Source organism: Sminthopsis crassicaudata, chromosome 1 (assembly GCF_048593235.1).
Source record: "Sminthopsis crassicaudata isolate SCR6 chromosome 1, ASM4859323v1, whole genome shotgun sequence".
NCBI lineage: Eukaryota > Metazoa > Chordata > Mammalia > Dasyuromorphia > Dasyuridae > Sminthopsis > Sminthopsis crassicaudata.
In genome coordinates this window covers 315,061,791-315,133,879 of record NC_133617.1, presented here as the reverse complement: position 1 = coordinate 315,133,879, position 72,089 = coordinate 315,061,791, and positions in this window count along the sequence as shown.

The window sequence follows — 72,089 nt, the reverse complement described above, 5'->3', positions numbered from 1 at the left end:
GTTTTTTAAGAAATAAAAAAGCTGAACAAAATATATTACTTGGAGAATGTAATGTATACAGAAGAATATTCTGCATAGAAAATAATTTTAATATTATATTTCAATAAATAAAAATAATAAAACGACTATATGATAAAACTTTAACAGGGTCTCATAAACAAGGAAGTCTCTTCAGCACATCAGTCTATTGTAACTTAGCTGCTTAGAGAAGTACATTAAATCTGCATTTTGCATAATAACTTGCTGACTAATTTCCTTTAGTACTGTATTAATGTAGAACAGTATGAGAGATTGAATTTCTATGAGGGAAATTAATCTCAAAAGGAAAATAAGGAAAGACTTAACTGAGAGTCAGGCAAGACCTGGATTCAGATTCCAGTATAATTTTCATTAGATCTGAGATTGACCTTCCTGAACAACTTCTTTCAATTTTTTTAGGCTCAAATTCCTTTGCAAAATAGAGATAATATTCAGTTTGTCCAAAAGCATTCATTAAGTGGCTACTATGTAGCTGGCACTGTACTAAGCACTGGGGATACAAAAAAAAGCTACAAAGAAAGAGCAATCCCTGCCCTCAAAGTGTTTATATTCTAGTTGGGAAAAAAAAACAAAAAACAAAACTATGTGGTTATGAAATATAAACAGAAGAATCAACAAAAAGAAAGCACTACCATTAAAGAGGATTGGGAAACATTAATGAGATTGAACACAGATTGATAGAAAAATCACACATTTATAAAACACTGCATATTAAATGCTACAGTAAGGAGAAAAAAATTAAGACGTTTGCAATAATTACCTAAAGGTTGGCATTAACGAAAGTAATTTTAAAATGTGTTAATATGAAATACTCTGACACATAGTCAAAAATTGCATGACTAAACTTGGATATTCATTTTAAAAACTAGAATTTTGTATGAGTGGATATATTCGTCTCCAAATTGCAAAAACAAAATAAATCAGTATGCTTCATTCCCTATCAGCTGTGTTTCTGATTATCTGGACTTTATCAACAGCATTTTTCATCCTGAAACATATCTTAGTTTGTGGGACTTTCTCATGGTAAAATATCCCTGTACAGTCTCCATTCTCATCTCTCATTGGTGAATTCTTTCTGGAACTCTACATTTTGAAAACCTGCCAGATTTATCTATGCTTTCAAATTTCAAATACGGGATCTGAGTCTGTATTTCTCCTCCCTTTTTCAACTCCAATTGTTCCTGCTTCTTAATATGTGATATCTTTCCCATCAGACTGTAAGATCCTTGGTGGTGGGAATGTTTTTTTTTTTTTTTTTGTTTGTTTTTAATTGCATTTGTGTCCTCAGTATTTAGTACAGTATCTGGGATATGGTAAGCACTTAATAAATTCTTATTGACTTTCTGCCTGCATTTCCTACAATCATTTGTTTCATCTACATCTGATATTGAGCAACATTTTATAGAAACTTTTTGTACCAATGTAAATTTGGTAAATATTCTGAAACCTTACTGTTTTAGAGAAATATTTGGGATACATAAATGGTAAGTAATTCACTTAGGTCTACACAGTTTATAGGCATCATAGGCAAAATCTGAACTCATGACCCTCTGACACCAACAAGGCAGCCTCTCTCTCCATTATCTCTCTCAACATGTTATAATGTGAATGTGAATTCACATACAATATGTTTGGTTAGTGAACTGTTGTCTTTTGTTCTCAGAGAGGACCAAAATAACAGCACTATGTTAGAATGAAGTTATAATGTGTACCACCATGGCTAATTAGATCACTATGAACAATGTTCTGACTCACATCTGCACATGTAGTCTCTGTGAAACTGGGAAAAAATATCTAAATGTGAGCATCTTGTGTTTCTATTGAGATACTTTAATTCTGCTTTACTCATAGAACCTTCTTTGAGGAAGGCACAGCATGGTGGGCAATTTTTTTTTTTGTTTTTGTTTTTGTTTTTTGGCCAATATGTCCCATTTCATGCAATCAGTTCCAAAGTTCTTCAAACTTTTAATCACCATGTGATCACTTGCTTTCTGTTAGTTCTCTATAAAATAGTATTTTATGAAAGCATATGTTTGTTATTTGACTATGGTAACCAGCTCACTGGAGTTGCTCTTTGCAGTAGAATTTGAATGCTTTGCAGTTTGGTTCAAGAAAGGAACTCAGTGTGTTTTATCTTATCTTTCCAGATATTCTTCTTCAAAATCTTCAAAGACTTACTATTCAAATGGAAGAAATTTTATTTCCTGGCAGGACAGGCAGAATACTGTCCATATTTCACAGGTATACAACAATGACACCAACACAAGAACTCTGTAGACCTTTAGTTTTGTAATCAGTCTTATACTAACTCTTCTCTCCCACAGTTTCATTCTAAAAATTGTGCTAATTCTGTATGCAGTCTCATTATCAATGTGTATATCTCTGGAAAGTATCCTGCCTAAGTAAGTAAACTTATCCATAATATTAAACTATATTCATTTATAATAACCAGTAGTTCCACATATGACTGAAGTGCTGCTGGCTGGTAGAGTATTTTTTTATTTTTTTATTTTTGTTGTTAATTGTTAAGTCAAAATTGACAGAGTATCAATCCATTCTTTGTTGCATCTCCCTTTCAGAGGTCACATTGAGAGGATAATCATCTGCAAACAAAAAAAAATCATGCACCAACACTTTTCAAGTTAATATTAAGTATGGTAGGCGACTTTGATACCATTTTCATCATTATTGAAGGTGTTTAACAATTGAAAATATTCCAAAAAGCATGGCAGCAAGCATATAACCTTGCTTCACTCTGTTGGCAACTGAGGTAGTAAAAAAGAGTCATTTTGCTTTGTGGCTGACACTTTCATTGAATATGAAACCAAACTAAATATTTGGAAAAAATAAGTCCATTTTCATTTCAGCACTGAGTCACATCCTTTCTGTCTCTTCTTACAATAACATAGTATATTAAATGTCAATGTTTGCTGCAAGGGTGCATATAGAAAGTTTTATTCCATTTAGGTAAATGGAAGGCAGTATTGAAGATGAGAAAGCCATGATATGCTCAAATCTTCAGTATTAAGTAATTATTACTATTGCCATTTTCAACTCCATTGCTCCCTGCCATGTCTGGTAGTCTGAGTCTGCTCTAGCATTAAAGTGACCCAGAATGATAAGTTTGTCCTTATTTGGTACATTAATGATGAGGGTCTCCAGGTCTTCAAAATTTTTTTCTTTGACATTATCAGAGTTCCTCATGGTGGGAGCACCGGCCCTGATGATGGTAGCCTGGTACTTTCTTGCAATTGGCAATCTTGTGTCATGAACCTGTTCCTCATCATATATTAGTTTTAATTGCAAAATTTACATCAGCTTCACATATCTTACCTTTACTGAAGCTACTCCAGAAAAAGTGTGCATTCAGCTTCTACTTCATTAAGCTTACCTTCATTTGCTTACCTTGTTTCACTAAGAATTACTATTTGGATGTGTTATCTGCTGGGTTTTCTTGTAATAAGAGCTGTTCAAACTTTTAAATCTACTAGATTTGTGTTGTCCATAAATCACATTTTATGTACCAATGGTGAGTGAAATCATCTTTGCAGAAGTTTTATACTTTCTTGTGTTTCAACTACAGGGTGGGATCCATACCTGCCATAGTAATCAGGCCAGGGTTAGGTAAACAGCCCTTTTCTATAGCCCTTTTTTAACTCTTTCCTCACACCAGGAGGTAAATATTGCAGTCTTTAAAAGACTTCTCAAACACCCAGGGGACTGACAAATTTCACTACTACTTCCAATGAGAAGGCAGCCCTATGGCCTGGGCCACTTTTGTGCAGGGTTGTGACTAAAATTTTCCAGTGCATCTGCAACTCTACTTTGTTACTTTCCTATCACCACAAGACTTTGAGATAAATAAAAATAGTAAAATGGTATAAAAATGGTATGAATAGTAAAATGGCAGAAATTTTTTGATTCATGCAAATATTGGTCTCAAGTGAGGGAAGGTTGCATGAAGTCCATGGCTCACTCTCTCTTCTGGAGTTATCATAATCCATTGACAAGATAGAATCAAGATTACTGGTGATTAAGTTGAGCTGCACTGGATGACTTTGGTATCTTCATTGTCTGTCTAAGCTTCTAAGTGCCTAACAACACCTGTTGACTTAATGGCTGTTGGAACAAATTGTTTTCATGCATCTATTCCACTAAGAAGAATTCTTCACATGTTTACCTCCTTAACTCATTGATGGGCTTGACACCCCTCAAGTGCAAAACATTTTACCAGTGTGTGTCCACTGTGTATGCTACAACTTCTTAGAGCCACAAATTAGAGTTAGGTAGCTCAGGGATACAGCAAAGATAGAAAGAAGCTCTGTAAAGGGCTTGGCAGTTCTCTCATCAAAGGTAGTAATCTTCATTATGCACCCTGTATAATTTGCATAATGTCTACAAAGCAGGTGTCTCAAAATAGCTCAGTCCTGTGAAGAATCTTTCCTAAGGGAGAGTGATTTAAAGCCAATGGAAGATTAAAACCAATTGATTTGTAAGGAAATGTTCAATTGATTAGGTTTTTTTCCTAGTTAGTAAACAATCAGTATTTAATTGTTAAAAATCTTAATTCTACTACTAACTGGTTTCATGACTTTAAATAAAGCATTTAATCATCTTGGACCACTTCCTCATCTCTAAAATGGACTTGGATCTTATTGAAAAGGTCCAAGTTTAAGATAACTCTGTAAATTAGCTGGTTACCAACTAATTAAATAAAAAAAAACAAACAAACATGCATGAAGTTATAATTTAAGGATTATAGATAACAAAATTAATGCCTTCAAATTATGTGAGAATAATACGTGTTTGAAAGCTATACCTCAATTATTCATCATATACCTTTGCATGTGCAAAAAAAAAATAAAATTCTGTACTGGAAAAATTATTTAAAATATTCCCTACAATTTAAGAGTTTGGTATCTGATTCATGGGGACAATTTCCTTGTTTTGAAAGCATATAAAAATATGAGCTTGAGTTTGTGATCATTATTGAAATATCTGGAAAATAAAATAAGACTTACATTCATCTGAAGTCTCAAAGTATAAATAGCAATTTTTGAACAGGGAGAATAACTAAGTCTGTCAATATACAACACATTATGGTGTCATTAATTTTAAAAATCTGAATAGCTTTGTAATCTCATTCTTGTGATTGTGAAGCTTATATTGGATGAGTGAAACTTGCCAAGCTAATAAGTAGAAACTATTAGCATTTGGTTTAAACAATTACATAATTCTAACTAAGGGGAAAATGATCAGTATTTATTTCTCTTTCTGTCTATAAAACATTGAAATCTACAGAAAAGGTAAACTTTTTTCATAATATTTAAATTAATGTGAAGTTTCTTTAAGAATGATGATGGCTTCTGCTACCATTGATGATGATTATAAATTAGTGAACTTATCAATAGTTTCAATTACAAATTTAAGTTGATTCGCATAGTGATGATGAGATATTCAGGCTACTATTTAAGATTAAGAAAAAATAATAGAATAGTCCCTTCTCCATGTATGCAGTTCTCATAATTCTGTCTACAAGAAATCATCTGAATGTATATGCTTCCAAGACAACATAAAAGGTCAGTATAAATGACAATGAATCTTGTCTGAACGTAAATTAGCCTGTAGATACCAAAGACAAGTGGATTTCCTTTTTTTGGAAGAGGTGAATGTCTGTTCTACTTTTTTATATTTCTTAAATTTTGCAATACATAAAATCATACAGATTTGCAAATAAAAGTATCTAAATAATTAGATTTCACAAAGTATCCTATAACAACTGATTTGAACTGTATTTTTAATATTTGGACTTCATGTGCATATCTAACATTATAAACATTTTGAGAAAAACTTTGCAATTACTGTTATAACACCACAAAATAAATCTCAATTACTTTGTGAACATTTTTACAAGTTTCTGTTTACTTACTGAAATTCCTGCTGTGGGTTTGAAGAGAGATTACAAATCATTTCTTCATCATATCAGGGTTTTTATCCTTGTAAATCTTCTGCTTGAATGTGCAAATTACCTGCTAGCATTTACTTTTTTTATTCATTCATCTTACCATTTCATACTATGTTAGGATTCTGAACAGACTGAAGTTATCTAGAAAAATTTTATTCACTTCAGGAGCTACCCAAATGACTAAGTCTCTCATATTATTTTCTACTGTGTCTAACTTTTTGTAGAAACTAATTTTTTTCTCAGCCCTATGTATGAACATATCACAACTAGAATCTAGAAATTTATACTTAGAGTGGACTCGAGATCTAGTCTAAACCACTCATTTTATAGTGATCCAGATAGGTTTTAGGTATGCTCTCAAGATTGTAGTCAAACCATAGGACCTGTGTAAGAGAATTGGGATGATGATGAACTCAATATGATATAATTCTATTTTGTATTCTTCACTTACTTTTTGCCCCTGTGTGTTTTTCAAGACATTTATTTTAAATAGTTGCTGATCTCATTGAGGATGATGCTTTCTGCTACTTGACACGATCAGAACAATATCTTATAGAAATGGAAATCTTTATTCAATTATAAGAAATCCTCCATCTTGACACAAGTAAAATAGAAATTAATGATTTTTTATTATTAATTTTTATAATTATAACATTTTTGACAGTACATATGCATGGGTAATTTTTTTTTTTACAACATTATCCTTTGTACTCCCTTCTGTTCCGATTGTTTCCCCTCCTTCCCTCCATTCCCTCCCCTAGATGGCAGGCATTCCCATACATATTAAATATCTTATAGTATATCCTAGGTACAATATATATGTGCAGAACCAAATTTTGTTGTTGTTGTTGCAAAGGAAGAATTGTATTCGGAAGGTAAAAATAATCTGGGAAGAAAAACAAAACAAAACAAAAAAGCTCACAGTTTACACTCATTTCCCAGTGTTCCTTTTCTGGATGTAGCTAATTCTGTCCATCATTGATCAATTGGAATTGGATTACCTCTTCTCTATGTTGAAAATATCCACTTCCATCAGAATACTTCCTCATACAGTATCATTGTTGAAGTGTATAATGATCCCCTAGTTCTGCTCCTTTCACTCAGCATCAGTTGATGTAAGTCTCTCCAAGCCTTTCTGTATTCCTCCTGTTGGTCATTTCTTACAGAACAATAATATTCCATAACCTTCATATACCATAATTTACTCAACCATTCTCCAATTGATGGACATCCATTCATTTTCCATTTTCTAGTCACTACAAAAAGGGCCACCACAAACATTTTGGCACATACAGGTCCCTTTCCCTTCTTTAGTATTTCCTTGGGATATAAGCCCAGTAGTAGCACTGCTGGGTCAAAGGGTATGCACATTTTGATAAATTTTTGGGCATAATTTCAGATTGCTCTCCAGAATGGTTGGATTCTTTCACAACTCCACCAACAATGCATCAGTGTCCCAGTTTTCCCACAGCCCCTCCAACATTCATCATTATTTGTTCCGGTCATCTTAGCCAATCTGACAGGTGTGTAATGATATCTCAGAATTGTCTTAATTTGCATTTCTCTGATCAATAGTGATTTGGAACACTTTTCATATGAGTGGAAATAGTTTTAATTTCGTCATCTGAAAATTGTCTGTTCATATCCTTTGACCATTTATCAATTGGAGAATGGTTTGATTTCTTATAAATTAAAGTCAATTCTCTGTATGTTTTGGAGATGAGGCCTTTATCAGAATCTTTAACTGTAAAAATGTTTTCCCAATTTGTTACTTCCCTTCTAATCTTGTTTGCATTAGTTTTGTTTGTGCAGAAACTTTTTAATTTGGTGTAATCAAAATGTTCTATTTTGTGATCAATAATGGTCTCTAGTTCTCCCTTGGACACAAACTCCTTCCTCCTTCACAAGTCCAAGAGGTAAACCATCCCATGTTCCTCCAATTTATTTATGATTTTGTTCTTTATGTCTAAATCTTGGACCCATTTTGATCTTATCTTAGTATGTGGTGTTAAATATGGGTCCATGTCTAGTTTCTGCCATGAAATTAATGATAATTTTGATAATATTTAGTTAGCATTGGAAAATTTGTAAAATATTTTATGTATATTATGTCATTTTGTCTTCATAACGACCCTACAAGATTAATGCTATTATTATATTCATTTTAAAGATGAGAAAAATGAGGTGGACTTACATAGGGTCTTATAGTTTCTGAGTCAGGATATGAACTCAGATATTTGTAAATCCAAGTTCAGCATTCAGTCTTTTGCAACATCTAGCCAAATAAACAGGACACTTTCCATAACACTTAGAGATACATATTGTGAATGCACATATGATAATATGCATTTTCGTTTTACACCTCTCTTAATATTGATAATTAGAGAACTGTTAGAAATAACCTATGGTGATATCATTCATGGCATCTTGTATATATTAAAATATGTATTGGAAACCCATTTTCATAAGAGATCATGAGGATACAAATCCACTTGTAATTCCAGTCTCAAATCTAGAAATATATGATAAACATCATCATCTAGATTTCCCATGAAATTATCAATATCAGGATACCAAAAATAAAATATTTAATTTTTCCCTCATAAATTTACTTTGCTTCTAAAATTTCTTACTTCTGGATACTATGATACAAACTTTCCACTGATTTATCTTCTTCACATCATAGTCACCCTTGACTTTTCTCTTTCTCTTCACCCCACTTCCATGTCTAAGGACACATTCCTTTCAATTTTTCTTTCACAGAGTCTTTCTACTGCTTTTTATTCAAGATATCTCCAATAAAATGAAAACTTCAATTAATTCTTGCCTGTATTATTGTGACCTCTTAATTGGTATTTCTAATAGCTCCCCTTTCAATTCAATTCATCAAATACTTATTAAATGATTCAATGTTCAATGTGTCAAAGAATGTTGAAGTTACTAGTAATAGCAAGAAAAATACTTTTTGACTCATCAAATGCATATTGTATGCCAGGAATTGAGCCAAGCACTGAGAATACAAGAGCAAAAAATTAAGACTATCCCTATCCTCAAGGAGTTTATAATCTTAATTCAAAAATTATATTCTACTAAAAGTGGAGATATGGTACTTCATATATAAATATGTAATTTCAAAATAATTTCAGGAGAAGTCTTCTCAAAGTTATCATCACTCTAATTCTGTATAATTTTCTCCTCTTAATACTTAATATTGCATTTGGTTTCTTCCAGTCTATATGTCATTGATTCATATTGGGCATCCAGTTCACTAAAATAAAAACTCCAAATGTTTCTTTGATATTGTATTGACAACACATGCTTCCCTCGTCTTGTTTGATGTAGTATCACAATGAAAAAATGAAGTCTTATTCTTAGATTAAAAAAATATCAACAGCAAAGCATAAAAGATAGAAGCCAGGGTTGGCCCTAGTAATTAATGTAAAAAAGACAACAATGCTTTGTTAAATTCAATCTCAACATGAGAAAATAGGTGACCAAATATCATAGAGTAATTAAAATATAATATGAGAAAAATGTGAGTTCATCCCACTTGTCCATATACATCTGGAATATCATATTAAGTCTTGAACAACTTATTTAAGAAGGAACTTTAATACCATTAAATGAGCCTGTGGGAAGGAATTCAGATTAAAAGACAACTAGAAACCATCTTAGATGATTATAATGTTAAGGAGTAAGGCATGTTCAGCCTGAAAAATATTGGCAAACTTTTAGGGAGAAAGAATTTTGAAACTTAACTTGGCACCTCCAAAATACAAATTCAAAGGTTGTGGATTTATCAGCCAACTTTTAGTAGTGTATTTGTATATTCTTACAAGGTGTTAAGTCAGTGGAATTGATAGAGACAATGGTTGTTTAGCAGAGTGTTTAACAGTTCTCTAGATGTACTTAGTATTTAGAGTTCCACAAGATTCACACCTTTAAGAGAACATAAATAAGGAGGAGCCCACTAAAGGACAAGCACACTAACACACAAGCCCACTCTTAGAGGCAGAGTCAGATTCATTCCATATTCCACCTTGGTGCTGGCTGAAGATTTGGAGGGACCTAGAGTCTGAAGATGGCAGAGGCAAAGGACTAGCAGCGGGAACCAAGGAGAGAGATAGGTAGGCCTCTAAGAAAGCTAACCAGGCCCAAGGAAGGAGAGAAGATATAAAAGGAAACAATAAAGGATTTGGACTTTAACTCCTCGCTGTATTTGGGGTGATTACTCAGAATTGAAATGAAGGCTGCCTTCAGAAGCCCCCCAAGAAACCTGGTCCCAGAGAAAATTATATTTTAGAGAAGAATATTACAATATACCTGCTGTAAAAAGTACCATAGAATTTATTCACATTTATTATAAATATTTATTTTTAAGCTTTAAGAGCAACTCCCATTTCCACTTTAAAATTATTGTTATTGTTTTTAATACACTTTTTTTGTATGGATTATGTTGGGAGAGAAAAATCAGAACAAAAGGGAAAAATCATAAGGGAAGGAAAAAAAAACAGAAAAAAGGGGTAAAAATGTGTTGATTTACATTCAGTCTCCATAGTTCTCTCTCTGGATGCAGATATGGTTTTCCATCCAAAGTTTATTGGGATTGTCTTGGTTTACAGAATTGCTGAGAAGAAACAAGTCTTTCCTAACTGATCATCACAAAATCTTGCTGTAACAGTTTGCAGTGTGTTCCTGGTTTTACTTATTTTGTCTTTATCAGTTCATGTAAATCTTTCCAGGTCTTTCTAAAATAGGCTTGTTCATCATTTTTATAGAAGAAAAATATTTTATTATTTTCATATACCATAATTTATTGAGCCATTTCTCAATTGATGGGCGTCTATTCAATTTCCAATTCTTTGCTACCACACACACAAAAAAAAAAAAAAAAAAAAAAAAAAAAAAAAGTTGCTACAGACATTTTTTTCAGATGTAGCTCCTTTTCCTCCTTTATGATTTCCTTGGTATACAGACCAAGTCAAAGTACTGCTAGATCAAGGGGTATGCACAGGTTTACAGCCCTTTGGGTATAGTTCCAAATTGCTCTCCACAAAGGTTGGATAATTTCACAACTCCACCAACAATACATTAGTGTACAGTTTTCACATATCCCCTTCAACATTTATCATCTTTTCCTGTCATCTTAGCCAATCTGAGAGATGTGAAGTCGTATCTCAGAGTTATTTTAACTTACACTTCTTTAATCAATAGTGATTTAAAGCATTTTTTCAAATGAATATAGATGGCTTTAATTTCATCATCTGAAAATTCTTCATATTCTTTGATTATTTATCAATTGGGGGAAATGACTTGTATTCTTATTTTTTTTTTAAATTTTTTTGGAATTGTTTTCTTCAGTCAATTTTTTTTTCTTTCAAAGCACTGCCATGCTAATCAACTCTGAGGCACTTCCAGGGAGGGGGGGGGGAACTGTCTTCCAGAGCTCTCTCTTAGCTCAGGCGCAGGAGCCACTACATCCATCCAGTCTGGGAGGAAGCTGATAAAGAAATGAATAAATAACTTCCTACCCCAGGGACAGACCCCAAAAAATTTTTTTAAATATGAGTAAAAAGCAAAGAAAAATGATCGATTCCTTTTACACAGAGAAAGAGCGGGTATCCAACCCCGAGGAAGTTAACAGGAGAGAGTTAGTAGATAACAGCTTAAAGGGGAACGATTCCTGCCCCCCATCACATAACTCTCTCCTAGAAGAGACTATTAATAAATTAAGATAGTTTGAAGAAAAATGGGGAAAGGAAAGAGAAGCTATGATAGAGAATAACAACATTCTGAAATTGGAGTTGGAAAAAATAAAGAATTCACAGGAGATTCAGGGAAACAAAATTTGTGAATTAGAAAAGGTTAAAAAATCACAGGAAAGTAGGATTTCTGAATTGGAAAAGATAAAAAAGTCTCAAGAAAATAGGATTTCTGAATTGTAAAAAGAAAATAATTCTCTAAAAAAATTAGGGAAATGGAAAAAAATTCAATAGAGCATAATAATTCATTTAAAAATGAAATTGGGCATTTACAAAAAGAACTAAAAACTGTGAATGAAGAAAATAACTCCTTAAAATTCAGGATGGAACAAATGGAAATGAATGATTCCTTGAGAACCCAAGAATCAAACAAACAAAACAAAACAAAACAAAAAAAAAAAAAAAAAAAAAAAAAAAAAAAAGCTGGAGAATAACGTCAAATACTTACTGGGAAAATCTATAGATCTGAAAAATAGATCTAGGAGAGATAATCTGCAGATCATTGGACTTCCAGAAAACTATGATCAAAAAAAGAGCCTAGATTCTATTTTACAGGAAATCATCAAGGAGAACTGTCCAGAGATAATAGAAACAGAAGGGAAAGTAGATGTTGAAAGAATTCATCGAACACCTTCTGAAATAGACCCTAAAAAAAGAACACCACGCAATATTGTGGCTAAGCTGCAGAATTACCACACAAAGGAGAAAATCTTGCAAGCAGCTAGAAAAAAACAATTTAAATACCAAGGTGTCACAATAAGGGTCACACAAGATCTGGCTGCCTCCACATTAAAAGATAGAAGGGCCTGGAACCTAATATTCTGAAAGGCAAAAGATCAAGGATTGCAACCAAGAATAACTACCCATCTAAGTTTAGCATCTTTTTCCATGGAAGAACATGGTCATTCAGTGAAATAGAGGAATTCCATATGTTTCTAAGAAAAAAACCAGACTTAAACAAAAAATTTGATCTACATCCACAAGACTGAAGAGAAACAGAAAAAGGTACACAGAACCCTTGAGAACTGTATCTCTGTTGTGCGTTATATAGAAAGTATGCATGGATAATTTGATTTTACTGATATAAAAAGGGGGGTGTAGTAAAGGGAAGGGGATAGTATGATAAAAAGGGGAAGGAGTGATAAAAGAGGGAAACTACATCCCAGGAAGAGGCATAGAAAATACACCATATCTGAGGGAATTTAGAGAGGGGGAGAAATATTGTGTAAATCTTACTCTCATCAGAAGAGGCTCAAAGAGTAAATAATTGACATATTTATTTTTCAGAGAATTCTCTATCACCTCATTGAAAGGGGGGAGAGGAAAAGGGAAAAGGAAAAGGAGAATAAGGGAAGGGACGTGGAGGGAGGAGGTAGGGATACTAAAAAAAGGGAGGGCTGCGTGTCACAAGGGGGGGGGTCTATAAATTAAATATCAGGGAAGGGGTTCAGGGGGGTCAAGGGAAAAAGCATAATCTGGGGATAATATGATGGCAGGAAATACAGAATTAGTAATTTTAACTGTAAATGTGAATGGGATGAACGCTCCCATCAAAAGGAGACGGATAGCAGACTGGATCAAAAATCAGAACCTTACAATATGTTGTTTACAGGAAACACACTTAAAGCAGGGAGATACAGACAGAGTAAAGGTAAAACGTTGGAGCAGAATCTATTATGCTTCAGGTAAAGCCAAAAAAGCAGGGGTAGCTATCCTTATCTCAGACCAAGCAAAAGCAGAAGTTGATCTAGTTAAAAAAGATAAGGAAGCAAACTATATCCTGCTGAAAGGTAACATAAATAATGAAGCCATATAAATACTAAACATATATGCACCAAGTGGTATAGCATCTAACTTTCTAAAGGAAAAGTTAAGAGAATTGCAAGAAGAAATAGACAATAAAACTATAATAGTGGGAGATCTCAACCTTGCACTCTCAGATTTAGACAAATCCAACCACAAAACAAATAAGAAAGAAATTTAAAAAGTAAATAGAACATTAGAAAAACTAGGTATGATAGACCTTTGGAGAAAACTGAATGGCAATAGAAAGGAGTATACTTTCTTCTCAGCAATTCATGGATCCTATACAAAAATTGACCATGTATTAGTACATAAAGATCTCAAAATTAAATGTAGGAAGGCAGAAATAATAAATGCCTTCTTCTCAGATCACAATGCAATAAAAGCTAATTCAGTAAGAAGTTAGAGGTAAATAGACCAAAAAGTAATTGGAAAATGAATAATCTCATCTTAAAGAATGATTGGGTGAAACAGCAAATTAAAGAAACAATTAATAATTTCACCCAAGACAATGACAATGATGAGACATCATACCAAAATCTGTGGGATGCAACTAAAGCGGTAATAAGGGGAAATTTTATATCTTTACAGGCTTATTTGAACAAAATAGAGAAAGAGAAGATTAACGAATTGGGCCTGCAACTTAAAAGGATGAAATTAAAAACCCCCAACCAAAAATCAAACTTGAAATACAAAAATTAAAAGGAGAAATCAATAATATTGAAAGTAAAAAAAAAAAACCTATTGAATTAATAAATAAAACCAAGAGTTGGTTTTATGAAAAAGCCAATAAAATAGATAAACCTTTGGTAAATCTGATCAGAAAAAAGAAAGAGGAAAATCAAATTGTTAGTCTTACAAATGAAAAGGGGGATCTTTTCACCATTGAAGAGGAAATTAAATTATAAGGAGTTACTTTGCCCAACTTTATGCCAATCAATTTGATAACTTAAATGAAATGGATGACTTCCTCCAAAAATATAGGCTTCTTAGATTAACAGAGGAAGAAATAAATTGCTTAAATAGTCCCATTTCAGAAAAAGAAATAGAACAAGCTATTAATCAACTCCCCAGGAAAAAATCCCCAGGACCAGATGGATTTACATGTGAATTCTACCAAACATTTAAAGAACAATTAGCCACAATGCTACATAAACTATTTGAAAAAATAGGGGATGAAGGAGTCCTACCAAACTCCTTTTATGACATAGACGTGGTACTGATATTAAACATGGTGGAAAACTGAGAAAGAAAATTATAGACCAATTTCCTTAATGAATATTGATGCTAAAATCTTAAATAAGATATTAGCAAAGACTTCAGAAAATCATCCCCAGGATAATACACTATGACCAAGTAGGATTTATACCAGGAATGCAGGGCTGGTTTAATATTAGGAAAACTATTAGTATAATTGACCATATTAATAATCAAATTAATAAAAACCATATGATCATCTCAATAGATGCAGAAAAAGCATTTGATAATATCCAACATCCATTCCTACTAAAAACTCTTGAGAGTATAGGAATAAATGGACTATTCCTTAGAATAATCAGGAGCATATATTTACGACTGTCAGTAAGCATAATATGCAATAGAAATAAACTGCAACCTTTCCCAGTAAAATCATGAGTGAAACAAGGTTGCCCACTATCACTATTACTATTCAATATAGTACTAGAAACGCTAGCCTTGGCAATAAGAGCCGAGAAAGAGATTCAAGGAATTAGAGTAGGAAATGAGGAAATCAAACTATTACTCTTTGCAGATGACATGATGGTATACTTAGAGAACCCCAAAGACTCTGCTAAAAAGCTATTAGAAATAATTCAGAATTTTAGCAAAGTGGCAGGATACAAAATAAATCCACATAAATCCTCAGCATTTTTATATATCACCAACAAAATGCAACAGCAAGAGATACAAATAGAAATTCCATTCAAAATAATGGTCGATAGTATAAAATATTTGGGAATATATCTACCAAAGGAAAGTCAGGAATTATATGAGCAAAATTACAAAACACTTGCCACAAAAATAAAGTCAGATTTAAATAATTGGAAAGACATTCAATGCTCTTGGATAGGCCGAGCAAATATAATAAAGATGACAATAATCCCCAAACTAATCTATTTATTTAGTGCTATACTAATCATACTCTCAAGAAACTATTTTAATGACCTAGAAAAAATAACAACAAAATTCATATGGAAGTATAAAAGGTCGAGAATTGCAAGGGAACTAATGAAAAAAAATTCAAAGGTAGGTGGTCTAAGTGTACCTGATCTAAAGCTATATTATATAGCAGCAGTCACCAAAACCATTTGGTATTGGCTAAGAAATAGACTGGTAGATCAGTGGAACAGATTAGATACAAAGGACAAAAAAGGGTACATCTATAGCAATCTAATCTTTGACAAACCCAAAGATACCAACATTAGGGGTAAAAATTCATTATTTGGAAAAACTGTTGGGAAAACTGGAAATTAGTATGGCAGAAATTAGATATGGATCCACATTTAACATCATATACCAAGATAAGATCAAAATGGGTTCATGATTTAGGCATAAAGAATGAGATAATAAATAGATTAGAGAAACAGAAAATAGTCTAATCTCAGACCTGTGGAGGACGAAGGAATTTATGACCAGAGGAGAACTAGAGATCATTATCGATTAGAAAATAGAAGATTTTGATTACATGAAACTAAAATGTTTCTGTACAAACAATACCAATGCAAACAAGTTTAGAAGGGAAGTAACAAATTGGGAAAATATTTTTACAGTTAAAGGTTCTGACAAAGGTCTCATTTCCAAAATATATAGAGAACTGACCCTAATTTATAAAAAATCAAGCCATTCTCCAATTGATAAATGGTCAAAGGATATGAACAGACAATTCTCAGATGGTGAAATTGAAACTATAGCCATTCACATGAAAGAGTGTTCCAAATCACTACTGATCAGAGAAATGCAAATTAAGACAACTCTGAGATACCACTACACACCTGTCAGATTGGCTAAGATGACAGGAACAAATAATGATGTATGTTGGAGGGGATGTGGGAAAACTGGGACACTAATACATTGTTGGTGGAGTTGTGAAAGAATGCAGCCATTCTGGAGAGCAATTTGGAAGTATGCCCAAAAAGTTATCAAACTGTGCATACCCTTTGATCCAGCATTGCTGCTATTGGGCTTATATCCCAAAGAAATACTAAAGAGCGGGAAGGGACCTGTACATGCCAAAATGTTTTTGGCAGCTCTTTTTGTTGTAGCTAGAAACTGGAAGTTGAATGGATGTCCATCAATTGGAGAATGGTTGGTTAAATTATGGTATATGAAGGTTATGGAATATTATTGCTCTGTAAGAAATGACCAGCAGGAGGAATACAGAGAGGCTTGGAGAGACTTACATCAACTGATGCTGAGTGAAATGAATAGAACCAGAAGATTGCTGTACACTTCAATGCTGTATGAAGAGGTATTCTGATGGAAGTGGATATCTTCAACATAAAGAAGATCCAACTCACTTCCAGTTGATCAATGATGGACAGAAATTACTACACCCAGAGAAGGAACACTGGGAAGTGAATGTAAAATGTTAGCACTACTGTCTATCTACCCAGGTTCTTTTACCTTCGGAATCTAATACTTAATGTGCAACAAAAAATGGTATTTACACACATATATTGTATCTAAGTTTTATTGTAAAACATGTAAAATGTATGGGATTGCCTGTCATTGGGGGGAGAGAATGGAGGGAGGGGGGGATAATTTGGAAAAATGAATACAAGGGATAATATTATAAAAATATTACTCATGCATATATACTGTGGAAAAAATTCTAAATAAAATATAAAATAAAAAAAATAAAGTCATATGTGTATTTCAAAAAAAATTTTTTTCCTTCTTTTTTCTAAGCTATTGACTGTCTGTTACATACCTCTCATTTCTTTTCTCATTTTTTTCTTAAACTTCTCTTATTTGCTTTTTAAAAATCTTTTATGAGTACTTCCAAGAATTCTCTTTGAGCTTGAGACCAATTCATATTATTCTTTGTGAACATTTTCTCCTTATCTGATTTGGTGTTTTGGTCTTCCTTATCACCAAAGTAGCTCTCTATGTTCAAGTTTCTTTTCTGATTCTTGCTAATTGTCTTCTTTCCTTTTTTTGCATTTCCTCTTTTGTGACTTTCATGATTGAGCTCTGCTCCTGGGGGTAAAGGGGACATTGATCAAAGCTTCCCTGAAACTCTGAGTCTTGGCTTTGAGCACAGGGGTCCCTTGAGAGGGTATAGCTTTACCTCCCTTTTCCAGGAAATAGTCTGGATTTTTGGAATTTGTATTCTGAGCTGGGATTGGAAGCTGCCCCACTAATCTAATCCTTCACTGAGATAAGACTGAAGGTTCTAGTTGGTGACCTGCTATGATCATGACCCTCTTACTGGCTTTTCCAGAGTATGTTTGAGTTGGTCCAAATACCCCTTTCACCACAGTGAGACTGACCCTTCTTGAAATCTTTCTAATCTATTTTGAGCTGGGGAGTGGTTTTCTTCCATCAGACTCTACTCAAAAACTTGTTTTCATGTGATTTTCAAGAGAAACTGGTAGATCTGGAGCAGCTTCCTAGATTTACTCTAGTAAATTTCCTCTGCCCCCCAGTACTTCCATTTTAAAATTATGATATTTTTTGAACAAATTTGTTTCATCCATTGATCTTTTTGTCACTGAAGTACTTATTTTCAAAAGTCTTCATGCACAAGTTATTTTATTCTATCACTCTTTAAAAAATCAGTATCTGATGGTTTCTTTGCTACATTATGTTATCTTGAGATATTGCAATTATTTGTAGGCTCTTCTAAATCAATAGTAAAATGTTTTATTGTAACACAAAAGTTAAAAGGAAGCCCTTAACCTGTTTGGCTAGTTGGTTTCCCTTTAAAAATACATTTTGTAACTATATTCTCACATAATTGGTTTCCTTTGCATTATTATCATCATATTCATCTTCCTTTTGCTGTTGTTCAATTTGTTATGTTCATCTCTTAGTAACCCATTTGGGGTCTTTCTAGGAATAGACACTTTTCCTTCTTCAGCTCATTTTATAAATGAGGAAACTAAGGCAAAGAATACTTAGTGATTTCCCCATAGTCACAAAACCATTAAAGTATCTGAGGCCTGATTTGAACTCAGGTTTTCCTGACTCTGGGCCTGGTATTCTATCTACTGAATAACCTACCTGCCTTATAATAATTCCCATGGATTATATTTAATGCATTTAAAATATTTTATAATAAGGTGTCCATAAACTTTAATAGAAGGTCAAACGATTTAATAGATTGTTTAGAGCTTTCCAAAACAAAGGATTTTAGCTAGAAGGTCATTGTCAGTTTCTTGCCAATATATGTGATAGGAACCTGTTCTTGTAGGTTGGATGACTATATGCCTGTGATAAAATAGGGGGATTCCTCTTTCTTTTGTGAGGTAAGAACAAGTGACTTCTAAAGTCATATATTTTTATTCTGTTATTTTGAATAAAGAGATGAATTTAATATCCGTGAACATAGAATAATAATCCATATTAAAAACTTGGGAGTACATAAGTATTGTACAAGTATTGTACAAGAGGAAGATCATGGCATTTTGTCATAATCCAGAAGAATTTCCATGATGATGTAAAGTGTGAGGTGGTCTTAAAAGCTGAAACAGGTTTTGGAGAGGCAGAGGGAAAGAGACACTTTCTGCTCTGGAGGAGTAGTATGCATTAAATTCAGAAAGATGGCAATAAGTATGACAGGCAAGTTAGGACACTTGCTACTTAGGATGCACTGTGATTATTGTGCAAAGGAGTCTTTAATCTTTGTGTTGTGGTTTGAGAGCTATAGAATTATTCTGGAGACTCATAATGTTTTCTCTTCAAATATTAGAATATCTAGATATCTTCATTGTTAGAGAATCATATCTTTGGCTTTAGCTTTGCTTTCTCTAAGCAAAAATAAGTACCTTTTTGTAGCATAAGAAAAACACCTTTTTTTTCTGTGGGAAAGGGGACTCTTTCAGCTGCAAAATAAGGACATTAAATATCTGGATGATTTACAAATAAGGGGAAAGGATAAAGTGGGAGCAAGGGTCTCAGAAAACTAATTCAGTTTTACATTTTTTGCTTAGTGTAGAATGTGATGTTGGAAAATAATACAGATTAATTGAGCTGGCAGGCAGGACAAGAACACAGATCTTTAAAACACTGTCAAAACAGTTTATCACTATATTCTTAGGGAAAAAAGGAGTAGTTTCTGGATAGAGAAATGATACAACAAAAGTATCAGTTTAAAAAAAAGATTAATCTGGTATCCAAAAATTAATCTGGTACTGCTTTGAGTAGAGATTGTTTTGTTTATTGTATTTGTAACTCTCCCTCACCCCAATAGCACAGAGTCTGACAAATAATGGATGATTGATAAAGACTTTTTTTTTTTGGGTAAATACTTTTTGATTGATTAGTTGGTATCATTTATTGGAATAATAAATTAAAGAGAATTGGAAGTGAAAGTTGGATTAAGAACAGAATTTAGTTTTATGGACTGTATTTTTAAAAAAGGAATTATGGACTACTGTCTCTGAGTAAAAGTAGATATAAAAGGGTCTTCTATTAGTTAATGTTCAAAATAAGTACATACATAAAAAGCTGAAAAATTACTTGATAATGTTGAGTTTAGACACCATGGTCAAGATGAATTAAAAACCAGAGTATTCCCAGAGTATATGCTGGAATATAATCAGTGAACAATAATAAATTTTGAAAAATGGTAAAGATTTTACTGAACAGAAGAAAGTTTTATCCTGATTTCCCCCTCCCTCCAAAAAAGGAAACAATAGAATATACACACTGATAACCTTTGAATTTGATTACAATTTGCTGATTAAATTATGAAACACACATCTAATTAAGTAATTTGTTTTTATTTAGCATCCAATTATTTACATTTTGAATTCCAAATCCTCTCATGTCCTTCATGTCTTCCTTCATTCATTGAGAAAACAACTAATATGATAACCATTATACCAATTTAATCTTGTAAAACATTTCCATATTAGTCATGTATCAAAAAAATAAGAAAGAGAAAGTTTAAAAATAGTATCATTCAATTTGCACTCAGTATTCATCAGTTATCTCTCTAGAGGTGGTTAGAAGTTTTCATTATGATCTATTTGGAATTGTTTTGATTCATTGTATTGATTGGAGGAGTTAAGTCTTTTGCATGTGATCATTATCACAACACTGCTGTTATTTTGTACAATGTTATTTTAGTTTAGTTCACTTCACTTTCTATCAGTTCATATAAGTCTTCATATAAATGTTTTTGTGCAACCATCCTTAGAGCATAATAGTATTCCATAATAATCAAATGCAACATCTTGTTCAGCTGTTCTCCAAATAATGGCATCCCTTTAATCGCCAATGCTTTGTCACCACTGCAGATTATATGCTGTTTTATGGATAGCTTATTCTAGGCTGGATTCCTAGTTTCTTTCCCTTCTGAAATATCATATTCTAAGAACTCCACTTTTTTAGAATGGCAATTATTAAATCTTGTGTCATGCTATCTATGACTTCATGATAATTCTTTATGGCTATTGACTGTATTTTTTTTCCTTGTCCTGGGATCCCTGGATTTTGGTTATTAAAAAGAAGATAATGTTATTAGTGAACATTGAACCTTTGTCTAAGTGATAGAATATATGTCTTCTTTTTTCCTCATAAAACCTATTTGAACAAACAAAAATATTTGATGAATCATTATTGTGCCAGTCCCCTATTCAAGTTTTATTAGTTGTTCAGCTTAAACCTATCTAGCGGCAGGAAGAATATATAGCTAAAGTTTGAAGTCTTTCTAGTGAGCCTTTAAGCAGAATGAATGACCTAGTTGTTGTCACAGCAATCTGGGCAAATTGTATAAAGGTGTTGTGAATGTGGTATATGATACAAGTAGATCCAATTTACCAAACCAATTTTATTAAGTGATCCCCATGGAACAACCAGCAGAACAAAACTTCATCTTTTTTGAACTAGGTACAAATACTTATCCCCACCTGAGAAGGAACAATTCATTTATAATTCTGTATAAAAACAAGGAAACACAGTGCTCCCTAATCCTGTGGAATTCAGCTGCAGAGACTTCAGCTACAAAAAAGTATAAAAGTTGCCAGGAATCATTGTTCCAGTTATTCATCAGGTTTCCTTTGAACTTCTCATGTAATTTCCCTTTTAACTTGGTGTTCCATGAGAGGAGGAAATCACTCTAAACCAGAAGCAGTAATAAAATAATTCAGTAACATTTATTAATTACCTACTATATAAGAGATGCTGTTCTAAGTGCTAGAGATGCAAAACTAAGCAAGAGACAATTCCTGTCTTTCTTATAATGGGGGGAACAACATACAAACAAATATAAACAAAGCAAGCTAGATGTGGAATAAATAGGAAGTAATTAAAAGATAAAGAGCCCTAAAATTGAAAGAGATTGGGGAAGGCTTCTTGTAGAAGATGCCAAAGAGTGAAGTTATAAGTGGGAGTTAAAGGAAAGGATTCATCCTTTCAATAGTAAAAATGGGATCAATAGTTAAAATGATGGAGAGAGAGCATCCCAGGAATGAGTGAAACTAAAGAAAATATCCAGAGCAGAAAGATAGAGTATCTTGTTACTGTGTCATTGGAAGAAGAGTAAGATGTAAGAAGACTGATAAAGTACTAGGGAACTAGGTTATGAGGAACTTTGCTAAAAATACATTTTATATTTTTTTCTGGAAACAATAGGAAGCAACTGGAGTTTATTGATTAGGGAGGAATCATGATCTACCTTTCATTTTAGGTAAATCAATTTACTAGATGAATGGGGAATGGATGAGAGTGGGGAAACAGTTTAGACTTACAGATGCACCTTCAGGCTACTGCAGTTATCTAGGTATGAGATGATTATTACCTACATTAGTGTAAAAGAAGGTTTATTCAAGAGATGTTGCAAAGGTAAAATCAACAGGCTTTGGCAACAGATTGGATATGATGGATGAGAAATGTTACTATTACTTTTTCTTTTCAAAGATGACGAATGCCATCACAATATATTATTTTTACTTGTGTGTGAATAAGATATTTATGAAGCAGAATTGCTCAAAGTGATCAGTCTCACTCTTTTTTCCAGAGTCACTGAAGTTCACTGAAAAAACAAAAGTCAAAATGATTATCAATTGTCTGGGATTCAGTGGATGACCTTAGAATTTTTAATGTCTATCCAAACATTAAGGACTCCCTACCACCTAGTTCAGATGCCTTCAAAACAATTGGACTAAATTGTTTTGATCTTTCCATTCAGTATTGGGGAAGTCTTCACAAGCTTGAGTATATTTATTCTAATTCACCAAAGATTTTTGACATCTTTCAGTTACACTCAGTCTGTTTTCTATGTTGAGATATTTTCATAGGGAGAATGATCACTGCATATATTATAGCTTTTTGTATCCAAAGATGACAATTAGATAACATATGAACACCAAAGGGAAATGAGTAAGTCTGGAAAGGGCTTGGCAAGCTCTCACACCAGAATTGCTTGTAAGGAATACACAATGATTCCTAGGTTGTGAGCCATGAGAGTCTAGGAGGATAGTGTTGCCCTTGACAGCAATCAGAAAGGTGAGGTGAGTTCTGTTTTGGACATTTTGAGTTTAATATGTTTACTGGATATATAGTTTAAAATGGATAATAGTTCAAAAAGTCACTTGGAGATACAAGGTTGGAACTCAGGAGAGAAATTTAATTAATTTTCAATTTTCCCAGATATTTTTGTCAAATAATGAGTTCTCATCCCAGAAGCTGGGGTCTTTTGGTTTATCAAACACTAGATTATCATAGTCATTAGATATTGTGCCTTAGAAACCTGACCTATTCAAAATGATTAACTATTCTGTTTCTTAGCCAGTAACAAATAGTTTTGATGACAACTCCTTTTAATATAGTTTTAGGGACTGTTCCAGCTAGGCCATATTCATTTGCATTTTTTTCATTAATTCCCTTGAAATTCTTGATCTTTTATACTTCCATATGAACTTTGGTATTATTTTTTCTAACCCTGTGAAATAATTTATTGAGAGCTTGATTGATATGGCATTGAATAAGTATATTAATTTAGGTAAAATTATCATTTTTGTTATATTAGTTTGGCCTGCACATAAGCACTTGATATTCTTCCAAATAATTAGATCTGACTTTATTTCTGTGGAAAGTATTTTGTTATTGAGTTTATATAATTTCTGACTTTGTCAAGGTAGGTAGACTCCTAAATATTTTATATTATAAATAATTATTTTAAATGGAATTTTTCAGGATTTCTGGGGATGGAATCAAGATGGTGGAGTAAAACCAGAAAACTGCTTGGGTCCTCCCAGTATCCCTTGAAAATCACCTGAAACCATGCCTCTGAATAGAGGCTGATAGAAGGAAATTACTTTCTAACTCATGATAGGATGGAAAAACTTCAAGAAAGATTAGTCTCACTGTTGTGAAAAGGGCATTCAACCCAGATCAGATAGACTCTAGAAAAGCCAGTGAGAAGGTCTTAATTACAGCAGGTTAGCAACTAAGATCCACAGTCCTGACTTAAAACAGGAGCAAATCAGTGGGGCAACTCCAGTCCCAGATCAGAAGGCAAACTCTGGGACACCAAGCTGTTATCTGAAAAGAGCAAGTAAAGCTCCCCACTGCAAACACAAGAGGCCCCTGTGCTCAAAGCCAAGGCTCAGACCTGCACAGGAAGCTTGAGATAGTATCTCTTTACCCAAGGAGTAGAATTCGGCTATAAAATAAAATTAAAAAAATGGCCAAGAAATAGAAAAGAACACTGACCAGAGAAAGCTACTATGGTGACAGGGCAGACCACCAATTCAAAAGCGGACAAAATGTCCACAAAAGAAATATCAAATAGTCTCAAGTCAAAAGGGTCTTTTTTAGAAGTGCTCATAAAAGACTTTAAAAGGCAAACAAAAGAGATAGAAGAAAAAATTATAAAGGAAAAGAAAGGGATTCAGGAGAGAGTCAACAGCCTGGAAAGGGAAGAGAAAAATGTATGAAGAAAACAAGTCTTTAAAAAGAAAAACTAACCAAATGGAAAAAAGAGATACAAAAGCTAACTGAAGAAAATCATACATTAAAAACTAGAACAGGGCAAATGGAAGCTAATGACTCTGTAAGAAAGCAATAATTAGTCAAACAAACTAAAAAGAATGGGAAAAAAATGGAAGAAAACATGAAATACCTCATTGTAAGAACAGTTGACTTGGAAAATAACTCCTGAAGAGACAATTTTAAAATTATTTGCCTACCTGAAGGCCACAACCAAAAATAGAGCTTGGATAGTATTCTACAAGAAACCATTAAGAAAAATTGTTCCAATATTCTAGAAACAGATATGCAAATCTTCATTGAAAGAATTCGTTTTCTTCTATTTTTTCATTTTTTTTGCTTGATTCTTGATGTCACATTGAGTCATTAACTTTCCATTCTTTCAATTCTAATTTTTACTGAATTACGTTCTTCAGTTAACTTTTTAAATCTCCTTTGCCTTTGCATTGTTTTTGTTCATTGTTTTTTTTTTCTTCCCTTTCACAAATTCTGTTTTTCAGCAAGTTGGTTTCTTTTTTTCATTTCATCAAATCTATTTTGTAAGAAGTTATATGGCTTTTTCATTTTACTAAAATCTTTTTTAAAGGAGTTTTCTTAAGATAATTTCTGTTTATTTTTCCAAACTCTCATGCAAAGTTCTCATTTCCTTTTGCCATTTTTCTTCTAACTACCTTTAAGATTCTTTTTGAATTCTCCCAAGAGACCCTTGAGAGATGGAGACCAACTGATATCAGCCTTCTGGCTTCATCTGGAGATGTTTTTCCTTAAGTGACCTCAGTTTTTGAAGTCTACTCTTTCCCAGTCACCATAAAATTACCTATGGTCAGAGTTTTTTTTTGCTCATTTTAAAAGATTGAGGCCTGCTCTTAAGGTAGAGAGGAGATTGTCCCAAGCTTCCTCTATAGTCAATAGTGGGCTGCCCTGGGGTAGGGGGTGCTGACTTCCTTCCTATACTGGTAGTCATGTCCCACATTATTCTGGAGTTCAGGGCTCACTATTTATTTGCCTTTTGTAGCTTCATTGGATGTCTCAAAGCCAGTCTGCTGATCCACTGGCTTCTCAGCTAGGACAGAGTAGCCATCACTAAGAAAACCTGGTAGATTTCCCTCAGCACATGGAAGTCACTCCACCCTGGGTCCCTGTGCTGCACATGTACTAGGCTGGCTCCCCTCTCTCACTCATGCCTAATTGTACCAAACCTTTTCTGAAGTTCTTACAAAATATCGTCTGCTAAAAATTTGTTACAATCCAAATATTTGTGGTTTCTCTTATTCTAAAACTAGTTCAGAGGCTTGATCTGGTGTTGATCTTAGGGAAGCCAGGAAGAGCTCAAAGACTTGTTTAGTCTCCTGTTCCACCTTCTGTCTTGAATATTTTAAAAGAAGATATTATCAAGGAAGAGATTATTCAGTAGTGTTAAAGGTTATAGAAAGATCAAAGAGAATGAAGATTGATCATTAGTACCTTTGAAGACAGTAGTTTTGATGAAATAATAAGGTAAAAATTCAGATTTTTGAGGGTTAAGAAGAAAGTGAAAGGAAATAGTGGAGGCACCTATTATAATCATCCTTTTCTTGAAGCTTAGGATGATAATTAATGAGAATTATAGAGTCAAGTGGGATATATTGCCCAGATGGGAAGATGTGGATATTTTTATTTTATAAAGAAGGAAGTGAACTAATTAAAAGAAAGAGCTTGTGGAGATGTCAGAGAGGGCAATTTGTTGGAGGAAACAAGATGGAATAAGATCACTTGAACATTATAATGAATTAATTTGAAGATGAGTAAGGCATCTTCACATTTGAGACAAGGATGAAAGAGGACAGGGTGGCAAAAGTTACCTGCATGATAGGAGATAAAGAAGAGAGGAAAAGAGGGAGTTGAGGGAGAATGTTTTCAGGGGTGTTTTTCTTTTTTTTTTTTCTTTTTTATTATAGCTTTTTATTTTCAAAACATATGCATGGATAATTTTCAACATTCACTATCATAAAACCTTGTCTTTCAAAATTTTTTAACCTTCATTCTCCCTACCTCCTCCCCTAGATGGCAAGTAATCCAATATATGTCAAACATGTGCAATTTTTCTATATGTATTTCCACAATTATCACACAAATTATCCAATATCACACACAATTATCCACAAAAAATCAGATCAAAAAGGAAAAAAAATGGGAAGGAAAACAAAATGCAAACAAGAAGAAAAGAATGAAAATACTATGTTGTGATACACATTCAGTTCCCATAGTCTAATCTCTGTGTGCAGATGGCTCTTTTGATCACAAGATCATTAGAACTGGCCTGAATCATCTCATTGTTGAAAAGAGCCACATTCAACAGAATTGATTATCATATAAATGTACTATTTCTGTGTTCAGTGATCTCCTCCTGGTTCTGCTCACTTCACTTAGCATTCATTCATGCAAATCTCACCAGGACTCTCTGAAATCATCCTACTGATTGTTTCTTATAAAACAATAATATTCTATAATGTTCATATATCATAACTTATTCAGACATTTTCCAATTGATGGGCATCCACTCAATTTCCAATTACTTGCCTTTACAAAAAGAGCTGCTACATGTAGGGCCCTTTTCCCTACTGTATGATCTCTTTGGGATATGAACCTAGTAGAAATACTGCTGGATCAAAGAGAACGCACAATTTCATAGCCCTTTGGGCATATTTCCAAATTGCTCTTGAAAATTGTTGAAACAATTCACAACTCCATCCACAATTTATTATTGTCCCAGTTTTCCCATATTCTTTCCAGCATTAGTCATTTTCTTTTCCTGTCATTTTAGCCACTCTGAGAGGTTTGTAGTGGTAACACAAGAGTGATCATAGTGATTTAGCATACCTTTTCATAGGACTAGAAATGGTTTCAGTGTTTTAATCTGAAAATTGTCTGTTCATATCCTATGACCATTTATCATTTGGAGAATGGTTTGAATTCTTATAAATATGAGTCAATTGCCTATGTATTTTAGAAATGAGGCCTTTATCAGAACGCTTGAATATAAAAATGTTTTCCCAGTTTATTGCTTCCCTTCTAATCTTGTCTGCATTGGTTTTTGTTTGTTTAAAAACTTTTAAACTTAATTAATATAATCAAAATTATCCATTTTACATTCTATAATGCACTCTAGTTTATCTTTGACTACAAATTCCTTCTTTCTACACACATCTGAGAGGTAAAATATTGTTTGTCCTTTTAATTTGCCTATAATATCACTCTTTATGTCTAAATCATCTAAACCAACTTCATATTAGTATAGGATGTTTGGTGTGGGTTATTGCTTAGTTTTTGCTATACTAATTTCCAATTTTCCCAGCAGTTTTTGTCAAATAATGAGTTTTTATCCCAAAAGCTGAAGTCTTTGGGTTTGTCTGTTTTGTATTTATGTAAAATATGATTCATGATTTTTAGTAAGAGTGAAGGGCATGGAAAGTTTGAGGAGAGATAAAGAGATTTGGAAGAATTGCTATAGAAAGTAGTATAGTGAGCTTAAAAAAAAGAAATGAAAGTAAGGTTAGCCTTGCCCTTGTGAGACTTCAATTCAGTTTGTGTACTATAAATTTGTAGTGAACTCAGAGATATTTTTCTCTCTCTTTCATCAAAAGCATGTATGAAGGAGTGAAGGCAATGCATGTTGGAATAATCAAACTCAGGCTTACCTGGATGTAAATGGCAATAATATAAAGGGGGTAGGATTCAAGAGCAGAGTACAATATAGGAACTAAATTGGTTCAACAAGGAGCAAAAATGGGGAGAAGAGGAGAGAATGGATAAGTCGTCTTTGGAGTTTTATTTTATAATTTGATAGTTTTTCCTCCCTTACATGGGAGTTCCAATGTCTCTTCCTCACTTTTGACTCTCACTTTCTAAAGACTCTGATCTCAATAGGATGCAAAAACAAACAAAAACCCAACTAACCACAGAAAATAAAAAAAAAATTGGGAGTTCATAAGATTGATCTATAGCTTTCTACCTCTATCCTGAGAAATCATATTAGGTGTGTTGTGATCAATTCCACTAGCTCCTTCCCAGTATTACTTAAATATTGTTAAAAAGTCAAAATCTCTGTTTCTGGCTACTTAATGCACTATATTGACAGGCCAACTTCTACAGAACAGGCACCATAAGCCAGAAAATACTGGATTTCACCTTTTCTTTGCCCCTTATGTAGCTTACTCTGATATTCCATTGAATGGGAGGCTAAGAGAATTTTCCATTTTTTAACTGGGGCATCACAAGGTACTTATGCGTTACATTAGCCCTTCAATGGCCCCACCTTACAAAGTTGCAGCGTGCTTTTACCAAGTTAAGCAAGAGCTGAGTTGGCCATCCAATGTTAGAGTCCATTTTAGTTCATATTTTGCATTATGAAGAAATGAGACACTCATGAGTTTACTTCATTGTAACAGAACCATGATACAAGGTAATGCTCAACTGGAGTAGATTCCTTCTTTTTCTCCTGACAATTCTTATCCATTTAAAAATAAGTCTATTGAGCAAGGCAGTATACAGTGACCCTTAGGGTTTTTTGGTGATGCATCAAGTCTGAATGGCTTGAACTTTATGTGAGTGGAGCTTTTATGTTCCTATGTAACCAAGAGGCGTTATCAACACAGTCAGGTTCAATTAATTCAGCATTTATTAAGAACTACTATTTTTCCAGGAATAGCTAAATACTGGAAACACAAATTCAAAAAGAAAATCAATCCCTGCTTTCAAGGAATATCTATTAGAATTGGGGCAGGCACATCAAAGAGAATACACAAAAGAAAATTGAAAAAAGGTGGCAGTGGAATTAAGGTAGTAATGTATGGTCAAGGTAGTCTAGAGTGCAGGCTTCAGAAGAAAGAAGAGATGAGTGATCTCTTTAAACAGAATTTTAGGAAGGAGTTCTCCAATCAGAGGAAGAGGCTACAGTGAAATTTAGTGTTTAAATTCAGATGCTAGGGTAATCTTCCAAGATGAAGAAGTTTCTGCAGCATGGTAAAGAAAATATGAAGGGTAGCTGGGAGCAGAATGAGGGAAAAAATCAAGGGAGGCACAGCTTTAACCTTGTCCTATCCATAGTCCAATCAAATCTAGGTTTTGTCAGACTTTAGGGATTCTATAGTGATCTAAAACCTGAGGAGAGGACAGAAGACAGAGAAAAAAGAAGAAATGTAGTAGATTTTGATCTTGTCACTGTTAGTAAGCACAGTGCCTTCACATAGTCAATACTTTAAAATATTCATTAAATTCTAACAAATTTGTAACCTTTATTCACCCCTTTCTGTGCTCCATATTTTAAAATCAAAACAACATATTTTAGTCACATGACAATCCCATCTAACATTCTTATAAATTGCTGACAACAATTAGTCTTCATACCAGACTATATAAAATACTTCTGTGCTATTTTCCTTTGTTCCATGAAGAAAATAATGTTTCTGAGCAATACCAAAGGATGTGCATGACATGGTGTGAGTGGGAAGAATATGCATATGCTAAAGCAGGCAGTTGCAGTCATTTGTGAGTCATATTCATGGAAATAACAAATATGAAAAGACACACTTTGGTGCTTCCTCCAAATTATATATCTTGTAAATTAAACAAGACATTCAGATAATGGGAAATGCAATTTCTAGTTATGTTTTAAAATATTTGCATACAATCTCAAAAGAATTTAACTTTGATGATATGAGACATGGTCATAGCTGAAGAATTTTTAAAATGCTACTTTTTTAAAAAATTGAAACCATTAACTGAGCATAACTAATGGTCAATGACTATTTATACACATAACCAGAATTATTTGAATATCTTACCTGGTTTCTTTTTTCAACAGCTCTGAAATGGTGACATGTGTCTTCCTTTGTCATTTTAATAGTTTCTATATTTTACCTGCAAACTTCTTTCATGCATTCTCAAGAAAGTCTCTTGCAATTTTAATGCTTATTGATATATTTTCTTCTGTAACTTTTAAAATGCAATTTATAAGTTTTAATAAAAATTGGAGTTTGTTTCATCCATCTCCAAAAGGCTCACATTTTCTTCACAAAGAAAAGACATATTTCTGAAAGAGCTGAAAACCCAGAACAAAATGTATTAAGGGTGTGCCTAGGTATAGACAAAAACAGAGGATAGATTTCATCTACATGAAGATAAGACAAAGGAAGAGTTGATGGTTATTGTTTTGTTTTGTTTTGTTTTGTTTTGTTTTAATTAGAGGAGAGAGAATGAGGCAAATGATAATATAAAAGTGTTTTAATAAAAGTGTTTTCACTTCTGAATACATCTATTCTTAATGCTTACTTTTTGCATCAAGGAATAAAATATATAAACAATAAAAAAGCAATTCACTAAAACCAACTAGCACCTCAATAATAAGGGAGTATATTTCTGTTCTTCCTTGGCCTTTAAAATAACACAGTACTCAATTTTAGCTTTTTGAACTTCCCAGTTATTTTTTTGTTGTAGTCAATGTGTATATTTTTACTTTTGATTTTGTTTGTACAATAATTCATATTGATTTTCCTCTTGCTTTTCTGAATTCATATTATTCAATATTAGTCTCATGGTATTAATATTCTGTTTTATGCATTTACCAAAATTTGCCCAGTCATTCTGTAATTGAAGGATATTTATTTTGTAATTTAGTGTTTTGCTTCTATAAATAAATAAATAAATAAATAAATATATATATATATATATATATATATATATATATGTAGGATTTTTTTTCTGCATTGTGGCATATGCCTAGCAGGCATAACCCTACTCTGGATTAGAGTATGAAAATATAGTCACTTCATTAATGTAATTCTATGTTGCTTTCTAATATATTCGTGCTAATTACCAGTTTGACAGTTTTTCCATTTTTCTGTAACCCATTTATCATTGACTATTTCCATTTTTTTGTCATCCTTCCCAATTTGTTCCATGGGACATGTAACTTTAGAATTGGTTATATTTGCATTATTCTAATTAGTGCATTTGAATAATTTTTCAGTTTGCAATTCTTTAAAAAACTTTATTCAGAGCCTTTGACTATTCATTTAGAAATTATTCTATGTTATAAATAATTATGACATATGCATGTGTAATATATTTACATGTATTTATACATATGTGCATGCATACACAAACATATAGATATGAAAAATCTTTGTATTGAGTATTAAGATTCTTATTGTAAATATTTGAAACAGAATCTCCCTGCTCCCTTTAAAAAATAGCTTTTTAAATATCCTTGTTGCATTGATTTTTGTGTGTGAATCTTTTCAATTTCACCTATTCACACCTGTGAAAATGATCTAATCTTGTATTTCAAGGAACGTTCTTTTGAATAGATGGATATTCTTGTGTTCATCAACCAGGATATTTGTCCAGCTATCATGCCCTCTGATTTTGTCTCAAGAATGTTTGAAGTGTAAAGCTATTTTATCAGAAAAGCGATTGACTTCACACAGACAATTTAGGGGCACTAAAATAATAGAGGGTATTCTCTAGCATTCCCATTCACAAGACTAGTGGTTGTACCTTAGGGAAAAGAGTCACATATATATACAATGGAAATAAGAGGATTAAAAATGAACCAGAGAGCTGAGGGCAGCAATAATACAGAAAGATTAGAATGACAGCTTTGATTTGTAGGTTGCTCCACAATTTGTATCATAGTAAGAAAGCATACTTAGGTGATGTTCCTCAGGCAAGTAACTCCTCATGGAGGGCAGATGGCATACTGTTTCCTATTGTCTCGAGATGTAAAGCTCCAGCAATTTCTTTTATTTAACTTTTAAAAAATTTTAAATAAACATTTCTTTTTCTCCTGAAATAATACAGCATGCACTGCAGGCAATAAAGGAGATGATGACACAGCATTGAAACTAGAAGCAGTAATAAGAGGCCAGGGAAGCAGGTGCGCTTGGCTAAAGAATGGAAACGTCACAGTGTGGCAGAGGCAGCAGGAGTTTAGAAAATACATGCAGGCATTTCACACACACACAGAGTTGGTATCAAGTAGGTTGTAGAACACAACACAGCATGAGGTCGAACTGGATACCAAGAGCAGAATTAGAGTATATACACAGAACTGTCCCAGTCAGGTAGTACTAAGGCACACAGATGGTAAGACTATGTGTGCCTATAATGTCAAAGCAAACAGACGGTTGAGACAACTGCAATGGAATTCTTTTATAACATGGGTATTGGCGGGAAGTGCAAACACCTGCTATACAGCATAAGCCTCCTAAAGTGGGCTTATTCTGTATATATTTATATTTTACTGAGATTGTTATTTAGTAAAAAGGAAAAGAACATCTAAAATGGATATAAGAGGAATGAACTGGGCTTCATTTTTAGCTGTTATGATAATTACTACCTTGTATAAGTCACACTACTTTTCTGAAACTTATTTTCTTTATCTTAAATGGGAGAATATAATGTCATATCATTCCTCATGAAGCTACTGAGAGAAAAATGCCTTGTAAATTTTAAAGAGCTACAGTGATATTAATTATTATTACTATTTTAGAGAAACTTATTTGACTTGAACTTTTTTTAGATTTACAAAACTCATCTTGTAATATAAAGAAAACTTGGTATTGGTTTAAATACCAGTTTAGACATTTACTTGCTAAGTCTCTAAAGGCAAGTTTTTCTATGAACCACTTTTCTGATGTGTAAAATAGAGGGAATGGAAATGGATTCAGCCTCTACATACCCTTCCCTTCTAAATCAACTATTCTTGAGGAAGCAAGGTGTAACAGTGTCCTGAACCTGGAGTCAAGAAGACTTGAGTTAACATCCAGTGTTAGATACTTACTAGCTCTGTGTCCCTGGGCAAGGAACTTTCCTCCCCAGAATGTCCTTTTCTGTAAAACAGTAGATAATAGGAATTGTCTTCCTGGATATTATGAGAATAAAATAAGAAAATTTCAAAGCTCTTTCAAAATATGTAAGTGTTCTCTGCTAGTGATGATGATGATGATGATATTAAAAAGAGGTCTAATACACAGGATAAATGAGGTAGCAATACACACACACACACACACACACACACACACATATATATATATATATATATATATATATATATATATATATACAGATATGTAGTATAATTTGAAATAACACACTTATGTAACAATTCTTGTTTATCTTGAAAAGTAAGTTGTCTAAGTGATTGCCAATAGTATCATGAATTAATTTTCTTCACACTTGTTTCACACCAAATATCCACATCAAAAAAATTTCACCAGAACCTTATCACTAGAGCTTCCTAAAAGTCATTGTCTATAGAAAATTTTGACCTATGTAAATTGTAGGGGCAAGGTATCATCTTTCCTATTTTTTATCCTATTTGTATTCAAGAGTTCTTACAACTTCAATCTTATGTCAAAATCAAGCTGACTTCTAGCCCTGGAATAAAGATACTGTCTATTTTGACTTTTTCTAAGTCACTTTGACAGTATGAGATTTAATCTTAAGTTTTAAGTAAATATTTTAAAATGCATTGATTTTTGCTTTATCTCCTGCTTTGTTACCTCATCAATACATAAGTACTCCAACTATATGTATAAGTTGGTCAAGCATTTGGAAAGAGAGGGATGTCTCTGTGAAATGTTGTTGTAATAATGCTCCTCTAGGTTTTTTCCAGAACTTTGACTGGTCAGACGAAGTGGTTTAATGTGAGAGTTCCTCTCCCTACCACACACATACCCACATGCACAAAGACAAGTATGGACAATCTTTTTAATAAATGTAGAGTTTGTAGAGTGCTTTAAAATTTATGATTTTAAAAATGACAAAACTGAGACCAGGATGGTCATTTATTTTACCAATAGTAGCAAAACTAATAAAAGTCACATAATTAGCAAATATGGGAAAAAGATAAGCCTAAGATTCATGATTCCAGATCTAGTACTTTGTTTCCTATTATACCATAACACATTATAGCTGCTTTACCCAAAAATAGGCCTTATATATGGATATCTGTGCTCATTTTTCCCTACTACAGAAGTACAGTTTTAGAGGAGAGAGTTAGCCTTAATTGTTGGCAGAACTATGATGTGGATACATATTCAAAAATATTGAATTTCAACAATTTTCTTAGCTCAAAAAATTGACTGACAAACTTTTAAGACACAAGCTGTCTATAACTTGGTAAGTTCCCCAGTATAACTGTAAAGAAAGAATGACAAAAGCCTCAGGCTAGTGAGAAATGCCTCTAGATCCACTTTCATTCTGGAGTAAAAGAAAAAAAAAACAGGAGAGAAGTCAAAGATAAACTGGTTCATGGCCTAAACTAATAGATTTAAAGATAGTTGAATTTTCCCAGACACACAGATAATTATAATCATCATCATCCTTTATATATAACAGTTTCATCTAATGGTCACTATTAAAATCTATCAGCATTAGGTACTTTTCCAATCATGATCACAGACAAAACTAATTGGTCTAATTCTGGTAGCTAAATAAAAACAGAAATAGACCTAAACTACAATTTAGATTTGGAAAAATAAAATTTGGCAAGATAAAATTGAGAAATGAATCACAGCAACAAAAAACTCTGGGCAATAGAAGTAAAGTTTCTAAGTAAAACCCAGCCAAAAACCAGAAAAAGAGAAATTAGTGAAACTTTATTGGCACTTCCCTCTTCTAGGATCACAACTAGAAATTATGTCAGAGGTCATTTTATCCAAATCTCTCATTATATACAATAAAAAAAAAGGGCTTTAGTGAAGTCAATTGACTTGCCCAGAGTCTAACAGGATGTAAATATCAGAGGTAGGACTGAATTTGAGCATCCCACTTCTCTCTAGACGTCCAGATAAAAGACAGTAAACAAACTGACAGAAGCAATTTGAACATACTGACAACTTACATATTCATGTAAATTTATATACAAAAGAGCAAAAATTTCTGGTGTATTGTTCAGATTGGTGGGTTTTCATGGAAATTCATCAAGTAGCCAGGCTGTTAAATAGGAGCTTCTCTTGCATGGGCTCTTTTGATCATGGAAAGTGGACAATTTTTGCAGGTGTTATACAGCCTATAAGAGTTTGTGTAACATTAGTATTGCCTCAATCATCTCTAAGCTGCATTAAAATATTCAAGTATAAAACATAGAGAAAATATTTTCACAATCAAATGTGGATGAAGTATGAATGCTGTCAATCTCAAGGAATTCCTACCCTCAGGCCCATACAAATTATAGTGATGAGAGATTCTGAACTCTATAAAACAGAGGGAGCAGATTTTATTCTTTTTTTTTTTTAAACTAACTTCTCTGCTTATTTATTCTCTGATCCTAGAACCCTGGGGAGAATCACATAAATCTAAGATTTGTCTCATGCCTTAGGTTTCTCTAAAAGTAAGTAGAAAGATGCTTATTGTATTCTGCAGATTAGATATTATTTCTTCCATGTTGAAAAAAATACCAAAAACAGAAAACCTCCAGGCATCTATTGACTAAGACTTAAACATGAAACAATAACTTATAGTTACTACTATATTCTTTTAAGAGGCTAGTACTGAAAAGATCAAAACTTGAAACAAATAAGCATTTCATTTCCCTAACCTCTAGTCTCTTAAGTATCTCCCTCAAGGCAGATGTCTTCTATATAGTCAGGCCAGAGGTCAGACTCCTCTTCAATGATCATCTTTCCTAATAAACATTGTAGTGGCTCATATAATGGAAATCATACAGTGAGAAAATTATTATGATAGGTTCAGGAATTCCATCCCTTTAACTCATAAAGTTATCTACAGAGTCATAATTATCCTTCTTATAATGGGTATTTGGACTCAAGTTTCTAAACTCCAATAAAGAAATACAAAGTAGAAGAGATAGCCCAAGGACTATGGCCTATGCTCAGGCTCATCTGGAGAAATACTTGCTCTAGTGATCTAGGTAAGTGAAATAACGTGAAGAGTGAAGATTTCTGCTAGGGTAAAGGAGTTATATACCCCTTATAGGAAATTATGCTCAATGTTCTAGTCAACAAGCACTTATTAACTACTTTTTGAATGCAAGATATTGTACCAAGTGCAACAAAAGGAAGAAAGGGGGAGATCCTCAGAAAATGTAGTAATTCTTTTTAGGTGTGCTGTGTAAATGATTCTTCTTGTATCAGTAGACATTCCTCTATGATACAGATTTGATGTAACATTCTCTTTCATACAGTGACTGGGAATTTTTACTTTACCATATTGCCTTCCTTTCTTTATGCACAACAGTTATTAAAATTTTAATGGATCAAACCATAGACAAGCTAACATATCTAAATCATGTGTTTTCTTTTTGCTATAGTTTCCTTACCTATAAAATGGGATTAATGATATTTCACTTATTGTATAGAATTCTTGTGAGAACAAAATAATATAATAAATAACAAAAAGCAAATTTATGCTCAAATGCTATAAAATATAAACTACTCTTGCACAGTCTTACACCACACCAGCAAAACATTTCTATTATTTTCAGGATAATCATCTATCTTAAAGATTCTCACACTTTTTCTATCTTTCTACGTTTTAGTTTGCAGTAAACATTTTTGTATTCCCTACTCAATATGAAATGAAATAGAAGATGGTGGCTTGGAGGCAGACAGCTGCTTGAGCTCCTCATTTTCTCTCAGAACTTACTTCATGACAAGACTCGGAATTAATGCTTGACCAGAAAAGAAATCCACAAATAATCACCAACAGAAGACATCCTTGAAATTCGCCAAAAAAGGTCTGTGTTTGCTCAGGGGAGGGTCAAACAGACTGGGCACAGACTGAGGGCAGGCAGTGAGAACATGGCTGGCAGCTTATACAGCTCAGACCAGAGGGGGGAGGTGTAAGATCTCTTCCATTTCTGTGAAAAGACTTTTACCCCAGTGTGGATACTCTGTCTTGCCAGCAAGCCAGGAGCAGCAGAAAAGGTGTAATTACAGGAGGTGAAGAATAAAACCCTGGAAAGCTAGCCTCTCTCAGGACCCGGAAACCCCCACCCCCAGCAAAAATGAGCATCGTTTTCCAGGGAAGAAGTTGGACATTTAACAAAATAAATGAACTCCATCTATTCTTGATGAAAAAAACAGATCTACAAAAAATATTTGATCTTCAAAGACAGAATTCAAGAGATTTCTAAAAAGGTAAAAAGAAATCTTGAGAACTATATTTCTGCCACAAAGATATGTAAAGAACACATGTATAATGTCCTAGAAACTAGAGGTGGAAAGGATATTATATCATAAAAAAGGGTAAAGTGGTGGTACTACATCTCATGAAGAGGCAAAGGTAACCTATTATATCTGAGAGAAAGAAAGGAGGGAGATGAACATAGTGTGTATCAATAGACATATTTGATTTATGGTGAAACTTCATTGAAAAATGAGAGGGAAGGAGTAAGCTAAAGGGAAGGCAATACAGAAATTGTGAGAAAAAGGGGTAAAATAGAAAGAGGAACTTAAAGATGGGGGAGGGATACTAAAAAGAGAGGGCTGTGAAAAGCAAGTGGTGTTCACAAGTTTAATACTGGGTAGGGGGGTAAGAGGGAAGGAAAGGAGAAAAGCATAAGCAGGGGTTAACAGGATGGCAAGCAATAGAGAATTAGTCATTCTAACCATAAATGTGAATGGGGTAAACTCCCTCATAAAGAGGAAGCAGGTAGCAGACTGGATTCAAAGTCAGAATCCTACTATATATTGTTTACAGGAAACACACCTGAAGCAGGGTGATACATTCAAACTAAAAGTAAAAGGGTGGAGCAGAATCTACTATGCTTCAGGTGAAGCCAAAAAAAGCAGGGGTAGCCATCCTCATCTCAGATCAAGCAAAAACAAAAATTGATCTAATTAAAAGAGATAAGGAAGGGCATTATATATTGCTAAAGGGTAGCACAGATAATGAAGCAGAATATTAAACATATATGCACCAAGTGGTGCCGCATCTAAATTCTTAAAAGAGAAATTAAGAGAGCTGCAAGAAGAAATAGACAGCAAAACTATAATAGTGGGAGATCTCAACCTTGCACTCACAGAATTAGATAAATCAAACCACAAAATAAATAAGAAAGAAGTCAAAGAGGTAAACTGGATACTAGAAAAGTTTGATATGATAGATCTTTGGTGAAAGCTAAATGAAGACAGAAAGGAGTATACTTTCTTCTCAGCAGTTCATGGAACCTATACAAAAATTGATCATATACTAGGGCATAAAAACCTCAAAATCAAATGCAGTAAGGCAGAAATAGTAAATGCATCCTTTTCAGACCACAATGCAATCAAAATTACAATTAATAAAAGGTCAGGGGAAAATAGACCAAAAAATAATTGGAAACTAAATAATCTTATACTAAAGAAGGATTGGGTAAAACAGCAAATCATAGACATAATTAATAACGTCCCCCAAGAAAATTATCGATTCAAAATGTGTGGGATACAGGCAAAGCAGTAATAAGGGGAAGTTTTAGATCTCTGTAGGCCTCCTTGCATAAAATAGAGAAAGAGAGGGTCAACAAATTGGGCTTATAACTAAAATTGCTAGAAAAAGAACAAATTAAAAAGCCCCAGACAAAAACAAAACTTGAAATTCTAAAAATAAAAGGTGAGATTAATAAAATTGAAAGTAAAAAAAAAAAAACAACAACTATTGAATTAATTAATAAAACTAAGAGTTGGTTCTATGAAAAAAAAAAAACACAACAAAATAGACAAACCCTTAGTAAACCTGATTAAAAAAAGGAAAGAGGAAAAGCAAATTGTTAGTCTTGAAAATGAAAAGGGAGAACTCACCACTAATGAAGAGAAAATTAGAACAATAGTTAGGAGCTACTTTGCTCAACTTTATGCCAATAAATTCGATAACTTAAATGAGATGGAAGAATACCTTCAAAAATATAGCTTGCCCAGATTAACAGAGGAAGAAGTAAGTAGTCTAAATAGTCCCATCTCAGAAAAAGAAATAGAACAAGCTATCAACCAACTTCCTAAGAAAAAATCCCTAGGACCAGATTGATTTACATGGGAATTCTACCAAACATTTAAAGAACAACTAACTCCAATGCTATATAAACTACTTTAAAAAGTAGGGATTGAAGGAGTCCTACCAAATTCCTTTTATGACACAGACATGGTACTGATACCTAAACCAGGTAGATTGAAAACTGAGAAAGAAAACTATAGACCAATCTCCTTAATGAATATTGATGCTAAAATCTTAAATAAGATATTAGCAAAAAGACTTCAGAAAATCATCCCGAGAATAATACACTATGACCAAGTAGGATTTATACCAGGAATGCAGGGCTGGTTTAATATTAGGAAAACTATTAGTATAATTGACCATATTAATAATCAAATTAATAAAAACATATGATCATCTGAATAGATGCAGAAAAAACATTTGATAAAATCCAACATCCATTCCCACTAAAAACGCTTGAGAGTATAGGAATAAATGGATTGTTCCTTAAAATAATCAGGAGCATGTATTTAAGACGGTCAGTAAGCATAATATGTAATGGAGATAAATTGGAACTTTTCCAGTAAGATCAGGAGTGAAACAAGGTTGCCCACTTTCACCATTACTATTCAATATAGTACTAGAAATGCTAGCCTCGGCAATAAGAGCCAAGAAAGAGATTCAAGGAATTAGAGTAGGAAATGAGGAAATCAAACTATCACTCTTTGCAGATGACATGATGGTATACTTAGAGAACCAAAAAAAAAACTCTGCTAAAAAGCTATTAGAAATAATTCAGAACCTTAGCAAAATTGCAGAATACAAAATAAATCCAAATAAATCCTCAGTATTTTTATACATTACGAACACAATCCAACAGCAAGAGATGAAAAGAGAAATTCTATTCAAAATAACTGTTGATAGTATAAAATATTTGGGAATATATCTACCAAAGGAAAGTCAGGAATTATATGAGCAAAATTACAAAACACTTACCACAAAAATAAAGTCAGATTTAAATAATTGGAAAGACATTGACTGTTCTTGGATAGGCTGAGCAAATATAATTAAGATGACAATACTCCCTAAACTAATCTATTTATTTAGTCCTATACCAATCAGATTCCCAAGAAACTATTTTAATGACCTAGGAAAAATAACAACAGAATTCATATGGAACAACAAAAGGTGGAGAATTTCAAGGGAAGTAATGAAAAAAAAAATTAAATGAAGGTGGTCTAGCTGTACCTAATCTAGAACTATATTATAAATCAGCAGTCACCAAAACCATTTGGTATTGGCTAAGAAATAGACTAGTTGATCAGCGGAATTCAGATTCATAGGGCAAGATAGTGAATAAAAATAGCAGTCTAATGTTTGACAAATCCAAAGATCCCAAATTTTGGGATAAGAATTCATTATTTGACAAAAACTGCTGGGAAAAATGGAAATTAGTATGGAAGAAACCAGGCATGGACCCACATTTAACACCACATACTAAGATTAAGATCAAAATGGGTCCACGATTTAGGCATGAAGAACGAGATCATAAATAAATTGGAGGAACATGGGATGGTTTACCTCTTGGACTTGTGGAGGAGGAAGGAGTTTGTTTCCAAGGGAGAACTAGAGACCATTACTGATCACAAAATAGAAAATTTTGATTACACCAAATTAAAAAGTTTTTGCACAAACAAAACTAATGCAAACAAGATTAGAAGGGAAGTAACAAATTGGGGAAACATTTTTACAGTTAAAGGTTCTGATAAAGGCCTCATCTCCAAAATATACAGAGAATTGACTTTAATTTATAAGAAATCAAGCCATTCTCCAATTGAAAAAGGGTCAAAGGATATGAACAGACAATTTTCAGATGATGAAATTAAAACAATTTCTATTCATAGGAAAGAGTTCCAAATCACTATTGATCAGAGAAATGCAAATTAAGACAACTCTGAGATATCATTACACCTGTCAGATTGGCTAAGATGACAGGAACAAATAATGATGAACGTTGGAGGGGATGTGGGAAAACTGGGACACTGATGCTTTGTTGGTGGAGTTGTGAAAGAATCCAACCATTCTGGAGAGCAATCTGGAATTATGCACCAAAAATTGTCAAACTGTGCTTTGACCCAGCAGTGCTACTACAGGGCTTATATCCCAAGGAAATACTAAAGAAGGTAAGGGACCTGTATGTGCCAAAATGTTTGTGGCAGCCCTTTTTGTAGTGGCTAGAAACTGGAAAATGAATGGATGTCCATCAATTGGCGAATGGTTGGGTAAATTATGGTATATGAATGTTATGGTATGTTATTGTTCTGTAAGAAATGACCAAGAAGAGGAATACAGAGAGGCTTGGAGAAACTTACATCAACTGATGCTGAGTGAAACGAGCAGAACTAGGAGATCATTATATACTTCAACAATGATACTGTATGTGGATGTATTCTGATGGAAGTGGATGTCTTCAACATAGAGAAGAGCTAATCCAATTCCAATTGATCAATGATGGACAGAATCAGCTACATCCAGAAAAGGAACACTGGGAAATGAGTGTAAACTGTGAGCATTTTTTTTTGTTTTTCTTCCCAGATTATTTTTACCTTCTGAATACAATTCTTCCATTGCAACAGCAACAACAACAAAATTTGGTTCTGCACATATATATTGTACCTAGGATATACCATAAGTTATTTAATATGTATGGGAATGCCTGCCATCTAGGGGAGGGGGTAGAGGGAAGGAGGGGAAAAATTCAGAACAGAAAGGAGTACAAAGCATAATGTTGTAAAAAAAAATTACCTATGCATATGTACTGTCAAAAAATTATAATTATAAAATTAATAAAAAAATAAAAAAATATGAAATGAAATAAATTTTAAATTATATACACATTCTTGTAAGAATTAAAATATCAATTTCCATAGATTTGTTTCTAAATAGTTTTGAAATTATCCCTCCCCCAAGCTTCTCATATAAGATTAGAACACATTGGAATAGAAAGATAAAAGTTGAATGAGTCTGCCCCAATGGATAAAAAAATAATATTTTTACATAACCAGTTTGTTTTTTCCTCTCCCTATCTCCATTTGATTTTGAACAAAATATACCATCAGCCATTTAGTTAAAAAATGCACATCATGCCTGTGTACATAGACCGGGTTAGTTTATGTACAGTAATGGAGGGAGGAAATGAATCAAAGAAGAAAGAAAACTATATAGCAGAAATCAGAATTTGGATTAACCAAATCTTGGTTTTCTAATTATGAATATATTGTTTTCCTTAGAAGTATAGTTCTGGAGTAAAATTAGAGGTTCTCCTTTTAGTACATGCCTCCTGTCTGCTGCTGGAATACATCAATTGTATCTTTATCCTCCATTTCCAATTATACAGGTTTGTAGTTTCCATTGATTGGATAAGCATCACTGACAAACCCTGTTGTTCACAATACAGTTTCATTAGTTTACTAAGTGGCTTTTGCCTCTAAATCTCAAATTGAATCATAGCTGATTATTGTTTTTCTTCAGCTTTTCATCAGCTATAGTAAATGTGGAGGTCTCTTCAGCTATTGCTTCATAAAAGGTACATGGTCCACTCCAAGGGAATGGGGAAAGAAAGAGTAGTGACAGAAGCCAACACAATCTCTTTATTACATATTACAAGCTTCAAATATTTGAATGCAAATATCCAGAGCTATATCTTCCCTGGGTTCAACATTCCAGGTGCAGAAGATGAGATATATTAAATAGAGGATTGCTCCACTGTATATTCCACTACTTCCCCTTTGGAGAAATGATTGGTGAATTTGAGTTGTTGATTGCTGTAGATAGAAGTATAGGAATATTACCATCAGCAACAAAACAAAAGCCAGTATTTCAGAATTTGCTTAAAGCTGCAGGACTATCATTTCTTAAACAGAATGCTTTATTGTTCTCAAGATGGCATACAATAGAGTAGTTAGAATATTGAACTTCAAAACAAGAATACTTGAGTCAAAAATCCTCCTTCAGACATTGACTAGATGTGTGATCCCAGAAAAAGTCATTTAATCTCTATGGGCTTCAGTTATCTCAAATGTAAAATGAATGGATTTGCTTTGATGACCCCAAAGGTCAATTCTAGCTATTTAATCTTTTAATTCAGTTTATGATTTATAATAGTCTTAATTGTGTACAATTATTTCATATTGAGCAAAGTAAATTCCTCAGTTTCTTTTCCAAACCCTCTTCAACTTCACTTATTATTTTTTCCCTATTATCCCAGGTAATTAATAAAATTCACTGAATATATCAAAACAAATCATGAAAATTACTGCTAAACCACTGGAGAACATCCAAAAAGGTTTATCCCTATATAGTAGTTTACCTAAATATGACATTGAAGCGGGTTGTGGTCCCTTTAAGAAACTGATTTGTGATCCTTTCAATCCTTTGATTGATTTGTGATTCAGATTACTCCCTACCCCTGCTGGCTGATGCATTATCAATTCAGGAAGCTAGGATCTTTGATTCACAATTCCTGCTCAAAAGCACCCCTTTGAATTCCAATAGGAGAGCCTGGCTTGTCCCAGCCTCCACCAGACCTGAACCAACTTGGGCTCTCACAGCCCCCATGGGATCTGAGCCAATTTGGGACTCCACCCATGGTTCCCTTTAGCTAAATCTCTCTTTATAAAAGAGTCCTCTCTTCACAGAAGTTCCAAACATGCCAGCTATGCCATGCTTGGCATCCCAAGGAGCCTTTGTCCATTAGAATATAGTTTCCAGTGCTTCTTCTCTTTACTTTCACCTATTTCCTTAACTAGATTAGACTTTAACCTACTTCCAATCCCCATAATAAACCTCTTTTATCAATCTAGGATTTCTGGTCTGTAAATTCCTTTACAAAGGATTCTTGCACCACCACTAGACCTCATTTAACTCCCTACCCTTGTGCTGAATCCTGAAGGGTTGCAGGGGAGCTCCATTTGACTCCCTGAACCCTGAACCTGCCACTAGACCACCAGAAACCCTACTTTCATTTGGGTACCCCAAATCTATACCTCATCAACATTATCTTACTGTGCCATCATCTAGTCATGTTTTGGGAATCTACCCAGGGAAGTAGGACACCCATGTAAGGTGTACCCAAAGGAAAAGTAAGCAGAAAGAAAAATCAGGTTACACTTGCTTTGATGATTGGTTTAAAAGTTAGTACACAGGACACAAACAAACAAGTTCTTCCTGGATTATTATAATTCATAAAACGCAAAGTAAAATTCAGACTTGAAAACTATAAATTCTAGTACATTTGATCAAAGAGAGCTCTAAGTGGTGGTAATGCAGGTACCTTGGAGAGTAATTAATAAGACAAATTGCTCAAATTATTTTGTAGGAATATACATGTGGCTTTTATAATCAGAGTCCTAATCTTGTTCAATTAGTTGTGCCAAAGGAAAGTGATAATTCTTCAGTTCCCTCATGACTAATCTTAGAATAAAAGTTTCACATGTGGGTATCTCTGGGATTCTCTGCTCTTTAAAAATATTCATATGCGATACTTTTTATTCCTTCATTAGTCATGAAGGAATTGAAGAATCACCCCTTCCCTCTGGCCATTCTCATCTGAATTATACGGGGAAACTACATTATTTGGTCAGACAACTTTCCACAAGAGGCTCATCTTTTTTAGAAGATAAAAACAGGTTGGCCAGCTTGGTATTTCTTCCTTTGCATTGGTAGTTCATCCTCAAAGGGTTCTATTTTTCCAGTTTGAGGGCAGTGTTTATGGCATTAAGAATATCCTGAACAAGTATTTTAAATACCATGCTGAAAATAATATCTAATAACTAATATTTCTCTACAGTTCAACTATATATATATATATATATATATATATATATATATATATATATATATATATATATCAATAGAATCTTCTTTATCTAAAATGCCAAAAAAAGACATTATCATCAAATTTGTTTGTAAGTAGCCATAAGCAATCTAGTCAATAATATGGTCATAGATAACTTCAGAGATTTTTCATAATATGGATGGAGGCAAAATGGTGCAGTGAAGCCAGGAAGCTGATAGAACTCTTCCAGGTTCCTCAAAAATCACATGAAACCAAACTCTGAAACATATTGACATACTGAAATCATTCTCCAACTAATGATAGATAGGAAAAACTTCAAGAAAGATCAGGCTCGGGGGGCGGAGCCAAGATGGCGGAGAAGAAACACACGACTCAGTGAACGTCCTCACTCCCTCACAACCAATTAGATAAATTAAGTCTCAAAATTAGCTCAGGACTGATAGATACCACAAGGACTGGAAGCACGACTTACCAGCTGAAGAGAATCTGGAGTTTCAACAGGAAAGGTCAGTTCTCAGGGGAGGAATAAGAAAGACCAGCACAGACGGTGGGGTAGGGGCACACTGCGCCCATTGCGCTGGGAAGGGCTCTGGGATCAGAGAAGCCACTGAGTTAAAGGAATCTGGCACAGGCTGTTAGCTCTTCTCTGCTAATTATTTAGCAGTTCAGAAGAGAAAGCCAAAATATTTTAAAACTCAGATTAGATTTTCCCCGGACCCTGGGGGTGACTCAGTAGACTCCGCACCAGGGGGTGTGGCCTCAGCTAGCTCCTGAGAATAGTTAAGAGACTGACAAGTGGGTGGATACGGCCCAAGGCAACACACACTGCCTAGCTTAGCTGGAGGGAGTGGAACTCAGCTCCAGGAAGTCCCAGAGAAGCGGAACCTTTGAACTAGGGACTGCGGTTTCTGGCAGACACTTCCAGTTTGAGCGCAGGGGCTTCTCACGTCACCTGCTGCAGACATCCACTCCCCACCTGGACACATAGGCTGAGCTTCGTGCTGTCTTCACTATTCTACGCCCTCAAAGCACAGCAGTGCTAATCACCTCTGAGGCACTCCCAGGGAGGGGGTGGGGAACTCGCTCCCAGAGCTCTCTCTTAGCTCAGGCTCAGGAGCCGCTGCATCCATCCGGTCTGGGAGGAAGCTGGTAAAGAAGTAAATAATTTCCTACCCCAGAGACAGACCCCAAAAGATTTTTTTAAGTATGAGCAAAAAAGCTAGAAAAACAATAGATTCCTTCTATACAGAGAAAGAGCGGGTATCCAACCCCGAGGAAGTTGACAGCAGAGAATCAATAGACAACAACCTAAAGGGGAACGATTCCTGCCCCCCATCACATAACTCTCTCCTAGAAGAAGCTCTTAAAAAATTGAGGGAGATCGAAGAAAAATGGGGAAAAGAAAGGGAAGTTATGATAGAGAATAACAACGTCCTGAAATTGGAGTTGGAAAAAATAAAGAATTCACAGGACATGCAGGGAAACAAAATTAGTGAATTAGAAAAGGTTAAAAAAACACAGGAAAGTAGGATTTCTGAATTGGAAAAGATAAAAAAGTCTCAAGAAAATAGAATTTCTGAATTGGAAAAAGAAAATAATTCTCAAAAAAAAAAAATTAGGGAAATGGAAAAAAACTCAATAGAGCAAAATAATTCATTTAAAAACAAAATTGGGCATTTACAAAAAGAACTAAAAACTGTGAAAGAAGAAAATAACTCCTTAAAAGTCAGGATGGAACAAATAGAAATGAATGATTCACAGAGAACCCAAGAATCAGTCAAACAAAACAAAAAAAATGAGAAGCTGGAGAACAACGTCAAATACTTACTGGGAAAATCTATAGACCTGGAAAATAGATCTAGGAGAGATAATCTGCGGATTATTGGACTTCCAGAAAACTATGACCAAAAAAAGAGCCTAGATTCTATTTTACAGGAAATTATCAAAGAGAACTGCCCAGAGATAATAGAAACAGAAGGGAAAGTAGATGTGGAAAGAATTCATCGAACTCCTTCTGAAATAGACCCTAAAAAAAGAACACCACGGAATATTGTGGCTAAGCTGCAGAATTACCACACAAAGGAGAAAATCCTGCAAGCAGCTAGAAAAAAACAATTTAAATACCAAGGTGCCACAATAAGGGTCACCCAAGATCTGGCTGCCTCCACATTAAAAGATAGAAGGGCCTGGAACCTGATATTCCGAAAGGCAAAAGATCAAGGACTGCAACCAAGAATGAACTACCCAGCTAAGTTTAGCATCTTTTTCCATGGAAGAAGATGGTCATTCAATGAAACAGAGGAATTCTATATGTTTCTAAGAAAAAAACCAGACTTAAACAAAAAATTTGATCTACATCCACAAGACTGAAGAGAAACAGAAAAAGGTACACAGAACCCTTGAGAACTGTAACTCTGTTGTGGGTATATAAAAAATACTCAAGGATAATTTGATTTTACTGATATAAAAGAAAAAAAGGGGGGTGTGGTAAAGGGAAGGAGGTCGGTTCAGAAAAAGGGGAAGGAGTGATAAAAAGAGGGAAACTACATCCCAGGAAGAGACATAGAAAATACACCATATCTGAGGGAACTTAGTGAGGGGGAGAATCATTGTGTGAATCTTACTCTCATCAGAAGAGGCTCAAAGAGTAAATAATTAACATATTTGTTTTTCAGAGAATTTTCTCTCACCTCATTAAAAGGGGGGAGAGGAAAAGGGGAAAGGAAAAGGAGAATAAGTGAAGGGACTTGGAGGGAGGGGGGAGGGATCCTAAAAAAAAAAAAAAAGAGGGAGGGTTGCGCATCACAAGGGGGGTCTGTAAATTAAATATCGGGGAGGGGGATCAGGGGGGTCAAGGGAAAAAAGTATAATCTGGGGATAATACGATGGCAGGAAACACAGAATTAGTAATTTTAACTGTAAATGTAAATGGGATGAACGATCCCATCAAACGGAGACGGATAGCAGATTGGATCAAAAAGCAGAACCCTACAATATGTTGTCTACAGGAAACACACTTAAAGCAGGGAGATACATACAGAGTAAAGGTAAAAGGTTGGAACAGAGCCTATTATGCTTCAGGTAAAGCCAAAAAAGCAGGGGTAGCTATCCTTATCTCAGATCAAGCAAAAGCAGAAGTAGATCTCGTTAAAAAAGATAAGGAAGGAAACTATATCCTGCTGAAAGGTAGCATAAATAATGAAGCCATATCAATACTAAACATATATGCACCAAGTGGTATAGCATCTAACTTTCTAAAGGAAAAGTTAAGAGAACTGCAAGAAGAAATAGACAGTAAAACTATAATAGTGGGAGATCTCAACCTTGCACTCTCAGATTTAGACAAATCAAACCACAAAACAAACAAGAAAGAAATTAAAAAAGTAAATAGAACATTAGAAAAACTAGGTATGATAGACCTTTGGAGAAAACTGAATGGCAATAGGAAGGAATGTACTTTCTTCTCAGCAGTTCATGGATCCTATACAAAAATTGACCATATATTAGGACATAAAGATCTCAAAATTAAATGTAGGAAGGCAGAAATAATAAATGCCTTCTTCTCAGATCACAATGCAATAAAAGCTACATTCAGTTAAAAGTTAGGGGTAAATAGACCAAAAAGTAATTGGAAACTGAATAATCTCATCTTAAAGAATGACTGGGTGAAAGAGCAAATTATAGAAACAATTAACAATTTCACCCAAGATAATGATAATGATGAGACATCATATCAAAATCTTTGGGATGCAGCTAAAGCAGTAATTAGGGGAAATTTTATATCTTTAGAGGCTTATTTGAAGAAAATTGAAAAAGAGAAGATTAACGAATTGGGCTTACAACTTAAAAGCCTAGAAAAAGACCAAATTATAAACCCCCAACCAAAAATTAAACTCGAAATACAAAAATTAAAAGGAGAAATCAATAAAATTGAAAGTAAAAAAACTATTGAATTAATAAATAAAACCAAGAGTTGGTTTTATGAAAAAGCCAATAAAATAGATAAACCTTTGGTAAATCTGATCAAAAAAAAGAAAGAGGAAAATCAAATTGATAGTCTTACAAATGAAAAGGGGGATCTTTCCACCAATGAAGAGGAAATTAGAGAAATAATAAGGAGTTACTTTGCCCAACTTTATGCCAATAAATTTGATAACTTAAGTGAAATGGATGACTTTCTCCAAAAATATAGGCTCCCTAGATTAACAGAGGAGGAGATAAATTGCTTAAATAGTCCCATTTCAGAAAAAGAAATAGAACAAGCTATTAATCAACTCCCCAGGAAAAAATCCCCAGGGCCAGATGGATTCACATGTGAATTCTACCAAACATTTAAAGAACAATTAGCCCCAATGTTATATAAATTATTTGAAAAAATAGGGGATGAAGGAGTCCTACAAAACTCCTTTTATGACACAGACATGGTACTGATACCTAAACCTGGTAGATCGAAACTGAGAAAGAAAATTATAGACCAATCTCCTTAATGAATATTGATGCTAAAATCTTAAATAAGATATTAGCAAAAAGACTTCAGAAAATCATCTCCAAGATAATACACTATGATCAAGTAGGATTTATTCCAGGAATGCAGGGCTGGTTTAATATTAGGAAAACTATTAATATAATTGACCATATTAATAATTAAATTAATAAGAACCATATGATCATCTCAATAGATGCAGAAAAAGCATTTGACAAAATCCAACATCCATTCCTACTAAAAACTCTTGAGAGTATAGGAATAAATGGATTATTCCTTAGAATAATCAGGAGTATATATTTAAGACCGTCAGTAAGCATAATATGCAATAGAAATAAATTGCAACCTTTCCCAGTAAGATCAGGAGTGAAACAAGGTTGCCCACTATCACCATTACTATTCAATATAGTACTAGAAACGCTAGCCTCGGCAATAAGAGCCGAGAAAGAGATTCAAGGAATTAGAGTAGGAAATGAGGAAATTAAACTATCACTTTTTGCAGATGACATGATGGTATACTTAGAGAACCCCAAAGACTCTGCTAAAAAGCTACTAGAAATAATTCAAAATTTCAGCAAAGTGGCAGGATACAAAATAAATCCACATAAATCCTCGGCATTTTTATATATCACTAACAAAATGCAACAGCAAGAGATACAAAGAGAAATTCCATTCCAAACAAATGTTGAGAGTATAAAATATTTGGGAATCCATCTACCAAAGAAAAGTCAGGAATTATATGAGAAAAATTACAAAACACTTGCCACAAAAATAAAATCAGATTTAAATAATTGGAAAGACATTCAGTGCTCTTGGATAGGCCGAGCGAATATAATAAAGATGACAATACTCCCCAAACTAATCTATTTATTTAGTGCTATACCAATCAGACTCCCAAGAAACTATTTTAATGACCTAGAAAAAATAACAACAAAATTCATATGGAAGAATAAAAGGTCAAGAATTGCAAGGGAACTAATGAAAAAAAACTCAGAGGAAGGTGGTCTAAGTGTACCTGATCTAAAGCTATACTATATAGCAGCAGTCACCAAAACCATTTGGTATTGGCTACGAAATAGACCGGTAGATCAGTGGAACAGATTAGATACAAAGGACAAAAAAGGGTACATCTATAGCAATCTAATCTTTGACAAACCCAAAGATTCCAACATTAGGGATAAAAATTCATTATTCGGAAAAAACTGTTGGGAAAACTGGAAATTAGTATGGCAGAAATTAGATATGGATCCACACTTAACACCATATACCAAGATAAGATCAAAATGGGCCCATGATTTAGGCATAAAGAGGGAGATAATAAATAGATTAGAGGAACAGAGGATAATCTACCTCTCAGACTTGTGGAGGAGGAAGGAATTTATGACCAGAGGAGAACTAGAGATCATTATTGATCACAAAATAGAAGATTTTGATTACATCAAACTAAAAAGTTTCTGTACAAATAATACTAATGCAAACAAGATTAGAAGGGAAGTAACAAATTGGGAAAATATTTTTAAAAACAAAGGTTCTGACAAAGGTCTCATTTCCAAAATATATAGGGAACTGACCATAATTTATAAGAAACCGAACCATTCTCCAATTGATAAATGGTCAAAGGATATGAACAGACAATTCTCAGAGAAAGAAATTGAAACTATATCCACTCACATGAAAGAGTGTTCCAAATCACTACTGATCAGAGAAATGCAAATTAAGACCATTCTGAGATACCACTACACACCTGTCAGATTGGCTAAGATGACAGGAACAAATAATGACAAATGTTGGAGGGGATGTGGGGAAATTGGGACACTAATACATTGCTGGTGGAGTTGTGAAAGAATCCAGCCATTCTGGAGAGCAATCTGGAATTATGCCCAAAAAGTTATCAAACTGTGCATACCCTTTGACCCAGCAGCGCTACTACTGGGATTATATCCCAAAGAAATACTAAAGAGCGGAAAGAGACATATATGTGCCAAAATGTTTGTGGCAGCTCTTTTTGTTGTAGCTAGAAACTGGAAGATGAATGGATGTCCATCAGTTGGAGAATGGTTGGGTAAATTGTGGTATATGAAGGTTATGGAATATTATTGCTCGGTAAGAAATGACCAGCAGGAGGAATATAGAGAGGCCTGGAGAGAATTAAATCAACTGATGCTGAGTGAAATGAGCAGAACCAGAAGATCACTGTACACTTCAACAACAATACTGTATGGGGATGTATTCTGATGGAAGTGGAAATCTTCAACATAAAGAAGATCCAACTCACTTCCAGTTGATCAATGATGGACAGAGGTAGCTGCACCCAGAGAAGAAACACTGGGAGGGGAATGAAAATTGTTAGCACTAATATCTGTCTGCCCAGGTTGCATGTACCTTCGGATTCTAATGTTTATTGTGCAACAAGAAAATGATATTCGCACACATGTATTGTACCTAGACTATATTGTAACACATGTAAAATGTATGGTATTGCCTGTCGTCGGGGGGAGGGAATAAAGGGAGGGGGGGTAATTTGGAAAAATGAATACAAGGGATAATATTATAAAATATATATATATATATATATATATATATATATATATATATAATAAAAAAAAAAAAAGAAAGATCAGGCTCTTGTGATGAAAAGGGTGTTCAGTATATTTCAGACAATATCTGGGAAAGCTAGTAAGAGAGTGAGAGGATCTTAATTACATCATATACTGAGACCCTCAGTAGAGGAGAAGATCAGTGGAGCAGGTTCCAATCCCAGTGCAGAAGGGAAATTCTGGGAAACCAGCCTAATTCCTGGAAAGAACAGATAAACCTAACCCCTGTGAATACAAGGGACCTCTCAGCCAATGCTGAGAACTGCACAGAAAGTTTGAGTCAGAGCTCCCTTTACCCCACGAGCAGACCTCAACCATAAAAGTAAAAAAAAAAAAAAAAAAAAAAAGAAGAAATACCAAAAAGCAAAGAAAGAAAATGAGCAAGAAATAGAAAAAAGAACCTTGACCATAGAGAACTACTATGGTGAAAGGAAAAACCAAAACATCAATTCAAGCAAAAACAAAAACAAACAAAAAAACAAACAAAAAAACAAAAACAAACAAAAAAGAGTATTGTTATTATTTAGACAGATGGAAAGTGTTTGCTGAACTGTTATGAACAGTTAACAAGTTATGATAAGACTTGCCTGGGTGCTGTTAATCTGGTGCATTTGACCCTTTATCAACTAGTGAAACAAAGCCTAAAAGGGGAAGCTCAAAAGAACAGCTGTTGCTTTCCCACCAATCACAAACAGGAATTTTGCTTAGTTGCAGGTAGCCCTCCCCTGAAAAAAGGAGGAATTAGATTGGCCTTCACCACTCTCAGCTCTGAGTTATTCTCACCTGTATCCAGATTTAGACATCTTAGACAAACCCTCTCTCCACCATGATTACAATGTGGGTGCAGCCCCATTCCTCAAAAAAGGAAGGAATTGGTGCCTCAGCAAAAAAGGCAACAAGGAAAAGAGGAATTTATGGTGCAGCATAAAATAAAGACAGATAGGGTAGGGGTAGGGGGAGGGAAGGAAGTATGGATAATATCATAAATGACAGGATGCCCCTTAATGAAAGCAAATGGGTGAAGGTGTTATAGCAAACCATAAGAAAGACCAGAGAAGAGGGATGTTAGTGCCTGGGGGGATGTCTTTCCCATCATAGAGAAAGATAATCCTTTTAATCCTGGGCAGAGAAGAAGGCATAAACCCCTTCCTTTTAAAACAATAAGCAGTTTGAAAGACTGTCTCCAGAAATATGGGCCTGTCACAAATGCAGAGGTCAAGATAACAGGAATAGGCAGCACATAGGAAACCAAGAGATCATTGCACCTCCCTCAAATGAAAAAAAAAAGGGAAGACATGACATATTAGACCATTTATAGTTCAAGGGATACATGTGATTTTATGGGGTCTAGATATATTGCAGGATTTGGGTGGTGTTCTCACAACAGAGTTTTAGAAGGGGTCATTGCACACATCAGGCCTATCACCTCCCCCAAATACCATGAAAATCCAATAGCTTGTATGGGTGGAAAATGATCCTTAAATGAAGTAGAACAACTAAAATTTGGTCATATAGAAGAGATCCAGAGTCCATGGAATTATCCAGTCTTTGTTATTAAAAAGAAATCAGAAAAATGGAGAATGTTAACTGATCTGAGACAAGTTAACAATGTATTGGAAGATAGGGGCCTTTTAAAATCGAGCCTGCTTTCCTCCAGTGTGATTCCTAGAAACTGGCCTTTATGGATCATAGATATTAAAGACTGTTTTTGCTCCATATCTTTGCACCCTGAGGATTGAGAGTATTTTGCTTTTTCCATTTCCACTATAAACTTTCAGGGGCCAGTACAGAGATAGCAGTGGATAGTGCTGCCCCCAGGAATGAAAAACAGTCCCACAATTTGCAAATGTTGATAAGCTAGAGGAAATGAGAAAAAAAATACCTTGATGCTTATGTGTTGCATTATATGGATGATAATCTTTGCAGCAATCCTGACTCTAATATTTTAGAACTATGTTGACCGTCATAAGAGAGGCCTTACATGCCTTGAAACTTAAGATAACCTTGGATAAAGTTCAAAAGGCTGCCCATATCAATATCTGGTATTTTAAGTGAATTAAGACACTATCATGCAAAGGGTACAAGAGATAAATTTAAATGACATAGATACACTAAAAGCCTTTCATAGGGGACATGCAATGATTGAGGGCATAAATTGCTATTCCTAACACTCTCATGAAGCCCTTATATGAAATATTGAAAGGCAATCCTTGCCTGAACTCATCTAGACAATGATCCTGAGAAGCCATAGCTAAGCATTCAGGAGATTATAAGGAGGTTACATGAAGCTCAAATTGGAAGGCTGAATATTCATAAAACCATTGAAGATTGCCTCAGAACAACCTCTGGGAGTGATACATCTAGGAGATAGTATTATTGATTGGATATTTATTCAAAAATAGAATCCTACTTGGATAGTGTTAATGAGATTATTAGGAAAGTGCTGGTTCCCATTTTACAAAGCAATAGTAAAAAGGGTGTAGTATGGATCAACATGGATAAGAGCTTGTTGGAAGTCTTATTGTTACAAAATGAGTTGTAGACCAAACTACTGGAAGTAGGTGAAATTAAAGCAGGAAGAGTCTTAATCTATGTGAAGTTCTTTGAAAATTGGCCTTGGATTGTTTCAAAGCTTACTAAAATTGTCCCTGTAGCGGGGGGGGAGGGGGGGGCAATGTTTTCACAGATGCTAGGAAAGATTGCAGCTATTTTATGCTTTGTCATTCACATTAAGAATGTATATTCCACTCCTTATGCTTGCACTCAAAAGAACGGGTTGTATACTATCATCCAGGCTCTTATGCTAGAACCTCCTATAAATATTTTATCTGATAGTCAATATGCTATGGGAATAGTACAAAGAATAGGAACAGTAAACATAAAAGAAGGATCCTCAGAAATCACTGACCTTTTTAAACTCGCTCAAAGCACAATTCGGCAAAGTATTAATCCCTTTTTTATTACACATGTGAGATCTCATGCTGATTGATAAGGACTCATATTCAAAGGTAAGAGGGAAGTTCATGTGCCCCTGGAAGCATATACAGTTATCACCCCTTTAGAAAATGCAGAAAAAGCCCATGCTGAGTATCAAATCTCCATGAAATCTCTTAGAAAGTTATATTATAAAGAAGGAAGAAGCAAGACATATAGTGAAAAGATACACTGCCTGTATCCCCTATCAATCATGACTCCTTCTGAAAGGTGTTAAACCTAATAATATTTGGCAAATGGACATTACAAATTACAGAAAGTCCAAACTACATGTTATGGTGGAGTCTTATTCAGGATTCATTATGGCTACTTTACAAAGAGGAGAGGCCGCCTCTCATGTTATCCATCATCTATATCATTGTTTTTCAATTGTTGGTTTGCCAATGAACATAAAAACTGACAATAGATTGTCATATGTGTCCAAGACTATTCAACAGTTTCTTCTTACTCATGGCATACATCATATATTCTGCATACCATATAATGGTTAAACCATTGTGGAACATGCAAATCAGATTATAAAGAGATTCCTTCAAAAACAAAAAGGGGGAGTTAGGGAGCTCAAAGTAACACAAGGGGATATAGACAAGGTCATATATACTATAAATTATTTAAAATTTGACTCCCAAGAACTGAGTCTGGTTATGAAGTTTCATACTCCATAAAGCACAACAGGGCTTAATCAAGGCACTATACATAACACCCCCCCCCAAAGACAAAAATGCCATGTAGAAAGGCCCAAATGGAGGGAAAGGCCCCTATAGGGTGTTAATCTGGGGACCAGGATATCCTTATATACCAATAGGCAAAGCTACATAGTGGGTTCCTTCAAAGCATCTTAAAGTTATCACTAAGACAGAGAATACACCAGAGAAGGCGACATCCATCAAAGAGATAGAGGAGGTGGAGAAAGATGAACATGGCCATTCAACAAATGGTGATTGCTCTCACAATGCTAATAATGGCATCATCAGGAGCCAAAGGGGAAAATCACCAATGGGGCATCATGATGGATCCTTCATGGCTAAGAATTATTGTATGGGTAGAACAGGGACTACCATAGATCATAGCATAAAGACCAAATCATGTTTAGGGGAAAGAAGCATTTATGTGGGACAATAATGTGAACACTACAAAATATGACAATTATTTTACAGTAACTTGCATGAATTGTACTGTTGGTAATTGTCTAGAAACACAAGTGGTGAATCAAACTGTGTTCGTTGTTACTAGGGCTCATGTGGCAATGATGCTAGTCAAAAGTGAAGGCTGGTACCACAGCAAAACTGATCACATATTTGACACTATTATAAGAAAGAAAAAGTACCAGGTAGTCCATATAACTAAGCAATGTATCAGTTGTATCATCTTAGATATCACACTGTTGAGAACCCTGATTGCATTTGTTTCATTAGCAATATCCTATTTCAGAGGTAAAGAATAGCATAGTGCAGGTATAGTATGTGGGGGAACCAGCAAGAAATGTGTCATCAGGATTTTCCAAACAAAACAGACTAAACGGTTAGTTGTATATGATGATAAAGAACCTAAGAGAAGCTACTTTAGAAATAGGAACAGAAACTGAACTATTTAAATTGCAGAGGACCTAGAGGTAAAATTACAGATCTCTGTGTTACAAATCTCCAGTATAACACATCTGGGTCTGATTATTCTTGTGGATGAAACAGAAAACATTTAAATGGTATCTTCCTCAAAACCATCATAGCAAATAATATAGAAAGTCTGTACAAATTGGCTTCAGGCATTTAAAAGTTTTCTTAGATTTAACTTGGATAAGACAGTAGAAAAAAATATGTTGGTTTGATAACTCCTCCAACTGGTGGTGGAGTATTGAACAACAGATTGGCATAATTGTTATTTTACTTATCCTATTGTATGGATCCACATGCTTTGAATGTCTCTTAAAAGCTTTATTCAACACTTTGCAAGAGGTCTTTGAGATGAAGTTATTGCACCTAAATACAAAAAGGGAGAATTGTGAGGTGAATTACTATGAGTAAAAGACATTTCTTTGTTCTCTGAGCATGACATGAAGTTGTCACATGTGCAGGGAGGCAGTAAAGTGGCTAAGAGTCACAGCAAGTTGCTGACTGTGCAGTGATGTTTTCAGGAAATGCTCTGTCAGCAGCTGTCCTGCTGGGGAAGCTCTCCTCTGATTGGTATTCCCTCACTGTCCATGAAGTGTCCATGAAATGCTCATGTAGGCTCTTTCACAGTGATTGGAGAATGCTCATTAATCATGCTGGCTAAAATGTATAAAACAAAGGCTGTATTGCTGAAGTCTTTTCTTACCATCATTGCCTTCCATCCCATCAAACCATTCCTGAGACAGGGAGTCTGAGCTGGTCTAATACTCTTCAACTAAAGTAGCTGTGACAGAAACATTTTAAAAATTATGAAGGCTATGACTAAAAAAAAGATCCTGGATAGCATTCTTCAAGAGATCATCAAGGAAAACTACCCTGACATTCTAGAAACAGAGGGGGAAATAGTGATTGAAAAAATTCACTAATCACTTTTAGAAAGAGATCCCACAAGGAAAACTCCAAAGAATACATACATACATATATTTATATTAATGTAAAACATGTACAGTTCTTCTATACATATTTCTACAATTATCATTTGCACAATAAAAATCATATTAAAAAGGAAAAAAATGAGAAAGAAAACAAAAAGCAAGCAAATAACAACAAAAAAGGTGAAAATATTATGTTGTTATCCATATTCAGTTTCCATAGTTCTCTTTCTAGATGCAGATAGCTCTATCTATCACAAATCTATTGGAATTGGCCTGAATTATTTCATTGTTGAAAAGAGCCACATGCAACAGAATTGAACACTGAATTATCTTCTTGTTATTGTGGGCAATGTTCTCTTGGTTTTACTCACTTCACTTAGTATCAGTTCATGAGAGTATCCCCAGGCATTTCTGAAATCATCCTGCTGATTGTTTTTTATAAAACAATAATATTCCATAACATTCATATACCATAATTTTTTCAGCCATCTCCAACTTATGAGCATCCACTCAGTTCCTAGCTTCTTGTCACTGCAAAAAAAAAGGTTGCTATAAACATTTTTGCACATGTGGGTCATTTCCCCTTTTTTATGATCTCTTTGGGATACAGGCCCAGGAAACACTGCTGGATGTAAGGATATGCGCAGTTTGGTAATGCTTTGGGCATAGTTCTCAAGGAACATTGTTGCAAAATTCTGAAATTAAAATTTTAGGGAAAAGATACTGCAAGATGCCAGAAAAAAGCAATTAAAATATTAAGCAGCAATAGTCAGAATTATCCAGAAAATGCTAGCTTCTAAAAAAAAGACTTTAGGAACTGGAATACTATATTCTGGAAGGCAAAGGACCTGGAGTTACAATCAAGAATTAACTACCCAGTGAGACTGAGCATTACCTTTCAGGGGGAGGTGATACGTCTTCAATGTAGTAAGATACTTTCAAACATTTCTATTGAAAAAAACAGAACTAAACAGAAAAATTTAATCTTCAAAGAAAAGCCTCAAGAAAAGCATAGAAAATTAAACAGGGAAAAATATATATTGTTTAAAGGTAACACTTTATATCCCTAGAAGGGAAAATGATATCTGTAACTCTTGAGAACTGTATTTGTTACTGGAGCATAGAGGGATATCACATGGATGGAGACTGTAGTTGTGAATGGACTCTGAAGTGATAAAATCAAAGAAAAAGAAAGGAGTGAAGAAAGAGCTGTGCTAGGAGAAGAGGAAAGGAGAGGAATGATGGGACAAATTAGATCACATGAAGAGGCACAAAAGACTTATTATTGAGGGGAAGAAGGGAAGGCAATGAGCATTGTCTGAAGCTTGATCTCATCTTTTTGGATCAAAAAAAGAATAACTTAATAATTCATTTGGGTATCAACATTTATATTACCATGTAAATAACTCGGAGGAGAAAGAGGAAAGAAAAAAGAAGGGCTGGATAGAAGGAAAGGCAGAAAAACTGAGAGAAAAAGATCAGAAAAGAGGGGAGGGGTGATAAAAATTTAGTGTTTTGGGTAAGTTAAAAAACCAAAACACTACTTAGAGAAGGAGGGAGTAGTAGATAACATAAGTTAAAAAAATAAAACACTTAGGACAAGGCAAAAAGAGAAAACAAAGGAGAAAATGAGATGGAGAGAAATACAGAGCTGGTAATCATAATTGTGAATATGAATGGGATGAACTCTCCCATAAAAAAAAAGCAAATAGCATTGGGGATTAAAAAAAAAAACAAAACAAAAACAAAACCAGAATTCTAAAATATGTTGTTTACAAGAAATGCATTTGATACAGAGACACACAGAGAAAAGGTAAAAGGCTGAGCAGAATTTATTTTGCTTCCACTGAAGTTAAAAAAAGAGCAGGGCTGGCAATCCTGTTCTCAGATAATAAGTAAAAAATAGATGTAATTAAAAGAGATAAGGAAGGAAAGTACATTTTGCTAAAAGTTACCATAAATAATAAAGCAATAAAAATGCTAAATATATAAGCACAAAGTGATAGAGCAACAAAATTTCTAGAGAAGATATCAAACAAGTTACAGGAAAAAATACACAACAAAACTATCCTGGTGGGAGACCTCAACATTCTTTTCTCAGAATCAGACAGATTACACATCATAAACTAAACAAGAAAGAAACTAGAGAGGTTAATAGAATCCTAAGAAACCTAGATATGATAGACCTCTCGAGAAAATTGAATAGGCACACAAAGAAATACACCTTTTACTCAGTAATTCATGGCATCTACAAAAAATTGACCATGTATTATGGCATAAAAACCTTACAATCAAATGCATAAAGGGAGAAATAGTACAGGCATCCTTTTCATACCACAATGCAATAAAATTTTATTCAATAAAGGAGCAGAGAAAGACAGACTAAAAACTGATTGGAAATTACATAATTTAATTCTTAAAAATGAGTGTAACAAATAACAAATCAATCACAGCAACAATCCATAATTTGATGCAAGAGAATGACAATAATGGAATAATATACCAAAGCATATATATATATATATATATATATATATATATATATATATAAAACCAAAGCCAAAACAGTTCTTAGGGGAAATTTTAGATCTCTAAATAGTTACAAGATAGTTACTAATTGGACTTCTGGCCAAGAAGGCAGTGTGGAGGCAGACAGCTGCTTGAGCTCCGTGTTTTCTCTCAGGACTTACTTCATGACAAGCCTCAGAGTTAATGCTTGACCAGAAAAGAAACCCACAAATAATCACCAAGAGACGACATCCTTGAAATTCTCCAGAGAAGGTCTGTGTTTGCTCGGGAGAGGGTGGAGCAGACTGGGCACAGACTGAGGGCAGGCAAGCCAGAGTGAGACAGGCATCTAACACAGCTCAGACCAGAGGGGGGAGGGGTACGATCTCTGCCATTTCTGCAAAAAAATTTTTACCCCAGTGTATATATTCTGTTGTGACAGCAAGCCAGGAGCAGCGGAGAGGGTGTAAACACCGGAGGTAAAGATTAAAACCCTGGAAAGCTAGCATCTCTCAGAACTGGTCACCCCCAACCCCCACCTGGAGTGACTCCAAGTTTTCAGAGCCTCAGAGAGCAGACGCAGCTCAGCCATCTCTATCCTGTTAGTAGCTTTCTGCTGCCCTACCCCCAGTCTGTAGAGGAAGACCATTAACACCATCCAGCCCCCATAACCCCCAAAACAGAACAATTGTTTCTCTTGTCAATTTGTTTTCTTTAATTCCTCTCTTGACAAAATGAACAAAAAAATTCAAAAGGGCTCTAACCATTGATAACTCCTGTATGGAGAGAGAGCAGACTTCAATGCTGAGGAGACTAAAAACAGACTGTCCCCAGAGGAATCCCCTAAGAGGGATATGATCTGCTCCTCAATACAAAAAAAATCTCATAGAGGAAATCAAAAAGGCTCTCACAAGAGAGCTAGAAGAGAAATGGGTAAAGGAAAGGGAAGCTTGGAAAGAGAGCCTGGAGAAGCTATCCAGAGTGGATAAAGAGATCAAATCATTGAGAAATAAAATTAGTGAATTAGAAAAGGCAAACAACTACAAGGAAAACAGGATTAGTGAATTGAAAAAGGTAAACAACTCTAAGGAAAACAGAATTAGTGAGCTGGGCAAAAAAAATCAGCTCTCTAAAAAATAAAATGGAAAAACATTCCATAGAAGAAAAAAACTCACTTAAAAACACAATTGGACAATTACAAAAAGATATAAAAAAAAGTGAGTGAAGAAAATACATCATTGAAAATTAGACTCGAAGAAGTAGGAATGAATGACTCAAGGAGAAACCAAGAGGTAGTCAAGCAAAACCAGAGAAATGAAACAATTGAAAAGAATGTCAAGTACCTTATTAGAAAGACAAGAGACCTGCAAAACAGATCCAGGAGAGACAATTTGAGAATAATCGGACTCCCTGAAAAATGTGAGAAAAAAAGAGCTTGGACACGATTGTTGAGGAAATTATCAAAGAGAACTGCCCAGACGTTTTGGAAACAGAGGGTAAAATAGACATTGAAAAAATTCATCGATCACCTACTGAAAGGGACCCTAAAATCAAAACGCCAAGAAATATAGTGGCCAAGTTCCAGGACCATCAGACAAAGGATAAAATACTGGAAGCTACTAGAAAAAAGCAATTCAGATATGGAGGAGCCACAATAAGGATAACCCAGGATCTAGCAGCCTCCACATTAAAAGAACGAAGGGCCTGGAACATGATATTCCATAAGGCTAAGGAACTTGGTATGCAGCCAAGAATAACTTACCCAGCAAGAATGAGCATCATTTTCCAGGGGAGAAGATGGACATTTAACAAAATAAATGAATTCCATCTATTCTTGATGAAAAAACCAGACCTACATAAAATGTTTGATCTTCAAATACAGAACTCACGAGATTTCTAAAAAGGTAAAAAGAAATCTTGAGAACTATATTTCTGCCACAAAGATATGTAAAGAACACATGTATAATGTCCTAGAAACTAGAGGTGGAAAAGATATTATATCATAAAAAAGTGTAAAGTGGTGGTACTACATCTCATGAAAAGGCAAAGGTAACCTATTATATCTGAGAGAAAGAAAGGAGGGGGATGAACATAGTGTGTATCAATAGACATATTCGATTTATGGTGAAACTTCATTGAAAAGTGAGAGGGAAGGAGTAAGCTAAAGGGAAGGCAATACAGAAATTGTGAGAAAAAGGGGTAAAATAGAAAGAGGAACTTAAAGATGGGGGAGGGATACTAAAAAGAGAGGGCTGTGAAAAGCAAGTGGTGTTCACAAGTTTAATACTGGGTAGGGGGGTAAGAGGGAAGGAAAGGAGAAAAGCATAAGCAGGGGTTAACAGGATGGCAAGCAATAGAGAATTAGTCATTCTAACCATAAATGTGAATGGGGTAAACTCCCTCATAAAAAGGAAGCAGGTAGCAGACTGGATTCAAAGTCAGAATCCTACTATATGTTGTTTACAGGAAACACACCTGAAACAGGGTGATACATTCAAACTAAAAGTAAAAGGGTGGAGCAGAATCTACTATGCTTCAGGTGAAGCCAAAAAAAGCAGGGGTAGCCATCCTCATCTCAGATCAAGCAAAAACAAAAATTGATCTAATTAAAAGAGATAAGGAAGGGCATTATATATTGCTAAAGGGTAGCACAGATAATGAAGCAGAATATTAAACATATATGCACCAAGTGGTGCCGCATCTAAATTCTTAAAAGAGAAATTAAGAGAGCTGCAAGAAGAAATAGACAGCAAAACTATAATAGTGGGAGATCTCAACCTTGCACTCACAGAATTAGATAAATCAAATCACAAAATAAATAAGAAAGAAGTCAAAGAGGTAAATTGGATACTAGAAAAGTTTGATATGATAGATCTTTGGTGAAAGCTAAATGAAGACAGAAAGGAGTATACTTTCTTCTCAGCAGTTCATGGAACCTATACAAAAATTGATCATATACTAGGGCATAAAAACCTCAAAATCAAATGCAATAAGGCAGAAATAGTAAATGCATCCTTTTCAGACCATAATGCAATCAAAATAACATTAAATAAAAAGCCAGGGGAAAATAGACCAAAAAATAATTGGAAACTAAATAATCTTATACTAAAGAATGATTGGGTAAAACAGCAAATCATAGACATAATTAATAACTTCACCCAAGAAAATGACAATAATGAGACATCATACCAAAATGTGTGGGATACAGCCAAAGCAGTAATTAGGGGAAGTTTTATATCTCTACAGGCCTCCTTGCATAAAATAGAGAGAGGGCCAACAAATTGGACCTACAACTAAAATTGCTAGAAAAGGAACAAATTAAAAAGCCCCAGACAAACATGAAACTTGAAATTCTAAAAATAAAAGGTGAGATTAATAAAATTGAAAGTAAAAAAAAATGAATTAATAAAACTAAGAGTTTGTTCTATGAAAAAACCAACAAAATAGACAAACCCTTAGTAAACCTGATTAAAAAAAGGAAAGAGAAAAAGCAAATTGTTAGTCTTGAAAATGAAAAGGGAGAACTCACTACTAATGAAAAGGAAATTAGAACAATAGTTAAGAGCTACTTTGCTCAACTTTATGCCAATAAATTCGATAACTTAAATGAAATGGAAGAATACCTTCAAAAATATAGCTTGCCCAGATTAACAGAGGAAAAAGTAAGTAGTCTAAATAGTCCCATCTCAGAAAAAGAAATAGAACAAGCTATCAACCAACTTCCTAAGAAAAAATCCCCAGGACCAGATGGATTTACATGTGAATTCTACCAAACATTTAAAGAACAACTAACTCCAATGCTATCTACATAAACCATTTGAAAAAATAGGGATTGAAGGAGTCCTACCAAATTCCTTTTATGACACAGACATGGTACTGATACCTAAACCAGGTAGATTGAAAACTGAGAAAGAAAACTATAGACCAATCTCCTTAATGAATATTGATGCTAAAATCTTAAATAAGATATTAGCAAAAAGACTTCAGAAAATCATCCCCAGTATAATACACTATGACCAAGTAGGATTTATACCAGGAATGCAGGGCTGGTTTAATATTAGGAAAACTATTAGTATAATTGACCATATTAATAATCAAATTAATAAAAACCATATGATCATCTCAATAGATGCAGAGAAAGCGTTTGATAAAATCCAACATCCATTCCTACTAAAAATGCTTGAGAGTATAGGAATAAATGGACTATTCTTTAAAATAATAACGAGCATATATTAAAAACCTTCAGTAAACATCATATGTAATGGCGATAAGCTAGAACCTTTCCCTGTAAGATCAGGAGTGAAACAAAGTTGCCTACTATCACCATTACTATTCAATATAGTACTAGAAATGCTAGCCTCGGCAATAAGAGCCGAGAAAGAGATTCAAGGAATTAGAATAGGAAATGAGGAAATCAAATTACCACTCTTTGCAGATATCATGATAGTATACTTAAAGAACCCTAAAGACTCTGCTAAAAAGCTATTAGAAATAATTCAGAATTTTAGCAAAGTGGCAGGATACCAAATAAATCCACATAAATCTTCAGTATTTTTATACATTACTAACACCATCCAACAGCAAGAGATACAAAGAGAAATTCCATTTAAAACAGATGTCAAGAGTATAAAGTATTTTGGAATATATCTACCAAAGGAGAGTCAGGAATTATATGAGCAAAATTACGAAACACTTACCACAAAAATAAAGTCAGATTTAAATAATTGGAAACACATTCAGTGTTCTTGGATAGGCCGAGCAAATATAATTAAGATGACAATACTCCCTAAACTAATCTATTTATTTAGTCCTATACCAATCAGACTTCTAAGAAACTATTTTAATGACCTAGAAAAAATAACAACAGAATTCATATGGAACAACAAAAGGTCGAGAATTTCAAGGGAAGTAATGAAAAAAAAAAATAAATGAAGGTGGTCTAGCTGTACCTGATCTAGAACTATATTATAAAGCAACAGTCACCAAAACCATTTGGTACTGGCTAAGAAATATACTAGTTGATCAGTGGCATAGTTTAGGTTCACAGGGCAAGATAGTGAATAAAAATAGCAATCTAGTGTTTGACAAATCCAAAGATCCCAAATTTTGGGATAAGAATTCATTATTTGACAAAAACTGCTGGGAAAAATGGAAATTAGTATGGAAGAAACCAGGCATGGACCCACATTTAACACCATATACTAAGATAAGATCAAAATGGGTCCATGATTTAGGCATAAAGAACGAAATCATAAATAAATTGGAGGAACATGGGATGGTTTACCTCTCGGACTTGTGGAGGAGGAAGGATTTTGTTTCCAAGGGAGAACTAGAGACCATTATTGATCACAAAATAGAAAATTTTGATTACACCAAATTAAAAAGTTTTTGCACAAACAAAACTAATGCAAACAAGATTAGAAGGGAAGTAACAAATTGGGGAAACATTTTTACAGTTAAAGGTTCTGATAAAGGCCTCATCTCCAAAATATACAGAGAATTGACTTTAATTTATAAGAAATCAAGCCATTCTCCAATTGAAAAATGGTCAAAGGATATGAACAGACAATTTTCAGATGATGAAATTAAAACTATTTCCACTCATATGAAATAGTTTTCCAAATCACTATTGATCAGAGAAATGCAAATTAAGACAACTCTGAGATATCACTACACACCTGTCAGATTGGCTAAGATGACAGGAACAAATAATTATGAATGTTGGAGGGGATGTGGGAAAACTGGGACACTGATGCATTGTTGGTGGAGTTGTGAAAGAATCTAACCATTCTGGAGAGCAATCTGGAATTATGCCCAAAAAGTTATCAAAATGTGCATACCCTTTGACCAAGCAGTGCTACTCCTGGGCTTATATCCCAAGGAAATACTAAAGAAGGTAAGGGACCTGTATGTGCCAAAATGTTTGTGGCAGCCCTTTTCATAGTGGCTAGAAACTGGAAAATGAATGGATGTCCATCAATTGGCGAATGGTTGGGTAAATTATGGTATATGAAGGTTATGGAATATTATTGTTCTGTAAGAAATGACCAACAGGGGGAATACAGAGAGGCTTGGAGAGACTTACATCAACTGATGCTGAGTGAAACGAGCAGAACTTGGGGATCATTATACACTTCAACAATGATACTGTATGAGGATGTATTCTCATGGAAGTGGATATCTTCAACATAGAGAAGAGCTAATGCAATTCCAATTGATCAATGATGGACAGAATCAGCTACATCCAGAAAAGGAACACTGGGAAATGAGTGTAAACTGTGAGCATTCTTTTTTTGTTTTGTTTTGTTTTGTTTCTCTTCCCAGATTATTTTTACTTTGCGAATACAATCCTTCCTTTGCAACAACAACAACAACAAAATTCTGTTCTGCACATATATATTGTACCTAGGATATACTATAAGATATTTAATATGTATGGGAATGCCTGCCATCTAGGGGAGGGGGTGGAGGGAAGGAGGGGAAAAATTCAAAACAGAAGGGAGTACAAGGGATAATGTAAAAAAAAAAAATTACCTATGCATGTCAAAGAAAATGTTATAATTATAAAAATTAATAAAAAACAAAATAAAACAAACAAACAAAAAAGATAGTTACTAATTCCTTACAAGTCTTTCTATAATCAGCTTGTTTATGAATTTTTATAGAACAATAATATTTCATGGCTTACATATGCCATAAACTGTTCAGACATTCCCCAGTTGATGGACATCCACTCCTTTTCCAATTCTTTGCAACTACAAAAAGAGCTGCTACAAGCATTTTTGCACATGGGTCCTTTTCCTTCCTTAATGATTTCCTTGGATTTCAGACCCAATAATTCACTGCTGGGTCAAAGGGTTTGCACAGTTTTATAGCCCTTTGGGCATAGTTCTAAATTGTTCTCCAGAATGGTTTAGATCATTTCACAACTCTAGGAACAATCCATTAGTGTCCTAGTTTTCCCATATCCCCTCCAAAATTTATAATTATATTTTCCTGTTATTTTGGCCAATCTGAGAGGTATGAGGTTGTACCTCAGAGTTGTTTTAATTTGTATTTATGTAATCAATAATGATTTAGAGTATTTTTCATAGAAGCAATTACTATTTCTGCCTTTTTGCATTTGATTTTGAGGTTTTTAATGCCTTAATTAATACATAGTCAATTTTTGTGTAGGTGCCATGTACTGTGGAGCAAAAGGTGTCCCTGTGCAATTTTCTCCAGAGGTATATCCTATTTAGGTTTTCTAGGATCCTGTTCACCTCCCTTTTCCCCCTTACTTCTTTATGGGGTTAGATAAATTTCTATACCCAAATGAATAATTAAATTATTCCCTCATAGAGATAAAACTTCAAACTTCAGATAATGCTCATCCCCCTACCTTTTCCCCCTGGATTGTAATAGGTCTTTTGAGCCTCATGCTGTGAACTAATTGTTCAATTATACCTCCCCTTTCCTCTTTTTTCCAGTACAAACCTTTTCCCACCCCTTAAAGTTTTTTTCTTTGATGTTATCACACCCTCAGTCCATGTGATGTTGATAGATACAGTTCTCAAGAGTTTTCACATCTAGAGATGTAAACAGTTTAACCTTTAAATATATATTTTCCTTCTTTATTTTTGGTTCTCTTTAGTCCTATGTTTGAAAATTAAATTTTCTGTTTACTTGTTTTTTTTTGTTTGTTTGTTTGCTTTGTTTTATTTTTTTTAATAGAAATGATTGAAAGTCTCTTACTTCATTGAAATTCTATCTCCTCCCCAGGTTCTTTGCCTTCCAGAATATATTGTTCCAGGCCTTCAGATCCTTTATTTTAGTAGCTGCCAAATCTGGGTATTTTTAACTGTTGCTCCTTGATATTTGAATTATTCTTGTTTGGCAGTTTGCAGTATTTTTTTCCTTGAGATTATAGTTTTGGAGTTTTGCAACAATGTTCCTTGGAGTTTTTCTTGTGGGATCTCTTTCTAGAGGTGATAGAAGGATTCTTTCAATGAGTACTTCTCTTTCTGTTTCTAGAATATTGGGGCAGTTTTTCTTAATGATCTCTTATATATCTAAGCTCTTTTTTTTTTTTTTTGGTCATAGCCTTCAGGTAGGCCAATAATTTTTAAGTTGTCTCTTTTGGATCTATTTTCCATGTCAGCTGTTTTGTCAATGAGGTACTTCACATTTTCTTCTTCTTTTTTTCATTCTTTTTCAGTTTGTTTGGCTTATTCTTGCAGTGTCACAAAGTCATTAACTTCCATTTGCTCTGTGCTAGTTTTTAAGTGTGTAATTTTCTTCACTTATTATTTGTATCTCTTTTTCCGTTTGTTTTATTCTACTCTTTAAGTTGTTGTTTTCTTCAGCCAAGTTTTTCCTTCCTTTTCAAAATTGTTGCCTCTCTCATGCATATCTCTCATTTCATTTCTCATATTTTCTACTACTTCTCTTACTTGCCTTTTGAAGGATTTTATGAACATTTCCAAGAAGCCTCTTTGGTCTTGAGGCAAATTTATCTCACTCTTTGAGATTTCTTTTGTGGACAGTCCTTGTCTGAATTTGTGTTTTGATTTGCCCTGTCACCATAGTAGTTTTCTGTGGTCAAGTTCTTTTCTGTTTCTAGTTCATTTTCTTTCCTTTTCATTTGGTATTTTCTTTTTTTTTTTCTTTTATGGCTGAACTCTGTTCCTGGGATAGAGACTGCTTTACCAAGTTTTCTATGCAGCTCCAAGTCTTGACTTTGAGAAAAGGGGCTCCTTGTGTTTGTAGGGAGTATCTTTGCCTGCTCTGTCCAGGAAATGGCCTGGTTTCTTAGAGTTTGTCATAGGAGCTGGAACTGGATGGTATCCCACTGATTTGCTCCTGTACTGAGTCAGGCCTCAGAGTCTAAATTGCTGATTTGCTGCCATTAAGATTCTCTCACTGCCTTTCCCAGAGTCTATCTGACCTGGGCTGTACATCCTTTTCACCCCAGTAAGACTGACCTTTCCTGAAAGTTTTTCAGTCTATCTTGAGGTAGAGTGGGGTTTCATTGCATAAAACTCTCTGAGAGGCTTGGTTTCATGTGGTTTTTGAGGGAAACTGGGAGAACTCCATTAGCTTCCAGACTTTCCTCTGCCATCTTGGCCACACCATCAGAATTTTGAGGTACTACCTTACACCTCTCAGATTGCCTAAAATATGAGGAAAAGGTAATGATAAATGTTGGAGAGGGATGTTAGAAAACTGGAAGACTAATGAAATTTGATGTAATTGTGAAATGATCCAACCATTCTGGAAAGCAATCTGGAATTATGCCAAATGGGCTTAAAACTGTACACATCCTTTCAAAGTGTCACTACTGGGTCTGTATCACAAGGAAATCATAAAGGAGGGGTAAAGACCCACATATGCAAAAATGTTTGTAGCAGCTCTTTTTGTGGAAGCAAAAAATTAGAAAATTAATAGATATCTGGGGGAATAGATGAATAAGTTATGGCATGTGAAGTTAATGGGATATTATTGTTCTATAAGACACAATAGTTCAAGAAAGAGGTATGTTTAAAAATCAAATATCATAAAGTAAATTGGTAAAAATGAATTTCATGAAATTGAATATTCAGTTTAAAAATTATCTTAAATATCATCTAGTATTTTTTTTTATACAGGATCCTAGGAAAATAAGGACAGATATTTGTAGTTGGAAGATATTTCAGATGTAATCAAGTTTAACAAACTCAATTTGAAGCAGACTAAATCTCTGAGTGATAACATGATTTGCTCAAGATCAAAGAGTTAGTTAATGGAAAGCCAATGACAATAATCTGTATCTTCTGTGACCTACATAAGGATTTTTTTTTTTTTTTTGATGTGGCATACATTGAATCACTACACTTTTTGAAGTTTTCAATGCTTGTTGTGGAGTGTAATAATTTAACTACTGGGATTGGCTTTAAATAGGAAATTATCATTTAATTTTTATCAACATAAATTAAGACAAAGACATTATATTTGCTTGGAATTATTTAAAGCAAGAAATGATTGATAGGACAAGTAGGAAGAAAACATTAACAAAAATTTTAAAAACATGTAAATTTAGTTCTACTATTTATAAAATATATGCACAACCAAAAGTATTTCCACAACATTTCTACAATTCAAGAAAATAAAGAGAATACTTGCTTTGCATCTTTGTATTGTAATGTTTGGCATCCCCATTGCATAGCTAAATATTGTTATGTTATCTAAGACAGCATGTGATAATACAATTGCTTTTACAATTCTCTCATAGTTCACATAAATTCTTATTTTCACTATCAAAAAGCCAAGAGTCATTAGAAGCTTATTAAGGCTTATAAAACACTTTTTCTCCCTTTATAATATTTTTTTAAAAATTAATTCTGCCATGCAGAAGAGTCAAGAAAGGAAGAGAATCAACTTGAACCCTGATAGATTGGAGAACATCATTTTTCTGAAAAGACTAGTGCTCAGGTCAACATTGGAGCAGGATACCAGGGAAATAAACTAAACTGAAAGCAAAAGGACCCGAAGCCATCCAGTGCTTTGATCAGGCATCACTGTCCAATAACAAGTTCAATTATGAGTCTCATAAAATAAGATCTCAGTTTTAGAGTTTAGAATAGAAATAGAGGAAATAACACTGTACAGGAAACTTGGAGCCAAAAAAGAAAGAGAGGGTTAATTTATGGCTTTCACACCAGAGCTGAAAGGACTATGTATGTTACTTGAGTTACACATGTACTTGAACATTCCAAGTTAGGAACATAATAGAAGATGAAACAAGATTCCTTTTTGGAAGATCTTTAAAAGAAAAAAGGAAATAGGTAAAGCTGAAACTAGTGGTGTTCTACCAGGAGATAGAAGTCATGGATTGAAGTTATTACTAAGTAATAACATAACTATTATATTAAAATTAGCAATGACAGCAACAATCAGAATAAAGATGGAAGAAAATGGAAAAAAAATATGTATTCAACTCCTCTAAGAATGCCAGAGGCAATTTCTTTAATCACAAAATTCTTTATTTTAATTAATTTTTATAATTATAACATTTTCTTTGACAGTACATATGCATAGGTAATTTTTTTTTTTTACATCATTATCCCTTGTACTCCCTTCTGTTTTGAATTTTTCCCCTCCTTGCCTCCACCCCTTCCCCCAGATGGCAGGCACTCCCATACATATTAAATATCTTATAGTATATCCTAGGTACAATATATATGTGCAGAACAGAATTTTGTTGTTGTTGTTGTTGCAAAGGAAGGATTGTATTCGCAAAGTAAAAATAATCTGGGAAGAGAAACAAAACAAAACAAAACAAAAAAAGAATGCTCACAGTTTACACTCATTTCCCAGTGTTCCTTTTCTGGATGTAGCTGATTCTGTCCATCATTGATCAATTGGAATTGCATTAGCTCTTCTCTATGTTGA